We start from the raw sequence: 68957 nt of genomic DNA, 5'->3' as shown, positions 1-68957 counted from the left end.
ACATGAATTTAGCAATTCCAAGCTACTTATATCCAAATAATCTTTATGCTAGATTTCTTAATCAAGTTGACAAAAACGTATTCTTTTTACCATCCGTTTCTTCAATATTCAAGTAGTATAGCCTTGCAATAACAATAAGTGTAATATTCATAAACGAGCATGAAATATAAACAAGAACTTAGCATTTCGGAGGTTTAAATCCTCGGAGGAGGGGCTGCTCTCGGTGCCCCGCGCACCTGCTGCCCTCGCCAACACAATACCCACGCCGCTGCCTTAACCGGGGACTGCTCGAAGCTACTTAGCTACTGCCAAGCGACGAAGCCGCTACTCTCGGTGCCGACGTGCTGCTGCCTCATCGATCTAGGAGGAGCATGTGCTGCTGCTCCGGCACAGCCCCTGCCCAATGGCTACTGCCCTTTCGACGTTGCCGCTGTCCACTTGACACACCAGTTGCCGGCGAAGCTCCGGTAGCTGCAACGGTGAATCCGGAATAACTCCGCTGCCCCACACCTGTGACGGCGGCTGAGCACGTTGCAGTGGCGTATACACTTAGTAACAAGGAGGTACAACCGTACCCCCAAAATTGTATGCTTTAATATTATATGTAGTCTTATTTTCACAAAATTCGGTGGTGCCCTAGTGGCAAATTGGCTCGCTCTCCATGCCAGAGGCCCGAGTTCAACTCTCTCTTCTCCAAATTAACTTTGTTTTAGTCTATATCACCTCTAATTCAATTTTATTTTGTTCTCAATTCATATTCAAGTTTTATTAATTATTTTGTTTTTAACAAATATTTACGTGTTTAACCACTAACTTTTGCTCTTTTTTAATTTAGTTTTGTATTCTTTCATATTTAATTTCAATTAATTATTTTTTAGAAGATACTTATATGACTAATATAAAGTACAGTATATATTTTTGTAGTTTAAAAAAATCTCAATAATAAAATTAACCTTCTCATTATATAGTGCTAATTAACAAAACATGGATACTTGTATTTCAAATGTACAATTTTCGTTATACAATAAAATAATTTATCGAAATTTAAAATGAAGTTTTTTTATAAAAAAAAAAGTAAAGACAAAGATTTTATTTTAAAAATTGAATAATTGAAAAAATATAACAAAGAAAACAAAAACGATCATTCACATTTTGAAATATTGTCTTTGTAATTATTTTTTGCACCCCCAAATTAAAAAATCCTGGATACGCCACTGGCACGTTGTTGGACATATTTTGAAGAGGAAAGGAGTAAGGGGGGAGGGAGCATGTGTATGTGTATATGCGTGTGTAAATGTATTTGTGTAAAAGGGAAAGAGGAAGAAAAGAAAAGAAAGGGGGAAGAAGAAAGAAGGACTAAGCTGGAGGACGACGACGGCGATGAGCTCGCCGGTGAGCCGTGGAGGAGAACGGATATCAGAAAGATGGACAGAGAGGAATGTGTGATCAACGTGAGGAGAGTGGATGAAGAAGAAAGAGCCCTCTTGATTTCAAAATATGATTTTTTTTTTTTTGTGAAGTAAAGTTAGGGGTCATTTTGGACTCGCACAAATTAATGGATGAAAGTAAGAAAATAAAGTACTTCTTAATTAATCTATAAATTTAATAAATCCCCAGATTAATTAATTTCAAGTAACTAAACCTTGAAATTGAAGTAAGCACTAAAGTACTGGATCGAGAAACTAAATCCACAAGTTTGATTATCACAAAGAATTGAAGTAGTTTGATCAAGATAAGAACGTAGGATTCATTTCCATATAGGATCATTGCATGTCATGCACCTTATGTATGTTTATAAGACTAACTGAATGAATACCTCTTTCAAGAAGGGCGTGTACAAGGAGTTTGTTTTCGAAGTCGAGCTTGTGTAGAGAAGTGGTACTTTATTGGGAAGCATCGAGGTGGGCTTTATATCCAACACATTAAGTGTGGATAAAATTATCAAATATATGAAATGATTTTTGCTTGATAAAATCGCACTTACCTTTTTTTTTTAAAAATGTTATCGTGCCATAAATTGTTTATTTTATGATGCCTATCTGTTTGGCGATGCCAAATGAATGAATGAATTAATCGAATTCGGCTCCAATAGGACCAAGATCCTATTCGATTTAGTGTACACAAAGGAATGGACCGTGAGTCATCGTAAGGGTTGGCCGGTCAATGTGATCGTGGAAGGTGGCCACCTTCCCGACACACAATGATCCATCAGATATGGCAGATTGTTGGAATGAACTTAGTCTGATCAGACGAACTTTATGAAAATGAACTTAGTAAGCTCGGGCCTTTAAGAAAAACCCTCGTGTGTTACTGTGATGGCATGATAATAACTTTTTCTTATATGTGTAACTTTCGGCACTGTGTTCACTGAGTACCCCATACTTAGCCCTGCATGTATTTCTAAATGTGCAGGTTGAGCTGTGATGAAATGATGGCTGAGTGGAGTTGGTGGTCGTCTCATCTCTTTTATAGGATTTTTGTGGCATATGTCTTCACACATATGGCCATGCGTTTGCAACACCTTCCGCTGTGCACTATTGTAGTATTTTGTATTAGATGGATCGTAAGGAAAATGATTAGCAACGAGTGACTTGTGATAAACACTTTTTTTGATCTTCATGATCTTTCGTTGCCTTGTGAACCTTCTTTATCTTATTAAAACGTATTTGAGTGTCTTATTGTTAATTCTTTCATTCCCTTTCTATCCCCTCTTCTTTTTCCCCTCCCCTAGTTATGATTCACCGAGCAATGCTATCCTTAGTAAGCCGCGGTCTGACTCAACTTATTTTTAACACAAGTATACCCGCAAGTGTACGGGGCTAATGTAGCAAATAGTAAGCAAAGAGTATCGTATCCACAGAGACAATGAGTGTCAACCTAATTACCACGAACCAACCTCAACTACTATCTAGATGAATCGGAATTTTGGTTTTTCTAAATCTATTTAAAAGCAAGGTAAAAACAATTAAAATAACTAGAGAACTAAAAGCAAATAAGAAAACGGATGTAGATCAAGGATGAGAAGGGTAGAATCCTACGGGATCGATAACAACTATCCTATGCTCAACTAACTTCCTAACTATGCCAACAAATGGTCTCAAGGGTTATTAAGCTATCACTAAGGTAAAACTATATCTTTTCTCAAAGCATATAATTTGTAGATTGCTACCTAGAACCGAAGTCTCCTTCCTAGAACTAAGGCAACAACTCCTAATAGCTCCTAAGATACTTAGCTTCATTCAAAGGCTCAAATCTCTCGATTATATTGGCAAAGACGTCAATTTCTTCTCTTTCAAATTAAACTACTCACTTCTCAGTTCTTGTAGTAAAATCCACATGCATTTATAAGGTGATCAGTCAAATAAATGTATAAGCACAGAAGAAATCAAAATAACCACATGAGCCAAGGCATAGAAAAAGGAAATCAATTAAACATAAGAATCATTGTATCTCCCCCGTAGAACTCTACGAAGGATTTAGCTACTCATGTTCATCACAAAAGTCAAAGAAATATTCAAAGAAATATTCAAAAACATTGTTTGAACAAGAATAAAACTAAAAGTAGAAACTCCTAGAATTGGATTGGGCGGATTGGAGGTCTCGTCTTCAATCTTGCGATGAATACTCGTCCTCTGCTCGTTCTTCTCTTCTTCCTAGGTGAAAAAGTGGTATTTTTGGGGTAGGAGGCGTGTAAGTTGTGTTTGGAGGCGTTTCCTAGGCATATATATACCTAGGGTTGACTTTGGGCCCGAAATAAGCTGTCCGACGAAGCTGGCGGGTCGCCAGGTTGGGTGTGCGTCGAAGCTGGCGAGTCGCCAGCTGCTTACGGCGTTTTTTTCGTGGATTGCTGGCGGGTCGCCAGGTTCGTTTGCATGCGAACCTGGCGGGTCGCCAGCTATGTCACTGCACTGCGCAGTCTTGGTAAAACGGTCATAACTTCTTCTACCGAACTCCGATTGAGACGTTTAAGATATCCACGCGAAGCTCTTTCAAAGACGAAGAGAATGGTATGTATTAAATGCGAATCGGACTTCAAAATCTCCAGATAAGCTGTCTAGAACATTGAGCAGCTGCACATCCACATATTTTGTACATTTTTCTACACATTCTTCACAAAATGGTCAAAATACCAACATAATAGAGAAGTAGCTATAACCATGTCTCAAAGTACACAATATATGATCAAAACCAAGTAAAACTACCCTCTAAATTCATGTAAAATCCAAGTGAATCACGGTCGTGACAGTCTGGCGATATTTTTAAATTCAGGGACTATGGACGAGATAAACCCATAATCCAGAGATATTTTTGTAGTTCACTCTCGAATGAAATGCTTTATACTGACTTAACTAGTATACTTGGATTTTAATGCTTGTACTGTACCTATTTAATTGTTTTAAATGGTCTATCAACAATCCAATTTCCATTAAAAGGAATGCAAAACTCGTAGTATTAATCAATGAGAAGCTAAAGTACCCAAAGAAAAAAAGAAAAACAAATTAATGTATGAGATGAGTTCGTTGATACGTTACATTTGACAATACTTTCTTATGACATAATATTATTAGTGAACATGAGGATATAATCCCTCCGCCAAAACATGACTCTTTTACATTTTAAGCAAGTGTAACTCATACTCCACTAACTCATTTCTTTCACATTCTACTATAAAATTAATGTATATGAATAAGACTCACATTCTACCAATTTTTTCACTAATTTTCTTTGTAAAATTAAATAATTTCTTAAAACTCGTGCTGAGTCAAAATGTGTCTTTAGATGGCGGACAAATGGAGTAATATTATTAGATTCAAAATTTTACAAAGGTGTTATGAAATAATGTTGATACGCATAACTAAATTGACCTAGAAATTCCTGGGATTGAATATATCCAAGATTATTACCCCGAGATTGATTTATCTAATATATAGGGGATGATCGAACACAAACAAGAGTAATTTAATACTCTGTATTTGATATTATCTCGAAATGAAGTACTTGTCTGAGTCTCCTCAACCGAACAACATATCTTAAAACTTGATAAGTTAATGTCTAATCCACCAAACTATAAACCCCGTTTTGTATTATCTAGTCTAACCAAAATGTGTAAGTATTAGGTTTACCTAACTTGAATGCACCAAACCCTATTACTAACTATACATTATAATTACTCCAATCCCAACAATCACGTGGAGTCTGTGGAGACATTTTTAAAAGTGAACTATTTTGGACTAGAATAAAGAGAAGAAAAAAAAAATTAATGTGCAAATATAACTGGAAAGGCGACACATACCAACAATGGACTGGTGACTAATGTGGGTGTGCTACAATAATGCAATTTTTTAAAATCACAACTTAACTACTCTAAATAATACTATTGTATATGGATTGACGATAGTTTTTTTTTTTTCTTTAACATAACGCATTCCCACATCCCATTGTTTCGAGTTCGATTAATCTCACTAAATATCTTCACATGTCTAATAAAATCCATCACATCAATCGTTTTGATAGTAATTTGTAGGGTATATATATTAATTAGATAATTATGCATGAATGTGATTATGTGAGTAATGGTTCTTAACTATGATCAATCGGTTTGATAAAATTATGAAGAGAATATACATCAGTTAAGAAAATTGTAATATCTTTTGAGCTTGAATATTGGCCCATGATTAACGATTTATAATTCAAATTAAAATTAATATTTAACCCAACTGACTTATAAACGAATAACCCTAACAATCCGAACAGGTTGGTTCGATTCTATGGATAATATATACTCCCTCCGTTTCGCTTAAGATGACACGTTTTCCTTTTTAGTTTGTCCCAACTAAGATGACACATTTACTTTTTTGGTAACTTTCTCTCTCCAATTAATACACTCAACCACTTTTTCTCACTCTTATTAAAATATTTATCTTTCTTTATCTCTCTGCTTTAATACTTACACACACATTCTCTCTCTCCAATTAAACACTTTAACAAATAACTCCTAAAATCCCGTGCCGGCTAAGCAATGTGTCATCTTAGCCGGGACGGAGTATATATCAGTACCATAACTCTATTTTCTTCATTTTCCTTCATTTCATTTTCTTTCCTTTTATACACATGCGTATCTCTAAGCCAAAATGAGCTGCTACAGATAGCAAATACTACAATAAATTTCCATCAAAGAAAATAGGAGTAGAAAACGGGAAAATTACTGATTATGAACAAAAAATAATCAGAATCCGGAAGCTATTCATATCAGAGCCATGTTTCGATCCTGGGACATGTGGGATGCTTCCACTGCGCCACTCTGATTTTAATATTTATATTAATATTAATAATACTTGTAATATTATAATCAAATGAATGTATCAGTTCGTATTTTTCTTTGTTAATTGAATTATATGCTTTCGAGTTTGAATGCTTGTGTCTTGTAGTATTATGGAGTAGTTATTAAGTATCTTGTTATTTTAGACGTTAGCTCCCTCCGTCCGCCACTAGGAGTTCCGGTCACTTTTGCACACTCGTTTTATAAAAATGATAATAAATAGTTAATGTGGAGAAATGGTAAAGTAAGAGAGAGAATAACTTAGATAAGACTTTTGTCAACATTATTTTCTCTCTTACTCTATCATTTCTTCACTTTAATTATTTATTACCATTTTTACAAACGATTGCGCAAAAGTGACCGGGACTCCTAATGGCAGACGGAGGGAGTATAAACAATCCAATTTCCATTGCAAATAAAAGAAAAGCAGAACTCTTCTATTAATAAAAAAGAAGCTAAAGCACCACGAAACTAATGTATGAGATAATAGTTTGGGATAATTACTCATACAAAATGTTTCATTAATTTATAGTCTGTATGTGCGTTTCATATTATATTCTTGTGAATAAATTTGTTGTATTAATATAATAAAACAATAATAAAATATTTTGTATTAGTGGTACAATCACCCTAATAATATAGTTGATTCATTACATTTGATGCACTTGTTAGATTAAATTAGATTATTAGTAACATTTAATTGAATGTTCGTGAAATACATGGACCCGAGTTTACCTAAAGTTAAAATTTATTTTGAGATAATTTTATAATATTGGGGCAATTTCAAGACTTAGACAATGAATAGTATGTTTGATATTATCTTCAAATTAAGTACTACTACATGACTAAATCGACCAACATATCTTAAAGCTAATTTATATTTAATCCACCAAACCGCACGCCTCCTAGACGATATGATTGATATCAATACGTCACATAAATAAAACTACTATGATTGTTTCCACTTGATTAACAAGAATATTCTGCACATGTTTATAAACCACTACCCTAGCAGCTACCCCGACTACTATACTAATCCATTCGTTTCTTGTTAATTGAGTCATTTTTTCTATTTTAAGAATTTCTAAGGTAATTAAGTCATTTCATTTTTGGTAAAAAGTAACACTCTCTCTTATTTTATTTTATTTTCATCTCACTTACTTTATTCGACATTCATTTAACACATTATTTTTAATTTCCATGTAAAAAATGTCTCGATGAATAAGAAACGGATGGAGTATATTAGTCCATTAACCAAGTTTGGGTGATATATTAATCGCCAAATTATATTACGGTTTTATTCTTTTGAGACATAAGTATATAAATTAAATCTTTGATTAAATTAGATTAGTTCATTAATGATATCTTGTCACTCTAATCAAATGATTTCTATATGTTGTTTTGGCAAACGAGTATCTTTTTTAATAATATTTTATTAAAATCTTCTAATTTCAACAACAACTGGCCTCGTTCGTTTTCCTATCTTTAAAGTAGGAGTAGTATTTATAAATTGGATATTGGGACGATAATGGGACTAGTAGAAAAAGAAAACACTAAGTAATGCGCAAATTTAAATGGAAAGATGACAAAACATAATTGATTGGTGACTAATGTACCTATGCAACAAAAATGCAATTTTATAAATACACAACTTATAGATAGTGGGGGAGTGTTATATTGCTAACTCAATACTTAATTGTTAATTATAATTAAATAATAGTTATTAGAGATTCAAATTAAGGGTTTAGATCATCAACTCTGAAATGTCAATACTATCAATAAAAAACGTCAATAAATGTATTAAGGTCAATTTAAAAAATATTAGTTATAACTAACTTTTGAAAAATATCTCATACCTTTAAAACGCATTTAACTTTCTCGATTTTAATTTATTTTTCGCACAACATATATCAAATTAAAGATAATTTCATAAGGATTCTAACGATATCTCACTTGCATATGTTCCGACGTCAAAATTTGAAAAAAAAAATCGGATTTTTTTAATTTTTTCGTACAACACAAATGTCAACATAGTATATAAAATATGTCAATATAAGTAATGTGTTAACATTCTCAAAGCATTGTGTTGACATTTTCAAAGCATTGTATTGATATTTTCGAACAACTATACTGACATTTTCATCCAAAATCTTAATTTGGTAGTTTTTTTTATATCTTTTTTTATTTAATTAATAAAAACGAAAATTACACGTGGCAAATTGTAGACCACAAGATTTCTAAAGTTCTATTGTCTTAAATTAATTGTAGTTAGCAATTGATCACTCCCGATATATATTAATACTACTTCAAAAAACTATCATATATGCATTAACCATTACAGTAATATTTTAATTAAATATATATAACTTATTCCCGTGGCCAAATATTTCTGAGTTTGAACGTGTGTCAAGATTCAATATTAGTCTACCCATACAATTAAATTATAATTATAATTATTGTATAAGTAGTAGAAGGAAAACAAATACGAAGAGACAAAAATTCAGTGGCCCATAGAAAAAGAAATGCGAGATTATAAAAGATGGATAAAATTCTTATTTAGTGGATCGTCTCTTTCAGTCTTGTCGTTGTAGTTTGGAAGCTTCATTGCAATGCATCCACTGGTTGCCCACCGCCCACCATCCACCAAATCCACTGTTGCTTCATAGAATATTAAGTACTATGGTAAATAGACAAAATTTAAAGGCCACGATGGACTCGGAACTGATATTTTTTTTTATCGAATATTAATCACTTTATTACTAGGTCACCTAAGACTAGGTGGTAAGCTTATTATGGCCCTTTTAAATAAAATAAAATAAACTTCTGTACGAATGCGGAAATACAACTAATGTCGAGAGACTCGAACTCGATACTTTACATAGAGCAGCTGGTTATTAGGAGTAGTACTTATTACTACGACTACTAACTTACTAACTGGTTTGACATCAGATAATTGTAAAATTCAAATACACACGTGACACATGCCTACAACAATAACATTCACGTGTCCTATACATAAATTGGACGGCATGCATGTTTCATGATTATATTTTACAAAAGCATATTTATTTTCAAATAACTACTACTACTATAATAATTTTGTATTTTTCGTTAGAGTCAAGTAAAAGTATTCATAAACGTGTTTATATACTCTCTCTATTTCTGAAAAGTAAGAACTATTTTTATACACATGTTGATATGATGTCTCAAAGTATAAATTATTTTTTTATTAGTCTATCCCTAAAAAATATAAACTTTTTAATTTATGAAATAGTTAAATAACAAATTAACCTCGTACTTCATTTTATCTACAACTTATACCATTACATTACACTACTAATGATGTAGAGCTCACTTTCCTCTAATACTACTTACACTAACATTTATTTCATCTTTCTCTTACTTTATCAATTATACATTAAAATTTGTGTTAAATTAAATGTTTAAAATTTTTTAAAGACTGACAAAGTATAAAACAATAATGAAATAGAAATTACTTTTAGCAGACAGGTTATTCCATTAGACCAAATGTATTCCGAATTTGTTCTTATCTTTGACCGAATTTGCTGAATCCACTACTTTAAGGTCACCATAGCTTACTTTATCAATTATACATTAAAATTTGTGTTAAATCAAATGTTCAAAATATTTTAAAGACTGACAAAGTATAAAACAATAATGAAATAGAAATTACTTTTAGCAAACTGTTATTCCATTAGACCAAATGTATTCCGAATTTGTTCTTATTTTTGACCGAATTTGCTGAATCCACTACATTAAGGTCACTGTAGCTCCACGCTGCTAACCGTGCTACAATCGGTTTTAGTTATAAACAAAAATTAGCATTATACAGCCGCTATAAATAGGAGAGGAGATGGTAGCGCATTGAAGAGAAAAGGCGACACTTTCTCACTCTAGAAATCAACACCCTACCAAATCTGTTGATGGGTTTGTCAGATGGCGATGGCTCCTCTCAGCTCCGCCAACACGTCATCGTAATGCGCCACGGCGACAGGCTCGACAACGCCGTCCCTCTCTGGACCGCCTCGGCGCCCCGCCCCTGGGACCCGCCGCTCGCCGACGACGGCCACGTCCGAGCCTTCACCTCCGGTGCCAAACTCAGAAAACACCTCTCTTTCCCGATCCACCGCGTTTTCGTCTCCCCCTTCCTCCGCTGCCTCCAGACCGCCTCCGGAGTCGTCTCCGCGCTCTGCGCCGTCGATAGGAAATCCGACGATCCCAATGACTTGACCTCCAACGCCGTCGTCATCGATGCTTCCAAAATCAAGGTCTATTTTTCATTCCAATCTATGCATTTATAATCATTATAACTTTTCTCGTGTTCGATTTATCGAATTTCAATCTCATTTTCTGTAAATTCTCTGTTTTGAATCATAACTGAATTTGAGTTTAAGTACTTGCGTGATGAATTGAAGATGAAATTCTAGGTTAGATCTCTAAGATCAAATTTAATCGGATGAAATCTCAGAATTTTGATCGAATGCATTTTTTGTGAGGTTTATCCAAATCCATTTGCCCTCTGAGTTTGTGAAGTTTCGACAACTCAGAAAACCACTATCGTTCTTCTCCACCCAAAAAAAGTCATTTTTTTGTCACTCGTTAGCTACTTAGAGGCTTTCAACACTTAGCATTTTTTCTCACTCAAATAATCATTGTTTTAAAAAAGGTCAAATTTCACATGAATTTTATACCTCTTTAATTGTCTTATTCCATCCCAACCGCAAACTCATTTGACCCCACCATTAGTTTCAAGAAAATACAGCTAACCTAACATATAGTACTTATTCAATTCCAAATCCATAACTGCAAAAGGTCAATATATTCTCCTCAAACTCATATTTTATTCCCACGCTTAGACATATATACTTTGTCAAATACTAATGCAAGTTTGTAATCTATATTTTGCAATACTAATAAAACAGAAAATTGGAACATAATATGTAAACAAACTACTCTTTAGCTTCTCTTAGGATGCTAGAACTGGAAATAAGAGGAGGCTGTTGATATGTGCTCCATTCTTTATCTATGCTTTTGTGTGATTAAGTGACAGAATTCTAAGTGTGTGTGGGTGTAACTATATAAACTTCAAAGTAATCAAACTGCACGAATTGTTCAAATAAACGAATGTCATTGCATATATTTCAGGTGTCAATGGAGTTTGGATTATGTGAGATGATGAACTCTTTAGCCATCCGACCTAAAGTTGCTCCTAAAGATGGGATTTTTACTTTTGATATAGCACAGTGTAAATCTGTATTACCTGCTGGAACTATTGATAATACTACTGAAATGGTTTATAAGGAGGTAATATTATAGCAGTGCTTTCGTTGTGTTCAGTACTCCACAATATGAGCCTGTAGCAGTTCAACATCTCGTATGCTAAAACTCGGTTGTGTCTGTGAATGTAGTTGCCAAGATGGCAAGAGACATTAGAAGATACAAGGGCTAGATATCTCCAGGTGATCACAAGTCTTGCTGACAAATATCCTTCGGAAAACTTGTTGCTAGTGACTCATGGTAAGCTTCTCAACAGCTAGTCGTAATGTAGCGCTCACTGCCTCTCAAGTGTTATCATTCTACACATTTCATCAGCATAGTTGCTTCTTCTCTTGATGATCTGAGACTTGAAAAAAATGGTCTGCTTTTTCAGGGGAAGGAGTTGGATCCTCTGTTGCTGGATGTTTTGAGGATGTTGAGGTAGCCGAAGTCGAGTATTGTGCGTATTCAGTATTACACAGGTCCGTAGTTTTCAAAGAGAGCAAGTCGTTTAGTGCTGGACAGTTTGTGGGATCACTGCAAGATCTAGTCGGTGTTCAGCTAGTGCAAGTTCAAGAAACTTAGTGAATTGGTGTTCTGTTTTCCTCTCTTTTGTTGTGAATCTAATAAACTTGTACCAATCTGTTATTGCTACATTCAATTTAAAAATTGAAATCATCGAATGTAGTGAAATGTAAAAGCAGTTGCTCATTTTCATCTTTGGCTTGTTATTGGTCTCATTCTTGTTTTTCCAGTCACATCTAAACACACTATTTACATAGAAACTAGAATTCATTTCACAATGAGTTGCAGATACAGAACACAACAAGCTTGAAAGAAATTACTAGCTACAATGTTAGATGAAAATGCAAGAAGCAATTTTTATTAGCTTCAATCACGACCAGTGAGAGGGGCTGGGAAGTGGCTCGATTTCATCGAATAACTCAATAGGAGGGAAATCATCTTCGATGAGACTATCGATGTCCACCTCAATGTGACTCTCCAACGTCCCAGAAGCTTGGAACGAGGGGGCGATGGGGACTTGCGCAGTGCCCAACGCAGAATGCCCAAGCTCATCATCAAGAAAACTCGGAGCTTCGAACCTGCCAGTAAAGTCCTGCCCTTCTAGAAGCAAGGGGTAGTCCAGCTGAAGTAACGGAAACTGAGGGAAGGAGATGTACGGCTGCTGCTGCTCGACCGGAACAGCACTAATCGGGCTCGGACTCCCCACCTCCCCAAACTGTGAATTGGCCCCAAATTCCTCCTCCCTTGATTGGCTTAAACTGGGCGCCTGCGTATGCATAAATGATTGAGATTTTTGTATCATAAGATGTGGGAAGAGAGAAGTGTTTATGACCTCAAGAGATGGAAGGAAATCGAAAGTAGGGATTTGGCTGGTTGAAGAAGAAGCAGTGGAGGAGTGTAGAATCCTAGCAAGCCTCTTCTGTCGACTGCTCCAGAAATTCTTGACGTCGTTGTCTGTTCTTCCGGCCAAATACGTCGCGATTTTCGCCCATTTGTTCCCGAACTGTGCTTGCAGATCGATCACCGTTCTCTCCTCCTCTGCCGTGAACTTCAGCCCCCTTTACTCACACACAAACAACAAATTAAGAGCATTTACAATTAACCTAGAAAACAGATGAAGAAAAAAAGAGAAATTGGAATTGGAGAAACAGAGAGAGAGAGTTACGTCTTCAAGTGAGGGCGGAGTTTGTTGACCCAGCGGAGGCGGCATGACTTTCCGGTGCGGCGGAGGAGGCCTTTGGATCGAATGGAGCTCCAATCTCTGGCGCCGTATTTCTTCACGTGATTGATGAGGACTTGATCTTCCTCAAATTTCCACGGACCTTTCTTCATATCGCGCATTTCATCATCGCGCGACATCATCCTTCTCTTCCCATTCATCGTTCTCTTACTGAAACGCCGATTGATTGAGATGGTATTGCTTCTTCTCTGCTTAATTGTCTGCAGATTTTGTGTGGAGTGATTCATAATTCAGAATAATGTTTGTATCTATCAATTGTGTGTTTGGAATTTGAGAGTGAGAGAGAGTGGCGGTTGCGACGGTTATTCCCACTATCTCCACTCAATTTTCCCGCGTTCCTCATTCAACTTGGGCTTTTCAATGGGCCTTTTTCATTATTGGGCTTGGCTTGTTAAGAGAGTGTCACGTGCACGTGATTTGCAGAAGCTTCCCCTTTTCCAATCTCTTCAACCCTATACCTTATTTCTGAATTCCTTTTTTGTGATTTCTTGTTCAGAAAATAAACAAATTCAGTAACCTTAAACACACTAAATCTCACGATTCTTTTGGAGTAAGACACAATCAAAGCTTAAGAATATTGCAAGCTATGAGCCGAGGTGGGTTTGGAATGAAGAATAAAGTGTTGAATGTTTTGAGATCATCATGCAACGGGCTGAAACCTAGGTATCCCAACGCGGTGGCTGATGTTGCTTCCGCCCAATATTCATCGTCGGCGGCCCAAAGATTATTGGTCAGTGATGTGGATGTGAAAAGTTTGTGTTTTTGGGTTTTAAGCTCATGTTTTTGCTCAATGCTTGTTCGAGATTTGCGTTTAGAGCTAATTATGTTTATGCGTTCTGCTAATTATGCAATTGAAGTGGTTAATTATTTGAAAACGATAATTTCTGTATGTTTAGAGTTTGTGATTTTGGCCTTGCATTTGAATTAGAGAGCTATAGGTTAGTGTTTAAATTAGCTATTACTCAACTTGGTTCTTCTGTCATGTATTCGTGAAAATAATTTTCCTCCATGGTTTTCTATGCAAGTCGAAGTTTTTATCCATTTGCATTTTATTTCAGTGCAAATGCAAATTGCAATGGCTCTTGAAGCTTAATTCTAGTTTATGCTTACATGATGGTACCAGAATACGACTTAAAAAGGCCACCAATGGGCAATAACTACCAAACCTTGTTACTGCACAAAATGTTTTTGCCTTTTCAATTTATTAGTGCGTAGTCTGGGTGGTATATTGATGCAATTTTATTGTTCAAGCTCCGGAAAAACTCTTGGTGACTAGTAACTACAACTAACGGTGACATGTTACTAATCTCAAAGTGGATTAAGGTTTACGATCTTCTTCATTTACTCTTAACTCATACGTTGGAGAAAAATTTGTCTGATAAGAAAGCTAGAGAAAATTTTACCTCACTAGATAGTATAGTCCTGCATGTTCTTGCTTGATCCTTGCTGTATTCAAGTTTTCTGTGTGAATTAGCATCATTTTCTATCTGGAATTGTATAGAAATGCTTCTATCTTACATTTCAGTGCTGATGATTTATGTCTTTTAACGTTGCAGGTTACTCGTCCTATTAATGGTATGTTGATTTCTTGACTCGATGAAATTCTCAAGTTCTGTTTTGAAGCCATTAATGAAAATGTGTTGCGCAAATATGAGTTCTGCTCAATTGCATATTCGAGTACAATATTTAGAACACATTTGGATAATTTCTCCCTTGCCCGCACTTCTGGTCTCCATGCATAAGCCATGCATCTCTCTTTTTCATCATGGCCATGGGGGTGTGGGGAGGTGGGGGGATGTCGAAGTGGGGTTAGGTGGTAGCAGGAAGGGATGGTCATGTTAACATGTGGATTTTTAAAACATTCTGTTCATAATCACTTCGATCTCGCAGGGAACTCTATTCTATGCAGAAATGAGTGGGCTAGGATACATGCTCTGGTCCATCGATCACCATTTCAACTTTCTGGAAGTGCCAGGCAGCAGATTAGCCCATCCTGCTATGCGAGATCCTTTGCATCCCAGCCTACGGCGTCAAACAAATCAAAAGGATCACAGGTCTGTCCTACAGTTAAAATAAAAGCACACACACTGATAAGTGACACCCCAAGATATTAGCATTCTTTCCAGACTAAGCTGGTCTTATTTTATTTGCTAGATAGAGTAGACATGCCCGCAACTACATTTTTGCTGATTTTTTAATCTGGATGCACAGAATCGAACCTCTTTTACTGTTGGTCTGACTTGTTTGTCTGACGTAAAAAAGTATATTTAGGATTCGAAAGATGATTTATAGCACCAGTAATTTTTTTTAGCTAAGCTAGATTCTTGCTTTTCACCCAATTTATCTGTCCCCGTAATGTATTATCTAGATGGAGATTGATAAGCATATAAGATAGGAAGCCCTAACTTAACCCAAAGCCATGGTCAAAGGTAAAGGGTTGACTCCCTATTATATGCTATTCCACACTTTCGTGTGAAACCGATGTGGGATCGTATCAATCCATCCCTCTTTTAAACCAGACGGGACACGCCGGGTGGAAAACCCAAAGCCACAGGCCCACCATCCCCTTTGCTGCCCTTTTCCTTTGGGCCCACATTTTTCGGTGGCACCCCTTTGGTCACACCTACAGGTAGCCCCTTTCCGTTGGACATCCGGATCCACGTTCACCGCACCAAATTGATAAGCATATAAGATAAGAAGCCCTAACTTAACCCAAGACCATGGTCAAAAGTAAAGGCTTGACTCCCTATTATATGTTATTCCACACTTTCGTGTGAAACCGATGTGGGATCGTATCAGAGATTGTGCCATCTAATAAAAGGGCATATTTTTGTAGGTGTTTGTTGCCATGCACATATATTGCCTGTGTCACAGCTCACAAGAAACAGTTTGTGTTGGTAATATAAATGTGTCTCCTTGAAAAATAGTTCTAAATTTTTCCCAGTAGACTAAACAAAAACCATCTGCTGAGGCAATTAAATAAGTTCTTTTCGATAGTGCTGTTGATGATCCCATTTTGCTGAACAAAAATTGTGGCTATTTGTGTCATATCCTTGGGCACAACCTTATGTAAACATGTGCATCCAGTGTGATCCTTGCACAAGTCCCTAGAAACTTTTTTGTGATTATAATTCAGTGGCCCTTCCCCTGTAATGCCAGATTTGGCTCTTGAATCAACTTCCTCATATATTTCTTTGTAGGAATTTATGTGTGTAGTTCTTCAATGTTTATTTGCATGAATACTGTATTTATGAACTTTCTTGAGTTCTTAATCACGTCTGATTTCCATATTTGCACCTATCTTTGACAGACTCGAAAAGAGCTCTCCAACGTCGAGGACCCTTTTGATTCCCCGACTTATAATATTCCGGAGAAGCCAGTAACGTTCACGGAGGGAGCTTCTTATAGTCTTGTAATTCTTGCCGGCCTTGGCATTGCTGGTGCTGCAGCATATGCAGTTTGCAAAGAACTTATATTTGAACCAAAAGAGTGCGTTAATATTTTTACTGCCTGAAAAGGTGTGAATTGTTTTATTTTCCTCTTGTTTCCTGTGATATTAATTGAAGCTAATGTTTTTTTTCAGGTACAAAATATTCAACAAGGCTCTTGAAAGGGTTCAAAGTGACAGCCAAGTATGTTTGATCTATTTTCTGTGTCGTGAATTTGCATTTCTGTAATGTTGAGCTGGAATGGATGAGCTCCATTAATGGACTTCACTTATTGCAGAACTGTAAATGTAAATGCATTCCAGGCTTTATCTAGCATCAAATTACATTCACTGTTTTCTGCTGCTTATTAAGCTGAAAAGAATAATTGTAGAGAAGAATGGGATTAAAAAGTTGCATATTCTATTTTATAACATTGGTTTGAACTAGTGTTGGATGAAGCACTTACACTCTAAATCACAAAAGTTTTGACATGTGATAACTGGATTAATAGTGCTTTAGTGTCTCAAATTAGTGAGATTTGCTCTGTTAGCTTCATTATTATTCAGATTTTATATTCATGAGCTCATTGATTGCAGATTGTTTTTTCTATAAGCATGGGCCTGTTATTCTTCTTGGCATGGAAACAGAAATAATGACTGCTACTTTATTAGGAGAAATCATCATATTTGCAAAGAGTTCAAAGGATCTCTCAACAGCTTGATATTGAAGTTCTTTCTTAGGTCTTGGCTAGTCTTATTGATCCCTTTTTGAACTACCAACAGGTTAGGGTAAGAATCGGATCTCCTGTCACTGGCTATGGATCAGAAAGCAGGAACCGTGCTGCTCGTCAACGGGTTCCACACAAGATATGGACTGATGATGATGGCACTGAACATGTACTGGTAAGTTACACTAGAAACTAGAAAGTCACTGCCTTTATGATACTCTACTCATTAAAATAGCAGATGTCATAGACTAGAAGCACTCAAACATCTCAAGACTGTTATGATGTGTAATGGCTGGCATTGTAGGTTAATTTTTTCATTCGTGGACCACATGGAGCTGGCAAAGTTATGTCGGAGATGTTCAAAGACAAGGTGGACAAGGAATGGAAGTTCATGTACCTAATTGTTGAACTCACTTCACCTTCCCAAACTCAACTCATGCTCGAGTCTTATATTCCAGCCTAAGCATGCCGGCTGATCAGTTTATGTTGGTGTCTACATATTTGGCCTCAATGTGATCCCTATCAGCTAATATCAATGTTTTAAGTTTGTTCTGAAATGATGGCGCGGGCATGAATAATTTGTCAGTTGAGCAGTGCTGAAATCATATTTGGCAGCAATTTTCTTGTGTACTTTAGCTAATTTGCTTTCTGATTCTTATCTTTTTCCTACTTCCATTATATGTTGAATGTTAAACATTTGTTGCATTGGAACGCTTCAAAATCCGAGTATCTGTGGATTATGAACCGATGGTGGTACAATATCCACATGTATGAGAAGAAAATTTTGTTTGGATGCCAAGAACTTTGGTGCATTGATAATATTTAGTTATTTACCGAGTATAATAGTCATTTTCTTGGTACTTCTCTTCTGGTTTTAAAACAATTGCTTTCAAATAGTTTCTCAACTGGAATTGGTCTAGGAAAAAGGTTTCTCAAATTTCTTTTCTGAGTTAGATAGAAATAAGTACACTCCCTAATCTTCCTCTAGGTCATATAGTAGTTTTATGATTTAATGTAATGGATTTTAATATAAACTTAATAAAGTGACTGATAAATAGAAGAATAAGTGATTGACGGTAATTAATAAAGAGGCTAAAATTTTTTTAAAAAAAATAGAATTAGTGAAGGGTGGTACTAATAATAATAATTCATTTAAATACCACGATTTCTCGATATCAATATTGACATGGCCTGTATGGTGGTGATTGCAGTGGTTTGTGGTGATAGGATAATTATTTATTTTTCTTTTTCTCGGTGTGTGATTTGTTTTGTGTACTTTGATCATACTTTTTGTACTTTCTTGTGTAAGATCATATAGACAAAATCAATATGTATATTTCGACCAAAATTCCAAAATGAGTCAGTTGCACATTTCAAGATTTTGTGGAGTTCGTTACCAAAAAGTACTACAAGTAGATGTAATGAACCACCCTGAAATCGAGTCAACTATTTTATCAATTTTAGACGCGCTTTTATCTTTCAAAAGTTGAAAACAACGTGAATATACCCCACCCCCACCCCCCACATTTATTTTTACTTTTCTTTTTACATACATCCAAAAATTTGAGATTTTTATTTATGTATTACTAGTACTTCTTTTATTCTACACCCAAAAAAAAATTTATTTTACAAAATCTCTATTCCACAGTTTGATTGAAAAACTTTGATATGGTTCTTATTTTAGAGTGATTTTCTTCATTTATCGATTTGCATCCATATGTATGGGTGGACAAAAATTGTAGGAAAAAATGACGTGATAGAATTGTGATATGATTTGGATAGCTCAAACAATCGGAAATCTCTAACTCCGGCGACCGGAATTGACAAAATACGGCGATGTTATACCTAGTGTAGTGCAGGTGAGAGACAGAGTAGAGAATATAGGAAGAGTTGAGATACAGAATTAATCAAGGTTTGATCAAATATATACGAAAAGGATGGCGTGGGATTAGATGAGACCAATTCAATTCAATTCAATAGAAAAAAAAAGTCAAGCCAACCAATACTTAGTTGCCATAGTTTACCCATTTCCTACCTTGAATACAATATTATAGTAGTATTAGCCTTTCTTTCATCTTCAATTTACACATTCTCCACACTTTTATATTACCATAATCCAACCAATGCACTCACCAAATGCAGAGCATCAACTCATTCTCCCCAGCAACAGATATGAAGCTCTCTCTTTTTTCCAATCTCACCAAATTCAAATTCAAGCCATACATACACACAAAAGGATAGAACAAAACAAGTGGCAAAGATCCAACTTTGTGTCTACTTCACCAACCCTGGACACATACCACCTTCACCACTCTTTCTTCATCACAGCTTCTACTTGAAGCATCATCAAGTGCCATCACAAAGTGTCCTTCAAATCAAATGCGACCAGGCTAGAAATTCTCAATGATAGAAGTATGTAAATATTTGAGATGTAGTGTAAAACTGTCAAGATTCATGAGTCAAAAACTGCAACAGAACAAAAAGACATGAATTTTCAACTATAATGTACAAAGAGAAAAACCCAAACCAGTGATTATTCATTTAAACAAAAATGAATCAAAACCAATTGAGTTGTCAGAACTGAACAGGGAAATCTAACATATCTAGAAATCCATATTTACATCTGCAACTGATGCTAAATAGATCTATCACCCTTTCACCCATCTCTCAATTCTTGGAGATCAGCAGATTGAAGAGGGGAAACAAAGGAAAGAAATAAAGAAAAAAAGAAACTGGCAAAGCTAAACCCTAAATCAGCACTAGCTCTTCCTCTGAAATAGTACAAGTAACTGCAGACTATACCTTCAAATACCATCCAAAAAAAAAAGTTGGAAGCAAAGCAGCTTAAACTTCCAGAAACTGCCTCTAGCCCTGTGTGGAACACCCATATCAGATTCAGATTTCAGCATCCAACAAACAACGGCATAGATGTGCAATCAAGGCTGTACCTTCATAGAACTCTCAGAGACCTTGTATGAATCTGCAGTTATCGATACCAGCCACAATCCAGGAAAACAAACCTGCGATCCATGAAATTTTAGGCAAATCAATCACACAGATACACATAATTATGTAAATTATCAAATCGAATCAGATCTTAACTTACATCTACTTGTTTCTGTATGTTCTTCGCTCTCTTCTTGGGCCTCCTCGCCGGCTTTGATCCTGTCAGCGCAAAAATATCCTCTTCAATTTCATCCTTCGTTAGAGGGATAAAGACGCTAAGCTTCCTCTTCTCCTTCTTCCCACCATTACCGCCCTCGTTTTCCCCCGATCTATTGTTCAGGCTCCTCAACGGCGACTGGGCTTTACTCCTCTCCGGCATCGCCGGAACGTTACTCTTCACCGGACCTCCGCTCTTGTGTAGAGGCTTCCGAGGCCTTAAATTCCACGTCTTCGTTTCTTCATCGGTGATGTTGTTACTAATCTTCTCCTCATCTTGCGCTTCGCCGCTGCAATCGTGCTCGTCGTTTTTCTCCGCCTTCAGCGGCTCTTCTTGCGGATTTTCGTCCTCTGTTTTGCTGGTTTTGCAAGGAATTTTGATTAAGATTTTCGATCTCTTGATTCCAGCCGCATCGACTTCTTTCGCCTTTGATTTAAGCTCCGATTTGTGAGAGGAGTGCTCTGAATTTGTTGAATTATTTGAGTGATGTCTCCGATGCTCAACACAGCCGCCTTTTCCCTTGCCGGAAGCTTCAGGCTGTGGCGGCGATTCATGCCTCGGCAAATGCCTCGCCGGATCAGCGCCGGTAGGCGAGTGTTTCCCCCTCGGCTTAGATGATTCTCCAGGAGAAGGAGACCGTTTCCCCAAGTAATCCCCGTGGACAGGAGACCGACGAGGAGACGAAGCCGCCGCCGCGGCGGAGTCTCGGAAAGGGGACTGGTGCCGAGGCGGAGTCGCCGACACGGAATCTCGCAGCGGCGACTGGCGGATGGGAGATGGGGAGGAGATATTCGGCCGGCGCGACGGCGATTTGACGGAGCGGCGGCGCTGGTGTTGGCCGTTGGAGTTTCTGTGCTTGTTCCATTTTAGATGCGGCAGCGTAAAATTGTGCAGCGGCTGAGATTTGGCAGGAGCAGTGGAGGCCATAGCAGCAAGCAACAATCGAATTTGAGCGCCGATTTCAACGAAAAAAGTATTGAATTGTTATCAGCAGATGCAAATCGTGTTTGGAAATCGGCGGCGACGTCACATCGTTTGGTGAATTCCGACGATGTGGAATCAAATTGAGTGCGTGATACGGCGAGTGCGTGTGGTTATGTGTGTTGGGTGAAGTTTTGGTGGGGGGTAAACGTGAATGAAGATAGAGAGAAGAGAATTGATGAATGTAGAGAGAGAGAAGGAGACGAAGAAGTTGCAGAGAGAAGGTGTAAGGGAAGAAGTGAGGTGAGAAAAATAAAAACTTAATATAAATTCAACTAAGTTAAAATTAATTTTATTTTAAATTAATCGACTAATATATACACACGTGTGTATGTATATGTCTATCGCTCGAATCTTAGAAGAGGGATTTCAGAACCCTAATTAGGGTCGGCTCATACCTTTGCCCGCAATTACTCAGAAGTCATAAATTAGCTATTTATTTTAAAATTACAACACTTTTTAAAGTAATATTGCTGGATATGGCCGGTCGATAAAAATTATTGTCTAATGTATTAAATATTACTGGCCGAAAATATTTACCCTTGAGCATTTTTTATGATTGTCACATGGCAGCTAATTATTCGTCCATGTGTACAAATGATTGGCTATGAATGGTGGTATGTTGTTACTTTAAGAGGTGTTATCATTTTAACGCACTCCGTTTGCGTTAAAATGACAACACTCTTAAAGTGACATTGTGACACCACGTATCCAATAATATTATAAACGCTACACAGCAATAGTATAAACGCTAGACAACAATTATAGCGTATTAGATATTGCTGGCCGAGAAAAAATTGTTGTAAATTGTTGTATATTGTATTGGATATTGCTGGCCAAGAAAATTTACCCTTGAACATTTTTTTTATCGTCATATGATAGTTGATTATTCGTCCATGTGTACAAATGATTGGCTAGGAATTGTGGTATGGTATTATTTTAAGAGTCGTTGTCATTTTAACGCACCTCCTATATATATGGATGCATTCATATCCTTCTTACATCTTTTGTTCTTTTTCCTTCTCAATCTCCACCATCTATTTCCAAGATCTAATGGCCGAAAATAGGGCCACTTGTATTTAATTAAAAGATTAAAAAATTTCAAAAAGGGCATTGTTGGTATACACAATATATTCAGTCATGGTAATTTCCTTAATTTTCTCCTTCAAAGATCAGCAAAAATACGTTTAATTCATTCTGATTTTTTCTACAATATTCACGCCAATTTATCTTTCTTCCTTCCCTCAATTAATCTCGGTTTTTCTCCATTGAAGACATCTGGTGTTTAGGGTTTTCGTCACAAAACCAAATTATTGGAGTATTCATTCACGACGCCTGAAGAGAGGAGGATTTAGAGAGCAAGGAGAGTGGTGGAGAGAAGAAATCACGACGCCGATTTCTAATTCCTCCAAAATTTCGTTTCTGATCTCTTCGCACACCGGTCGAGATCGGATATGAAGATGTTGAAATTGAAGGAATCGAACAATCTTTCTTTTCTCCCTCATCGTTTTTTCTCCATTGAAGACCTTCTCAAGAAATTGTTGTCGTCTTTTTTCAATTGAAGACGTCTGTTTTTTTTATTATTATTATTGATAAATTTTGGTAGAAAGTTATTGTATTAGTTGTATAATTGGAATCTATGGTTTTATATATTTGTTTGTGATTAGTTCGTTCTTGTATTTAGTTTTTTTTTGCATCAATTGTCGTTCTTTTTTCATGAAATCAGCCATTGTGTACAGATTTTTGTGTTGGTCTCTTTTCGTAGGTTACACCTTGTAAACATAATGTACATATATTACTGTGTAATGGTTTTTATCAACTCTGTAATGGACGATATCTGATCTGTAATGTATATATTCGCTGATTGATTGTTCGGCGCACGTTTCATTTATTCCCTGAGGGTTTAGCAATCCTTGGTGCTAGGGTGTAGTATGTAGTAAGTACCACAACTGTTGCCAAAGTGAACGAGTTTTTGTCATTCCTCTAGAGTTTAGATATTGTCTCGGCTAGGGAGTAGTTTTAACTGATAAACATAATGTACATATAGTACTGTGTAATGGTTATTATTGACTCATTAATGGACGATTATGTTGTATGCAATAGGGAAGACAACAAGAAATTGTATAGTGGATGAAATTAGATGAATAATGTACATAATGTAATGTACACCAAGTTAAGTCATTGCGTACAATAATGTACATCTTCATGAATAATAATGTGCGTTAATAGTTTAATAATGCAATGATATTATGTGTAATGTACAAAATGTGTCTAATAATGAACTATACTCCAATAATTACGTACAGAAAGTTAAGTGCTTGTAGACAATAATGTACAACTTCATTGCTAATAATGTACAGAGACTAAAAATGTAAAATTATTATGCATAAATTGTTGACAGTGGTAGGATTAATAACACTCAGAGAACGAAATGATAACTAAGACTAAACCGAAAACCACAATTAATAATGTTTTTAGGTACAAGATACATCAAGATTTCTTCTTGCCCTTACGAAACTCTTTCTCATTCGCCATCTCTTTAAACATTGGACAGTTTCTAGAGTCGTGATGTCCCATCTCATCGCAAGCCTTACACCGTCTAAGAGGCCTAGTAGCCTCCTTTATAGCCTTTTCCCTCTTGGAAATCAGACGGGAGGCAATAGGACCTTTGTTGCTCAACCAATCTCAATCCTTGAACTTTTGCGCAATCGCAAGTGGAAGAACATCATCCACCGCTTCGTCAATATCTAACCTAGGTTGCTTCACCACTGCCCAAAAAACAATAATGTATCGCATTAATGCACAATACAAACGGTATAATGTACAAAAGTAAGCAAATAATGCACCAATGAATATTACATTCTATCAACCATTGACCTTTTATAAAACTGATGCATTTAAAGTAAAACAAAAAATATAATGTACACCAGTTCATACAATAATTTACACCACTCTCTACAATAATGTACAAATGGCAACAAATAATGCAAATATGAATACAAATTTCACTCAATTTTCATGCATTTTATCAAACGGATTGATGTAGATTCAAACAAAAACGTAATGCACACCACTACATACAATAATGTACACATTGCATCAAATAATGCACGAATGGATATAACATTCACTCAATTACAGTCTTATTAGGAAATCGAGTGATGTAATTTCAACCAAAAACCATAATGTACACCAGTCCATACAATAACAAATTTTGTATACCACTCTCTACAATAATGTACAAATGGCGTCAAATAATGCACAAATGATAATAATATTCACTCATTTACAGGCTTTTTTATCAAACCGAATGATGTGGCTTCAAACAAAAACATAATGCACACCACTTCGTACAGTAATGTACACATTGCATCAAATAATGCACGAATGAATATAAATGCAAATGCAAGACAAACCAAAAATCAACTCGGATACGATTTTATCTACCAAATCGCCCAATACACAATTGGAAACCGGCCATTCACTACAAACTTCAATAATGGACAGAACCCTATCAAAAATGAACACGATTTTACGATTTACGAAAATCTCGACCAAAACAAGTGTGAAAAACGTGATATTGTTTGGGAGAAAACATTGAATCGACGATTAGGTGGTGTGTCGGCGGTGAAAATAGGCGATTAAGAGTGGGTATTACGAAAAACTGAATCATTAAAACCCTACCTTGTTGTCGACTTGAACTGGAAGGTCGCGAGCGAAGGGAGTGAGGTTTCGACTGTGAAACGGCGGAAAAAGCTTGATTTAACGGCGAAAATCGACGGTAGTGTTGATTTCCGGTGGCTTGGAGTAGCGGCTAGGGTTTGGAAATGAGGGGAATTAGGGGAGACGAAATTTAATCGTGGGTTTGAGGAGTGAGGCGGTTGGAGTGAGAGAGAGAGTGAGTAGATGGAAAATGCCGCTGAATTCTCGCTTTTTCCGTTTTTATTCATTGTTGTTTTACAATTATACTCATATAATGCACAGAATCAACCTGATAATGCAGCACGAGATCAATTTTCCCCTTTTAATCTAGTCCATCCATTTTATCAATCTAATGGATGATATTAAGAAGGAAATAGATACTAAGAGGGCAATAGGACCTTAGGCCATCTCCAACCATTTACACCAAACTCAAACCCATTTTTGAATTTGGGTCAACCCAAAAGTAGTTTTACTTCAATCATTTACTCCAAACTCAAACCCAAAAGAATATTCCATATTTATATTCTTTTTATACGCTTTCAATTATACCTACATATTTACTTAAATTACATATTAGTCCCACAATATTTTATCAATAATTTATGTAACTTAAATAATTATACAAATTTTTTTATTAATATATTTATGTATTAAATATACTTTATATTAAAAAAAATTACACTAATTTTAAAATTAAATACACTAAACTTGCAATAATAGAATTCAAATATAAACTGAAACTCATTTAAGTATATCGCAATTACATAAAAAATAGCTAAAATTCAAGACTCGAAATTTGTGTATTGTTCCCACAAATGATCAACTAGCGCATTTTGAAGTTTCAGATGAACCTTTTATTTCTTATTGCGTCATATCGGGTCATATACTCTTGAAATAATAACAAGATTTTGTTAGCAATATTCATTCATATTTAGTAAATTTATTAGTTATTATTTGTAAAAAAATATAATTTATTATAATATGGCCAGCTTGCTAATTTCTATTTAATTATTTTTATTAGAAAAATATATGTAAATTCCATGAACAAATTGTGTCTAAATTATGCGGCTGATAGTTTGAATCAACTATCAAGTACTACTGTACTAGTACACAAATTGACAATATACAAATTGGCCGCCGACTGATTCAACTATCAAGATAATAATAAGGACTACTCCCTCCGTTGCATAGTAATGAAGACGTTTCTTTTCGGCACGGAGATTAGGAAAACTTGTGTTAGGTGAGTTAAATAAAAAGAGAGGAAATTGGAAAATGAGAAAGGTAGAGAGATGAAGAGATAAAAAAGTAAGAGAGAGTAAAGTAGGTGTGGAAAAATGTGTTGACTTTTACTAAAAATAGAAATGACTCTATTACTATAGAACGTACCAAAATGACAAAATGACTATATTACTATGGAACGGAGGAAGTATTATGTAATATTTAAAATTTTTTTGCAGTAGATACTCAATTTTGGTGTTCACTTTAAATTTGGTGTTGTTTGATTAAAAAACCCAAAAATGGGTATGGGTATGGAGTATGGTTGGAACATATTTTTACATCAAAAATAGGATTTGGTGTATTATTGGAGGTGGTCTTAATGCTCCCTTGTCCTATATATATTGCATAAATAATAAGTCGTTGAAATCAAATTTAAGCAAATAATTAAAAATTTGGACAAAATGAAACTCATTGGCAAGCCAGCGAGTGGATTCACGCCAATATGTCGTGAGGACGGTCTTGTGGTTGCATAGCCACAATACCGCCGGAACTCATGACACATGGCACACACACAACGCTTGTTGATGTCAATCCATCCCTGAACACCTCAGCACTGTTATGAATTGCTCTAACAACTTCTAAATAATATTGCGAATTACTCAGAACAAAATAAAACTCAAACTAAATCCATGAATGTGTGGATATGGTTTCTCTGATGTTAGAAAAAGGCATTAATAACAATTGGGTGGTAGTGTTTAAATAAATGGATCGTGGCATGAGCATGTGCTAAGCATTTATGCCAACTTACAATCTTTTGCAATTTCGGTAAAATTGCATCTTCATATTAATTTATTGCTTTGTAAATGTTCTTATTAAGGGTCTTCAAATTTTAGAAAAATGAAATCTGAGATTTTTTTTTTATATGAAACAGCAAAATCGAATTTGTACATTATGCTGCAAGTGGAATAATCGAATGGCTATTTGGGAAAAAAAATCACTAGAATTATCTCTCTGAATTAGGAGTATTAGTATGATCAGATAATTTAGATTGACAGAAATATTGAAAGAATAAAACCAAGGGGTAAAATTAACACAAACGATTGACATTTTTTTATCTATCAGGCCATATTATCACTAAAGAAAATAGTACTAGTCCGTATTATTAATTTCACACCCAATAATTATAATTTTTCAAAACTTTGTATCTTGACGTATGAAAAATTACAGCCCAATATTTATAGGAGGTCTTTACTAGGAGTATGTACGAGGGTTTATAGTACCCTAATCTAAAATTAAGACCAAATCTCCATTCTTAAATTTTAAAATGAGTGGATGAGATTAAATCTTACGAATCTCAATAAATAGTAGATAAGATATCAGCAAAGGGGTAATATCGTCATTATGTTAGCATATGATAATTTTCGCTGAATGTTTTTTTATATCAACATAATGTATTACAAATATCAACAATATGACATAAGAATATCAACACTAGTACAAGAAAATATCAACACATATTTATTGAGATTTTTACATGGTTTTATTGAGATCTTTTGATGTATTTGTTGATAAAAATCTGGTTATCAACATTTACGAAAACTAAAATAAAAAATATCAAATTTCATCATCCGAACGTCGTCGGAACATATGCAATTGAAATCTCGTTGGAATCCTTATAAAATTATCTTTAATTTGATATATTTTTTGCGTAAAAATAATTTAAATCGAGAGAGTTACGTAAATTTAAAATTTTAAGATGATTTTAATGATAGGGAATTGACATTAATTCTAATTTTATTTATTAATTTTCTTAATTAAAAGTATAATCCATGTGGCATTATTTCAACCACTAGATCTTCTAATTAAATGGCTAAGATTTAGTCTTAGTTTGGGATTGCTAATTAGTTAGCAATTGATCACTCCTCGTATCTATGATTAACAATTTGACATAGATAACAAATAAATTAGGATTTAGAGCATCCGCATATAGGGGTGAGCAAAAAAACTGAAAACCGAATATCCAAACCGAAAATTTGAAATTCGGTTAGGTTTTTTTGGTTTTTCGGTTCGGTTCGGTTTTGAAATTTTGAAAATTTCAGTTTTTCGGTTCGGTTCAGTTTTATAAAAAAACCAAACCGAAAAACCGAATTATATTTTAATATATATCATAAATTATCAATTATATTAAATTATATATATATATAAAGCTCTAACCCTATCTCCACTTCATCTATCCGCCTCTTTCTCCTAAATCAAAATTCTCCATCCGCCGCCCATCTCTTCTCCACCCGTCTCCTCCGACCTCCAATTGTGCTCAACAGTCCAGCCTGACGTCGGCGCCCTTCCACCCGTCTCCTCTCCTCTACAGCCGTGCTCTAGATCTAGCCCGACGCCGACGCCCCTCCACCCGACTCCTCTCCACTCCAGCCGTGCTCCAGATCCAGCCCGACGCCAACGCCCTCCACCCGACGACTCGTCTCCTTCCAGCCACCCTCATTTTCTAAATTATCCGATAGAATATTTGAAATTTGGAAGAAATAAAGAGTAAACATTTAGTTTGAAATTTTATTTTGGTTCACATTGATGTTATGGCTTAAATATTTACATTTTATTGGTTAATGGATGTTAATTTTGGTTTGATGGATATTAATTATGTTAGGGTTAATGATTTCTTTTCTTTATCAGTTTTTCGGTTTTTCCATACAATTTCGATTTTTCGGTTTTTGGTTGAAATTCAAAACAATTTCGGTGTAATTCGGTTTTTCTAGTTCGGTTTCGGTTTGGTTTCAATTTTCTCATAAATTCGGTTTCGGTTCGGTTTGGGCGAAAAATCGAACCGAAACCCGAATGCTCACCCCTATCCGCATCGCGTCTCGATGCAGGCTCTATCTCATCTCGGACAGACGAGACCGCATCGAGACAGCGATGCGAGGCACCGTCTCGTCTCACGTCTCACGCCGGAGAGGGAGCTGGCGAGCGCTGGCGCTAGGCGTGACGCCCACTCGCCAGCCCGCGAGTGGGCGTCGTCATGGCTGACGTCATAAATATTTTTTTTTCTTTTTTTATTCTATAAATACTCCTCTTTCATTCTCCATTGTACACGAAAACACACATCTTTTCTTCTCAAATCATCTCTCTTTCCTCTCCAATATCTGAAAAAAATGTCCGGTGACGTAAACTCCGGCGGCTTCGACTTGAACTCGGTTGGCGACTGGGGGGCATGTACAACGTTTTGAGTGCTACCGGTTCCGGTTCGTCGTCGGGCACCCAAGGCTCGTCGACGTCGGCGGCGTACCAAACACCACATTTGATGTGGATGCATACTATCGTCCCTCCCCCCCCCCCCGAGGTATGGGCAAATGCAGGGGTTATCCCAAATAAAGGAGAATTTTTCAGATGAACACACTCTGGAAAACCTTCCGATAGGAGGAGGACGAGGCGGTGGAGGCTCCGCCAGTCGCGACGATGAGGAGGAGGATCTAGGCCGTCATCCATACAGCCGCAAGGAGACGTTGACTCTGTACAACACTTGGGTCAGCATCTCGTACGATCCCATCATCGGGAATCAACAAACCCGCTTGTGTTTTTGGGAAAAGGTCACCAAAGCTTACAACTCGACCAAGCCGAAGGGGGCCGCTGCCGCACCTTGAAGATGCTCCGCTGTCATTTTGACCGATGCGATAAAGATGTCAAAAATTTTTGCACGATCTATAGGACTGAAGCGGCGAATCACCAAAGCGGAGCCAGTGGACCGACATTCTGAGAGCGGCTTTGCGAGTCTTTAAAGACACCAACGGTAAAGATTACAAACATGTCGATGTTTGGTCGACGGTCAAAGACCTTGAAAGGTGGGCTGGCGGTGTCCCGTCTTGCACAGGGTCGAACTCGAAACGCACGAAGCACATGGCAGGGAGGGCAGGTCAGACAACACCTCACAAGAGGTTGAGGGCACGACCACCGATGCAGGGGGCTCCTCCGGTTCACGACGTCGGCCGCAAGGGACCAAGGCGGCGAAGGCGGCTAGAGGAAGGAGGAGGGGGAGGGGCCGAGGCGAATCAAGCCAGGCAAGCTCGGGCTCGAGCTCGAACAGCTTAATGTCCATGTACTTGTTCCCCACGATGACTGACACTTCCCGCATGACGTCTCCCCAATATGAAGCTCATCTTGCCGGAATTGCGTATATGGCAAGCCAAATTGGTTTTCCGCCTCCCGCTAGCTTGAGGGCACCGCCACCGCCTTCGGGGGATGATTCGCCGGTGGAGTAGTTTTTACTATAATTTCATTTAGAGTATTTTAAATTGTGTATTTTTTATTTTTTTTAGGATTTTGATTATGTTTTAACAAAGTGTGTTTTTATTAATTGAATTTGTTGAAAATAAAAATAGAAAACGAAATTGAATGAATAGTTAAGGAATGAGATGGTTAAGAGATGGGAGAGATGCAGGTGTTGTCTCTTAGTTAAGAAATGTGAAGAGATGAGACGGTTAAGAGACGGATAAGAGATAAGGACGCGTGCAATAATATTTTCCTAAATAAAATAGAGATTGCTACGGCCAAAAAAGTGTAATGCACTATTGCCGATGCAGTACAAGAATCAGTCATATCGAACATAGTACTTACTGTATCTTAGTTATAGTTCAATAATGATTGACATCCTCTCAAATCACTCATTACTGACACAGATGGATGATCGATGCTTATGTTACTAGACTAGATTTTTTGCCAGAATAACTCTTGCAGAACTTCCATTTCCATATATAGGAGTAATACAGCTTCTAAAAAATCCCCAGAGACAAGTCTCAAATGATGTACTCCACTTATAAATTTCAAGTTTCAACAACGAAATTGTCCATATATTTTAAACAATTTATTACCAAATTATTTCCTCAATGAAAAAAATAGTAGTATGGCTGTCTGCAATTTTGTGTCCCATTTTTCTTTTCTTTTCGGTTGGTTGGTCAATACATATCACATTTTCTTATACTATATTTAGTTCTAACTCATTTATCTCACATTTCATTATAATTAAAATAATAGTAGCAGTGGTATATAACAATGAAGCCTACATTCTGAATATTAAAGAAAGAAAACATTGATAGAGAGAGAAGTTTTAGCGAAGGGGAAGATAACTAGGCCTGTATTTGACAATCAGCCCACTCAAAGAATACACATTAGTTGATGAGCAGATAAACTACATGATGACAATGTTCAAAGTTACATAAATATTGGTAACTGCAAACATCAATGAGTGTCCGAACCGGGATGCAGAAAAAGAAACAGCAAAGTAAATAATTGAATGCAGGGGGGACGGGGGAAACGAAACACCGACTCCATGAAGCTATGCTGCAGCCTGTCACTGGAATACCGATACAGTTAATACATCAACGAAGCAGTTATAAGGTAGACAAACTATGCAAGGAAGAAAGATTCAAGTTAGGTTCTTCTGTCTCACTAGTTCCAAGAATTAATGCAATAATCAATTCTATTGCAAACTGAATCTTACAAAGCGGCTACATTCGTGTACAAGGTAGCGTCTTCAGCTCATGACTATGAACAACCAAATCTATGAGCAAAATTGATCAGGATGTTCACTAATACATGGTGTTTCCCATCTCAAGGAAAACCTTTTTCACTTTGCTCGGCCTCACTACCCTCGAGCCCATCAAGTCATTTAACCAATTATAAATGACATTCGTTGCCTACAGATAATACAATATCATTGGAGTTCCATCTCGTGGATGGAGCAACCTGACCAGTTTTGAGCGATCTAAGGGGGGCTGATTAATATATCTGGAAATACCCGTTGATACCTTCTTAACTCTCGGGAGCTTGCAATTCCATCTATTTCTGTAGCTGCTCCCACATCTTTGCTGCAGCATGGTTCATACGAGAAATACGAGCAATGAATGTTTTCTCACTAGTGGCTATTATGGTGGCCATGGAGTAGTTCTTTTTACAATAGCCCTGCTCCTTTAGCCATTTGTGGAATCTGAATCTTGGTTTGATTCGTTTCTCCAAGTCATGACAAAGATATCCAGGGAAAACATCTAAGTACTGCACCGAAGCACCCATTTCATTGCAGAAGAACTCGATTTTCTTTTCCAGTTGGCTCGGATTTTGGTTGAGAACCCTTGGCGCAAACTTCAATATAGCACAGAGTCTGGAGTATTCGACCCCACAGGAGAGAAGGATATCGAACCTCTGCTGCAGTTCACTGCGAGAGCTGTGCATTTGAGACAAGGCTTTAATTGCAAATCGATTCTCTCCAAAACCAAGGCTGTGTATGAAATCCAACTTTGTTTTCATATATGCCCTCGTTCTTTTATCTTCTAATTTCCTCAAGCCCTCTTCATAGTGCTTATCCAAGTCCTCGCCACTCGGCATGGTATAAGCAGTCAACAAAGCCGGATCCCCATTTTGAAGTCTCTCAAAGAACCACTCACCAATATCCATCGCCCTCATCACACTAGGCACATTCTCTAATCTATTCCTCCCAAAAACATGAGGGTACTTCTGCTCGAGCGACTTCAACTCTTCCTCTCCCATTCCAAAGTGTGCCAGAAACCCCGAAACTGAAATGACCCGACCCCCAAGATCAAAACCAAAGATCTCAGGTCTTGACAAAAGTAATAACCCAACTTGAACTCTCCCAACATTCAACCTACAAAAATACTCAATCTTGCCAATCAGATGCTCTTTCGAGTACTCAATAAATATGTGTTTGCTTCTTCCCAACAACTCCCCAACTTTCCCCATCTCACAACCCAAGTCATAAAACAGCTTGATTTTCTCACAAACCTCCAACAAAGCATCCACATTCTCATCAACACAACTCAACAAATCATAATCCAACATTAATATCTTCAAATCACCCAATAATCCATCAGCATTGCTATACAAAACTTGAGGAAAGGCCAAGCCTATACCAATCACACTAACACCATTAAACCCAAAACACTTAATTTCTTCAATCCTCCTCTCCAAATGCGACGGATCGACTTTGAACACCGAACAATCATCTCTACACAGCAATCCCAGTTTCTTCCAAGGGAAACCCATCCCGCCCAATGCACAGACCACATCAAAACGCTTCCAATCAGAGATAAAGAACGTATTTTTAGGCAAAATGTCACGCGCGGTTTCGCTCTCTTCGTCACAATTCAATCCAATGCTTTCGAATAGAAAATCGAGCTCGTTGATTGGATGGTACCTGAGGAATCGCTGGAAGGAGCACGAGAAATTGTGAGGCGAAAAGGGGATTTTGGAGACGACGTTCCAGAGGCACTGATGCGAATTTCTGGAGATGTGGTCGGCGTAGATGAAAGGGAGAGCGCGGGTGGTGTGGAGGTAGTCGAGAAGCGCCGCCTGCGATTCTTGGATGATTTTGGACCGGTGTTTCCATGGGATTTTGGCGAAAGGTTTTGTGGCGGCGGAGGTGGAGAAGAAGAGAAGGGAGACGGTGGTGGCTCGGCGGAGTAGCATAGCCAGGGTTTAAAGAGTGGGAAATGGGATTTTTCATAATTAATTGGACCTCAAAATTTTCGTAGCCATGGCTGGCTGACTTGTCTTGCTTTAGTTTATGATTCGAATATACTTTTATATCATCTGTTGTAATTATATTAATATTGTATTAATGGCATGTTTTTATGAAAAAAAATGACATTTTTTTTTCCATAAAATTCATACCTAGATAAGTTATTATCCCTACCAATTAGTTGTTGGTGTTTTTTATTAAGATAGGAAATATTGGAACAACCAAAACAGTGTACTCTCTCAATTTCACAATAATTGAGTCATTTTGTCATTTCACTATGTTCCCTTATAATGGAATCATTTTCTTTTCTAGCAAAAATCAACACATTTTCTTTTCTATCAAAACTCATATTATCCACAAATGGGTCTATTTTCATGGACGGAGGAAGTATTAGATTTGAGAAATTAAAAATGGACGAATTAATTTAGTAGTGATATAGTTATAGTGCGACACCAAAACTACATTATGATGCAATATATTTCCATAGAAATCCAAAACCAGTATTAAAAGAAAAAACCAAAGCAAGGACAGTAGCCTTTATACAATACAGATCCATCCCAACAAACTACATCATCTCATCTTCAACATTCTAACATCCCTCTCACCCCTCAAAAAGATACAGAAGAAAAGAAAAACCGACGTTATTACTAGTAAATGGTTATCCATGGTGGATGATTGCTGCTCCATTTCTTTTAGAGGGAGGACGACTCCGTCTGGTGCTGCTCCAGGTTTCTTAGAACAATGCGTGCAAATATTTTAGCTTCGAGTGGAGCACCTGCAGCTGCTGCTGCTGCACGCAGCACTCGTGAAGCTCCACTGTTCTGGAGAAGGCTCACATGATGCATTGCATTCTTGCTTCCGGGAATCGTAAACTGCCACATTAAACAAGTTCAGATCATCAAGTGTTGGTTGCACTACTGAATTTTCTATTTTGGAAAAAATGAAAATCGAGAGTTGTTTGTTCGTCTACCTGAAGGAGAGCAAATGCAGCACACGACTTCAGTGTGAGGGAAGGATTTCGCAGCATGGTAACGAATCTTCCAATCTCAGATCCGCTGTGCCACCAACGAGGAAAATATCAGACATGTAAGAGATAAATTGTCACATAACATTGGAATCAGAGATGATAAATCTTCAAACAGGGATTGAGAGTGCACCTGCATCTGAGATGGCCTGCTTCTTGAATGCGAGCCGATTCAGTTATTTGAGCCAGAGCGGCAGGGGCTAATGATGCGGCAGCAGCTGAAAACGCTTGAGGGTCAGAGAATGTCATGACGAAAGCTTCAATGTTCTTCATGGCCATTCTTCTTGAACCATCTAAGTTCACATTCTTGGGTATGTTTTGTGTCCCCGAAAGGGCAATTTCATCCGTTCTGCATAGGTCAAAAGCATTAAACATATTTGCTTTTATAAAAAAAATTTCTACTTTTTTATGCACCTTTTCAAATTAAAAGTGTAGTTGCATACCTTCCATCAAACATGTAGGCCAGTGCGAGTGCAGACATGAAGCGCGCCATTTTCGATACAGAAGAAGAACAAAGATAGACAAGAGCGGGTACTCCTCCTTCCTCCACAATGCGTAGAGCATTGCCAGGATTGAAAGCAAGATTCCAGAGAGCTCCTGCAGCGGTCTCATGCACGTCCTGAGAGTTAGAACACACCAATTTAAGTATAAAAAATCAAGACACTTTGGTAAACGGTATCAACCTAGAATACTTCGATACTAGTGGAAAATGAATTAGCAATATCTCTGAAGGTATGGTTGGTAGTTATGAGAATTTCCATGTTCGAGATTTGAACTAATGTAACAGTTAAGAGAAGAAACATTGCAAAGATTTAAACAAAGTGTACATAATAACAGTTTCTTATGATGCTGGTGATAGAAGAAGACCTTATCATTCCATGCACAGTATGGAGAGAGGTTAATATATATTGCCAATTTCATTGGCCAAATTAAGTTAAATAAGCATGTGACATGCAATCTCGTAACACGGAGTTATGATGTTACAATCTTGAAAGAGATACATGACCATTAGGAGGTAACTCAACACCCCAAATGATAACGAAGCCTTGCATTCTAGAAAAAAAATCAATAATAATGAATATTGTATATCAACCAAAAACTCTTTCCATTAAAAAAATCATACATAATACGCAAAACATTCTCTAATGACGGGTCTTAGTAAAAATGACTAACATAAGTATACCTGATAAAACATGTTGACCTCATCAAGATAAAAATTCGGATTATGGTTATCACTCATTCATAAAAGCAAGTCGATGTCACATGGAAAACTAATTAGACCAACAAGTATTTAAATTCTCCACTGATTATTTTTGGTAAACATACCTCAGCATCTGATCGAGCAAGCGCTATTAGTGGAGGTACGCCTCCTTCACGACCAATAGCAATGCTATTACAAGGGGAAAGAGAAAATAAAAAAAGACAAATAAGTTATGTGTGGCCAGCATATAAATAAACATATTTAGTTAATTTCGATCGATTGAACATCTCAATAATGTTTAGAAGAAAAAAGAAGCAAAGAACGGATTCAGTGAACCATTGGCAGTCTTCAATACATAATCAAATCTGTCGGATTACAAATAAATTGTTATTGATCGATAACCTGAACCTACACTTATTTAATCATTAAAAGTAGAAATATCAACAAAAGAAAGTTATACGAGCACATACCTATTTGCTTCTGACACAGACAATCCCCAGAGAGCACCAGCAGCCCTCTCCTGAAGGCCATGAGGAGAGTTTGAACAGGAACTTGCTAGAGCAACCTAGAACAGGACAAGAATTTAATAGTCGATTGAGATGAAAAATTTATCTTTCCGACTAAAATGTTAAAGCAAGAAATGGATGCATAATTGAATATGAATGCATATTCAGCCACTTGGTATTTGGTATTTGGTATCATGTGATACAGGTACCAATATGGAAAGCTCGAAACTATGAAGAACTATATTGGCAGTTCCATACACATGTTCTTCTATTGGCAGTTCCATACACATTGCATGCACGAGCATAAATGGAATGAGATGTTAGAATAAGAAAATTGTGAAAAACTCAAAGGTGGAAGGAAAAACAGATCCGCAAAACCAACAGTAAGATCCCTTATCTATGGGCCATACACAAGATAAAATATTATACAGTAGCATCCTATATAAAAGCAAAATGTGTTCTATCTAAAAAATCAGGTTAAAGTTCAGGTTCAACTACAGATCCTAACAATGACAAGTTTTGAAACAGTAGATTGAAGTTCACTTGGTTAAGTGAAATCTATTTCATGAACTTTGACTCAGTTTACAATTTCAATACAGCCTTTGAAAGGTTTCAATAATGTCACTACCTTACAATTTGTAGAGAAATTAACATAATGACACCACAATGAAAACTTTATAGGTTCTGTATCAGCTAGCTTTCACATAATACATCCTCACCCCTAAAGCACTAATAGTCGAATACACATACACATGCATCCTCACCCATAACTTTATAGGTTTTCCAGAAATGATTCAACAAGGTCATAAGAAAACTGAAAAAAAAATGCCATACCAATGCCTCAACTCCATTGGCTGAAGCAATTGCTTCTCGGTTTCTGTCATCGAATGATAAGTTCCATAAGGCACCAGCAGCTTCTTGCCTGACACCATCATTTGGTGATCGAGTAAGTTGCAAAAGAGCATCAAGAGCTCCAGATTCTTGTCCTACTGCAGAATTGTTACCATTGCTATCCCCATGGGCAGCCAAATTTGCCAATGCCCTAGCAGCCTGGACAATAGAATCAAAAGATACAAGTGAGAAGCATGCAAAAAGATCCTTTTCTGCATTGGATGGTGAATGTTTGATATTAAAGTGGCATCTGAAAAATATTTGAATGACATCTTAAGCTCACTTAAGAAATAGACTAGAAATTGACACACTTCAGAAGATACGATCCATTAAGTTGCAAAACAGAATTAGTAGTGTTAAATGAAGACTGGAAGGTAGAAACGGTTAAAATGAGGTTCTGGATGACCCTCAAAGATTATATTAGATGGATTATGTAATACTTCCCCAATTCCCAAACAATAGGTATAATGGGGAGCAACACAGGTTTTCACAAAAATGGTTGAGCGTATTGTGAGTGAAGACCTTGAAGGTAGTGTTAGTGATAATTAATAAATGTATTGTGAGTAAAAAAAAGTGGTGGGCCATGTGGTAGAAAGTGTAAATAAGTTGATATATTAAGGTAATCATGATGTGGGGTAGTGTCTATAAATGGAAAATGACTAATTTTGTGGAGGTGCCAAAGGAAAAATTGAACTATTATTTAGGGATGGATGGAGTAATTTTCTTCAACCACAGTCCACACGTTCAGGCACAGTTTACTAAGTCGTGACTGTTTAGTTAAAACCGGCAACTTGCTCCTCAAGGCAAAACTAGCTAAAGATGATTGACAAAAGAAACGAAAATAAGCAAACTGTGTACAAATACTGCCACGGCATATTAAGCATGAGTTCATCAGTCATTTAAAAAGTGACTCCAGTATCAACTGAGGATTCCTTGAAACCACCCTACTAATCTAGGAAGTTCATCTAAGGAATTAGATTTGTTTGTTAGTAGTACTATTTTGGATACTTTATGAAGGAGGAAACAGTGCTGTAAACAGCTCACTGGGTGTACCAATTAGAATATAGCTTTGCCTAAGCAAACGTTACAACAACAGCTCAGCAAAGAATATGATTTTCAAAAAGTACCAATAACTAATGGGCATTGTATACAACACAGATCCACCTGCTCTTGCACTCCGTCAGCCTTGGAATTTCGAGCAAGTGTCACCAAGGCATGTATGCCACCGACCGAAGCAACTTCAATGCTGCATTTGTCATCTGCAGCCAAATTTGCCAGTGCACCAGCTGCACGTTCCTGAAATCAATCAAGCAATCAGCCAGAACTCAAGTTTTAGTACCTAAGGCTTATGTTCCATTTCAGGACACTACAACAGCACAAACAAGTGCAAATAGGAATAGGATCAAACAACTGTGGAGGATACCAAGACTCCTTCACCACCAGTACACCGTGACCACTTGGAGATAAGATCCACTAAAGCTTTTATTCCACCAGCTTCAGCAATGGCACCCTAAATACAATACTTATATTAGAACTTGAAAAAAAAAACTTCAAATTCAAAAAGACAAAACCCAAAAGGAAACCTTGTATTCTTCACCAACAGAAAGATTCCAGAGCCCTCCTGCAGCCTCTTCTGCAACTAATTTGTTTGCAGACCTTGCAAGCTTTACAATAACACTGATGCCTCCTTCCTCCGCCACAGCTTTCGCAACCTTAGCATTCACTGCTAAGTTTGCAATGGCCTACATGTAAAATAAATACAACTAAAGCATGAATTTTGTCTAACAATACAATAATTCTTGAAGACTTGATGCATGATTATCAAAAACCCCTATAGGTTGTGCCTTTGCCAAAGAAGGAAGAAAATTGTGAGCATTAATATTCTAATCCATAAAGCTCCTACACTATAAACTTTACCTTAGCAGCTTCTGACTGAAGTCCTTCACGCCATGATCGGGCAAGGTTTAGAAGAAGGCATATGCCTTCATCACGCATAACTGCTTCTGCCCTTCCAGTGTCAATATTAGTATTTTCATCATCAAGAACAACAAATGTTGCAAGAGCCGTGGCTGCCCTTTCTTGAACTTCCTCGCGGGTGCTCTGCATGAAACTAAGTAGTAAACTTGTGCCTTGATCAAGCCAAAATTTATCCAGACCAGGTAGATTGCTCTCAGAAATACGTAGAAGTGAATAGGAAATGACCCACTCCAGCCAATTCAAGATCTCATCTAACTTTTTATCCTTCTTAGAATTCTCTCGGTGCAGAAAAATATTCTTGTCATTCCTTTGAGTCTCGACAAATAGGTTACCGATTCCTTTAAGAATATCGGTGGAGATAGCCAGCAGCACTTTGCCCCTATGGTTGTTATTAGAGATAAAGGTCGAATCCGCCTCAAGTGCCTGGCAATTTAGGGCACATACGACCTTCAAATTAATTGAGGATGAGAAGAGTCTTGAAACTATATTTGGGCTTATATCTGTTCTAGAAACATCTAACCCTATCAGGTGGGGCAGCTTACCCCAGTGTTGTGCTACCAAATTCCACTTTATATTAGTTGTTCCAGCAACTGAAAGGAAGCGAAGCGAAGCAACATTTCCCAGGGAAGTCTCATCCACCTTTCGGCAGTCAATAAACCCAATATCTGTCAAATTCGGACAATGCTTAGCTAAAGCATTGATAGCATCCGCATCCACTTCTTGAATACCTGAGATCCCAAGTTTTCTCAGCCGTGGGCAACAAATCGCAATTGCTTTTACAGCATCACTGCTGATCTTCTCACAGAAATCCGGCCCAATTTGAATGCACTCTAGTGCTTCATGTCGAGCTGCAAGCACACAGAGTGTTGCATCAGTCATGCTCCTGCAATAGTCTCCATTGATCTCACGTAAATTTTTAGCCTGAAGAGCTATGATAGCATCAGCAGATTCAGGACCTCGAAACCGAAGCTTCTGAAGATTCACACACATTGGAGAAAGTGATGAAGCGGCAGCAGAATCAAACTTATGTGGCCGGAGGTCCAATTCCTGCCACAAACAAGGAGATTTACCTAGGTTCCACCATGTCCGGCAGGTTGATGACAGACTAGCCCGGTCACGATAGTTCAAACATGAGAAAAGCTGAATTACTGTATCATCAGGTAATTTAATCCAATCAAGCACATCTTTCACATCCAAAGCCGTGGTTTCTTCAATCTCAGGGATACCCACTTTCTCTTTGCCCCTCCTCACAACCTTCCTCCGCACTCTTCTACTCATACTTGATTTAGCCTCACCAGGAGATCTAAATACAAATTAAAAGGCCACAACAACAGATTCTATGCACTGAATCCCGACATCTAAAGCTTGCTAATAACCAGAGAAACAGCACCCGATTCACGACCTCTTTCCTCTCGATTGATTTCAACTCTTCTACCAGCAACACCACTCAGTCAAGACCAATACAGCATTCTAATAAACCACAATGCTCAATCTTGAAAAAGGCACAATCTTTCACACACTACTGACTAACAAGCATATGCTCATCAATTGGAGATGAACTCCTATCAAAACCAAAATCTTGAAACTAGTTCAATCCAAAAGTTAACCTAGCAGGAATGCCCTAATCGTGAACTTACTGACTAAATCCTTAATCAAAGCCTATATTTGTTTGTGATGAAATGCAAGATGAAGGAGGCCAACTGATGGCGTATATGCCCAATCACAAAATGCAATTCAATTGCTTTTTCCTTCAAAACCCTTGAAAACCATTAATCTCCTTTCTTCATCTGGGCATCAAATCTGTGGCCTCCTGAAGCGAATTGCATCCAAGAAAGTTCGTCTAAACCTACACATATATAGTATTTATTATATAACCAGATGAAAAACAAGATACGGATGGGCACAAGACGAAAGCTTTTACTGATTGCTATAATTTATATATACACACAGAGAGAGAAGAAAAAATGGGCTGAGGGTATGACAGAATTCAGGCTAGTAATAAATCAAAGATGTGAGAAAAGGCAAAGACAAAGCCTTCACGCAACTTGGTCAGCCCTCTCTCTCTCTCTCTCTCTCTCTCTCTCTCTGGTGCGTTTGAATTGTAGGAAATCTAAAACCAGAGGCGATGAAAAGAAATTTACCTTTTGAGGTGGCATTCAATCACAGATGAGATGAATGTAATTGTAATGTAATGTAATGCAATGCAATCATCATAGTATTTTGTTATATATCTACGCACAGCTCATTGGCTTGTGGTGTGTTTTATTAAACTTTTCCTAACTTTTTTTTTCAATAGCTTGTAAAGCACATATTGTAGCATGTGCTACTTCTATTTATAAATGGAAAATTTGTGAAATAGTAACGAAAACAATACTACAATAGTATTTAAAAGCATGCTAAAAGAAAAGCTAACAAATGACCAAAAATTGGTAGTGATTTGGACTCAATGTAGAATCCATATTTTTACTGAAAAAAATAAATTTGATTAAGACTACATTCAACAATTATTCCTAAGCTAGAACACATTTAATTTTACATAAGAAATAAAATTATACACATGGAGTAATTTATGGGAATAATATACAGAATAGTATCTGACTTAATTATGACATCAAGTCTTATGTCAATTTCCCAAGTTTTCGTTAGTTTTTATCCCCTGGCAGGCCTTTTCCTTATGTTTTGTTGCCTTCATGCATTTTTGCTTGTAGGCCCAAGAAGCTTTCGGCCAACCAAAAGAGTCTTTTAAGAAATGCATGGAAGAAATTCTCTACTACAATCACGACAATTGTGATTGTCGTAGTTGGAACTAGAGACATGCGATGAGTAACACTGATAATATCAAGAATCATTAAGGGCGGAGTACTAAGTATATGGCAATTAAGTTGAAGATCCAGAGCTCATGTGTCAGTTTCCCACATCCTTGTCCTAGGGATTTGTGATTAACTCAAAAGGAGTTTGAGCCTCATCTGTTTTGGAGATGAAGGGAGAAGCGTGAAAAGAAGAAGCAAACAAGTGGAGCAAGGAGTGATTGTATGAAACTTTGCCCCTCTTCTAAAATTAGTTATTATGAATTTTTGGACCTAATTTGATTCTCTCTATTTACTATTCTTATTTGTTCAACCCAGTGGGTTGGCCCTAAGTGCAACTTTTTTCATTGTTTCGTCCTATTTGAACACCAGAACTTTGTCCCACACCGGTGGATTTAGGCTTTTTACTCATGTTTTGTTGTTTTCACGTATTTTCTCCATGTTTTGTTGTTTGGCCTAAGAAGGCTTTGAGGTAACCCAAAGAGCCTTTCAGAAAAGGCATGGTAAACAGTCTACTGCAATCACGACGATCGTGATTGTCGCAGTTGGAACGAGAGACGTGTGAATCACATAAATAGGGAAGGGAAAATCAAATCACATATCCACAGTTCATAATTCTAGCAATTTTGGCCCTCGTCTGAAAGGATTTTTGAGATCATCGACATCTCTCCTTATGTGATATTTTCTCTTTTCCGAGGCTATAAGAGTTTGACAAATAGATGGCCACACATTATTCAAACTTATAATAAGGGAAATGGCTAGAAGATGCAAGGTTTATAGTTCTTTTGGTGGCTTGGTGTGAGTAGCAAATCCACACCTACAAAGATAAGATCTAAATATCATAAATTATTATATTCTAATCCTTAGAAGCATGCTTAGGATCCATGTTTTCTTTCAATTATACTCTTATGTATATTTACGTTTTAGATCATATTTATTTTCATGAATTAACTTGTAAATATTAGGATATCATTCTATGAGATAATCGGAAATCGAAGATATACGATAGGGATGCAAAAAGTTGTGTAGCGAAATGGAAGGCGCAAGGATAATAGTCATTGTGTTTGTCTATAAATGTGTATTTTCAATTTCGGTAGGTGCAAGAATAATAGTCATTGTGTTTGTCTATAAATGTGTATTTTCATTAAGGAGCATTGATATATAATATCATAAAACTTTTCAAAAATTTATTTTTTCCTAAGAATTTTAAATTTATCATATAATATCACGAACTTAAATGCTATATCCATTTACAAAAAATAGGCTAATTTTACCATTTTAGGCCGTCCACCAAAATTAGACCATTCTAAATATGGAAACTTTTAAACATATTCTACCCATACAAATCATTCTAAATGTGGACCCCACAATCCACTAATAATATTTCCACCACATTCTCTCTCTCTACCAATTATGCATAAAACCCGTGTCATTTACAACTCTGTCTATTTTTGTGGACGGAGATAATAGTTGTTCAATTTTTAAATCGGCGAAGGAATCCGACATCACATTTGCCATCACATCATATCAGATAATGTTAGTACTGAAAAATGGTAATGATGTGATGACAAAGTCCTTAGAAGCCATATATGATTATTCATCTCATTTTAACGCAGTCAGATTTTGTCGCTGGTGGAAAATTCCAACAACTATTTAGGTTCGTGTATTATGTCAAGGTTAATGTTAGTGAAAAAACAAATTTTAGAAAGTTCGAGATATTAGTCTCCAATATCCCTTTCATTAACGAAGTTCTTTAAAATCGAGATGAACTCTGTAAATGCAAGTACAAGCCTTACCTCAATTATGCATAATTAAAACTTAAAAGGAGTTTTGCTAACAAGGATAAGTAATCACACTTAATCCGTATATTTGGCCAAAGCTGAGACAGAAACCAACTCCCAATCTAATGATTCCAACTTATCATATCATCAACTGAAAAGCTTACTTTATTTCCAAAACCAAAGTTACTTTGTTACAATCATGATGTGCTTATGCAATTGATCCAATCACAAATGTGTGCCTTCCCAAAATGGAAGCTACTCGTGTTGATAACTTATTCAAAGTAACTAGAAAAATCAAAATTTGCAAATCACAAAACTGATATTTGGTGAATTGAAAAGACAATTAGGCTGCCATAAGAAATGAATTAATTGAATAAAAGATATCCACACATAAGTTTATGACAGCAACTGTTCTACACAATGAGAGATGTTGCAATAGGCTAATAGATAATAAAAATGGCTCCGTCTAAAACGGAGCTGAGAAAGAATGGCACGGGGATCACCGCATCTCCACGAGCGGACCTGAATGCAAAATGGTGAGTAGCCTAGTACCCCTCTCTCAGTTCTATCTCCTCAACCTATGGGATGTCGTCTCCTGCACATGGGTTTGAAACAGTTGGATAGTGGAGACAGCTGGTAACGAAGAATATATAACGTTCTCTAGTTGTGAAGGCTAACGACGATAATAACATTCATAGCAGAAGCCTGAGATAATAGAAGTATGGCGGCTACCTCTTTGGCCGGTTACGATCATGGTCATAGTCCATTACTCCACCAAGTTCAGAAAAGTTCTCTTCATGCCCTCGGGAGTCAATGGCTGCCTGCTCACAGTTCGTAACTTCTGCCACAATGTAAGTAAGACAACATCGACCAAAGATGTATACAAGATATAACACAAAAGCTTAACCTCAGTTATACATCTAAAAGATTTACTAAGACGGGCATCCTTTGAAGTATTATTAAGAAAGATGCAAGTAATCACCACTCTTAACAACTGTTTAAGTTGGCTAAAGCTGAGATTGAATCAACTCGCAACTAATGGTTACAACTTATCATATAAGCAATCCCATTAGGAAATTGGACTCACGAGTCACGAAGCATTTAAGTTATTTCAAACTACAGGACAAGAAAGACGTCACTTCACCCCAGGCCTCCAGAACAAATCATATACTGTTCAAATAGGCATTCAGGTTTCTATGAAGGCTACAAGTATTGTGTCATGAACTATGAAGGAAACAACCTCATGAAACACAGAGCAGTACATTCTTTACGAAAAAAGGTTACTCTAACAGACCTTCATGGATAGTGTCTTCTTCACTTCTTCTACCCTATCCTCTGTCTCCTTCCTATGCTTCTTGTCCATCTCACCCATAGTGTCTGCCCAATTGATCTTTTCTTTAATTGAGACAAGAAGGTTGTCTGATGTAGTCAGCCTAAGATATAGCCAAAGAAGAGTCACTTACACATTTGGAATTTAAAACTAGTACAAGAATAAATCAGCTTTGAGATTCAAATCTCACAGGGAGAAACATGTACCAGTTTGCTAGAATGTCAGTCATGCTGCCTAACTGTCCGGGTCGGATATCCCTCCCAGCTGCAAATTGCACCTACAGGTCCAAAAGATGAATGATTTAACAATCCACCAGTCAAACATTAAGCTACTAGACGCGTGAATTATGTTATTAGAGTGAGACCTTAAAGCATCTTCGCAACTGATCCAGCTTTCCTCTAACTATCCCCTGCCGTGTAAACACCAAGAACATCAGCATTGAAATTTCATCTCACCAACTTCACACTGAAGATAACAAGCTAATGCATGCTATTCGAACAGGAAGCACAAAGAAACTCACAAAGAAAAATGAAAGATGGCTAACAAAAGTGTGGAAAGGGTAGTCTCAAACAACAGAAATTTTTTTATTGCGGCAAGTTCATCTCAGAAATAAAGTACCATTAAATGTACATTTTCTGGAACAGAAAGCGTAAACACTTACCACATACATACAATCATTGATGACAAAATCCTCCAACTCACGAACATTTGAAACATCCAACTCCTGCATCAATGTATCATATGGCAATACCTAGGGGAATGGGGACATCAGAGATTCAAACAATAGCAGTTACATCACTTGAAAAACAGCCTCCAGTATATCTCAGCAAAATATGTCATTGTCAAGCAAAGAAATAACAAATTTTCTTAAACACACAAAAATTGCATCATCTAGCATGTTCCAAAGAAAAAATAGTCAAAATGGGCTGGTGACGCATATTTATACAAAAAGACAATCTTTTTATACACACGGAGTAAAATTGCATAGGAAATAGTGGTAAAAGATGAACAAGTAGTAGTTCCGGAATGTATCCAATGGACTCTTCAGAACACTGCGCCACTTTTGTAACTTCTTTAAAATAAATTATCCTCAAATTCCAAATTGACGTGAATATTTATATACCCCCTCCGTCCCATAATAGATGACATACGCAGGTAATGGCACAAGATTTTAGGAGATAGTTATTCTGTGTGTTAAGTGGAGAGAGAATATAGTCTATATATATTAATGTGAGAGAGAACTTTTTCCAAAAGAGGAAATGTGACATCTTTTATGGGACAAGCTAAAAAGGAAAGTGTGACATCTATTATGGGACGGAGGGAGTATATAATAATGACTGACATATCAAACCACTAGGACTTTCTTCTAGATCAAACCCAAAAAACGTAATGTAACTAATTCGAGGATGAGAGTAATATATTCACTTAGAAGAAGTGATAACTGACAATGAAATGAGGTAGAAGATATCTATTACTCCCTCCGCCCAAAGGAAGATGACCCCTTCCTTGGGCGCGGCACGGGATTTTATGCAAATTAATTTTGTGTGTTGAGTGGAGAGAATAAAGTAGAGATAAAGACGTTCCTATTTTTAGTAATGAGTAATCTTGGTTGGGACAAACCAAAAAGGAAAGTGAGTCATCTTCGGTGGGACGGAGGGACTACTAACTAAAGTCTGTGATACCCACTTACACTCAGACAATGCATGAGAAGCTACCTTGTCTGTCTCAGCCAGAGTAAGCACAGTCAGCTGCTTCAGCTTGAGAACTTGATCAGGAACCAATTCTGGAAGATGGCCAGCAGAATCTGCCACATGACATAAGAATGTAAAACTGATAAGCAAAAAACGCCATCTATAGATATGTAAAGGGAGAACTTTCCAGTGTAAGCACCATAATTCAAACATATGAAGCTCTAGCTAAAGCATCTGCCAACATTCAGTAGAAGGCTCTCCTTTTTCTAAGGCATTGTACACCCACTAGCAATAACCCCACTGATAATGACACTATAGGCCAGTTGAAGAGAAGTAACAGAAACATAGGAATGCCCAGATGCTGTTAGTTAAATAATAGGTGTATACATCTTGCAAGCAGTACTAAATTTCATTGTGCAGAGTTCTCTGGATTGTCTTTTTCAAATAACATTCAGCCTGACTGCATGAATTCTAGTGCACGTGTTTCCACTGTATGCACATTTATGAACTGCAGACCAGAGGCTTCTAGTCCTATAAAGAGTAGGATTTCAACTGGCGAGTACTTATTTTGAAGCAGACCAGAGGCTTCTAGTCCTATAAAGAGTAGGATTTCAACTGGCGAGTACTTATTTTGAAGCAGTTTCCAGAATCAGGTATGATTGTAGAGTATGTTAAATAATCAAACAATGAGAATCTTTTGAAGAGTACATTACTGCTCAGTGTGCAAGTGTTATCATGGTGTGAGCATCCCTAACCTATGCAAGACATCCAGATCATCAATACTAAAGCACCAGTAGCACAAAAAGATTTTATCTGACGATCAATACAAGCTCCCTGAATGAAACATAAAAGGAAATTACACACCCAGTCAATCCAGATGATATCTGCAGCCCAATTAACTTTAGCCAGAAAACAGGCGATTATCAGTGATCCAACACGGAGCACGGACAATAAAGTGCAATAACTTTCACGAAGGAAACAACATAGTGAAGAGATCATGCAATTTGGGTGACATCTATACCCTTGTCAAATTGGTTATATGAGGAGAACGAGTCTTACTCTTATATTCGCTCCAGGTACCATGTGCAAACATGCGAAGCAAATCAAGGAAGGCACTATTCTCAGTTCCTTCAAGCTGCACATATATATTCACAGATTAAGAACTTCAAAGTAAAACAAGCTTTATTTAGGTTTTAGCAACTGTCAACTCAAAACCACAGGCTGTTACTAGAAACTACTATTATAACAAAATATTCTTTTCTTATCCCTTTTCACTTATGATCGATTTTAATTTTATTGGAGTATGTGAGTTTAGAAGTATATATCTCTCTATGCATCAGCCACATTTTCACTACCTTATTGCACCATTATTCTCTTTGGACATACTCCCTCCATCCACGAATGGTATACAACATTTGACTGGCACACATTTAAAGAAATAGTTGCAGCTGTGTTTTTAGCCAGTGAAGTTACTAAAGGTCTCACTGTGTAGGCAAAATGTGTTTTTTTTTTTCTTTTTGTAATAAGCTATGTTTATAAGGTTGAGACATGTACTAAAACGAAAAGTTTACTTTTTGTGGACATCCAAAAGAAATGGCTGTATACATTTTGTTGACGGAAGGAATTTACACATCAAAGAAATATACATTTTCAAATTATATATGTGTATATAGAGGAGAGCAAACATGACACAAATGAAATCAAGATTATTAAAATACTACTCGTTAGAGACTTTTGCACGTGGTAGACAAGATGATGCCGTGATTCCATCCTTCCTCCGGCTCTATGTATTAAAGGTGATTAAGACTTTGATTTGGTAGAGACAGCTCGACTGGCCATCTAACCTTGCCTCCACAAACACTCCGTCAGACACCAATATGTCTTTTTTTCCAACCAAGACCCCTCCCCCGCCCAAAAACAGATAAAGAAAACACAAGCAATTTCAATCATAACTCTTAAAAATCACAGCTTTTACTGCAGTTTTATCAGCAAGCAAGACCCATGTCATTGTTCAAACTCTGCAAAAGTGCACATTTCTCCACCATTTTATAATAACAAATCCCCCTATTAACTTACATTATGAATATCATATAAGGGCCCAACTCTCCTTCCTATCAACTCCTAGCAACAATTTGCAAGACAAGGGACAATTCCACAAAGCACAAAAGGTGCAGTGCAACAAATTACAAGAAAATTTGACAAACTAATACAAAGTCATATTCTGCAACTACTTCCTCATAAACAAACATTAAAAATACAAAAAAAAAAAGAAAGAAAGAAAAAACTAACCTTGAACCCCACTAAACCAAAATCATAGTAAGCGAAACCTTTCAAACCTCACTAGCAAAACTAAAAATTAAATCTTGAATGGAGACTGGAAAGCACCACTAATCCTAAAAGAAGCTATACATACCTCGAGAACACTGGGAACTGAGAGAATCTCGGAGAAAGCAAAAAGGGAGGGGTGCGAGGTGGCCTCGACGACGACGTTTGCTAGTGCCGGGCCCTTCAGAGTCGAAGCCTTCTTCACAAAATAGTCTATGTGATCCGCCTGCCTTTCTTCAATGTCCATTTTCAACGAAATTGGTTGCTTCTTTACTCGAATACAGCGAGAATCTAGGGTTTGAGGGATCAAAGTTTAGGATTTGGGGATGGGTTTCTATGGATTTAAAGGCCCCCCTTCTTATTTTTTTGTAGAATGCAATGAATCTCTTTTTCTGCTTTACTGTTGCAAAATATTTTATTTATTCTATTTCCTACTTATTAAATAAAAATATTTACATATTTTAAATTTACGAATTTAAAAGCCCCAAATTTTAACTTTGAATATATATGGAGTATAAATTTGAACCAATTTAAACCTCATTTTATAATTTCTTCCTCTCAATCTTCATTCTCCTCTTTCCTCTGATATTTGATTTCATGGCGAAACCGGCGGCGGATTGGCGGAGCAATAGAAAGGCGGTTCAAGCCACCAATGACGACGCCTCCGCTAGCAAGCTGTAAGCTCCTCTCTTTCCTCTTATGTTGCCTTCTCTTTCCATTTTTTACGAGATGCAAAGTTTTATCCGTTTGCACGCGACTTTTGCGGGGGAACTGCGTATTAAACGATATGGAAGGCGATTAAATTTGTACTACTCCGTAGTTTGTTATTTCCACTCATTTTTGGTTGGATTGGTCAAGTTTGATGCGTATTAGTATTTTTTTATCATTTCCAAGGGCAAATGATGATTGCCATTACCTCAATTTTTCTCCCTCAAATACACTTAACTTGTCATGGTAAAACTGAAGCAATTTAGCTTTTGATTTGAACTAGTTTGGTTAAAGGTGGGGCCAATTGTTAACAATCAAGACGAGGGAGATGTTGACCGGTGTAATTCGGTCACTCTTCTTGTGGCCTTGTTACTATGTAGCCGGTTCAGGTTAAGAATTCGAGGGGGGAGAGGGGGTCGTGAATATGGAGGGTTAATTCCAATTAGTCATGTAGTATGTAACATTACTGGTTCTTATGGTTTGTTTTCTCCAAACTTCTCCTAGGTAGTAGGAGCATAAAGCTGAATTGTAGTGTACTATTCCTTCTCGTTTTTCCTTAAGTGCATCATTCCTCACTTGTTTGGCATAGTCTTTCACAACAATTTACTGGTGCTTATCTCCGGTACTCGTGGAACTTCTCCTAGGTAGTAGGAGTGCCCATCTGAATTAAATTGTACCATTGTCTCTTTCTCCCCTTATAAGTTGGTTAACTTATACTACACAATACACACATCCCTCCTTTAATGTTCAAATTGAAAAAGTAAGCCATCCATGGTGTCATGATATTATGAGTGCTCCTTTAGCCCCATTTCAGATTTCAGATATGGTTTTCGAAACTTCATTTCTATAAAGACCCACTGCATTGAGTATACCGGTAGGCCGTAGCTCTACCTTGCCCTACGCTGCTAATGCTATCTGATTTCTGTAACAAGGTCTTGCGTTAAAAAGGGATACATGACAGATGACTACATTCATTTGTTTGTTAGAAGGCCCATCAGGAGATCCCCTATTATAAATCGTGGTATGGTTTGGATTTCACCTAAAGCTTCCTAATTTTTCAAACTTATTACTTCAAGGTCTGTTGCATTTCAGTTTTCATGATTTTGTTTGCAAATTATGTTTTAGGGTACTTTGCTCGTTATTCAGCTCTCCGGAAGCTTCTCTATAAATTTCTTGACTGCAAGATAAATGGGGAAGAGAAAGGCAAGAAGCAAATATTGTCACTTGGGGCTGGCTTTGATACTACATATTTTCAGTTGCAGGTGCTTGAGTTTTCATGTGAGATATTATTTATTTCTTGTTACTAATTACTGGAAGGATCCTTCAACTAGTATATCACCACTTATACTTTTCTCATGAATCACATATATCAGTTAGTTATACTTTTCACATGAATCACATCTATCAGTTAGTTATACTGTTCACATGAATCACATCTATCATTTAGTCTTAGCTGTCTTTCTTGATACACCTTCTGATGCTTTAGTAGCTGCACTTCATCTGTTTGTAATTGCTAATAATTTATGGGTTTAATTATAGTTTATAGCCTGAACTTTCAGCCTTTTTCAGTTTATAGTCTTAACTTTGATTTATTTTTTGTATAGTCTGAACTTTGAGAAAGTTTTCAATTGTAGCTCGATAAAATTATCTGTCAGACTGGCACCGAAATTGTGACTGGGGTGATAACTGATAAGTAAAATGAGGTGAATTTTTAAATTTTCACCTCTATAGAGAACTATGTCGTTCGTGTCCATTTCATCAAATAAAAGAGTCATCGTCTCGTTGGTATTCTAGTATGATGATTCAGACATTACAGGGTGGGAGTTGGGTTTTTTGGTTTTTGCATTCCTAATCGCTTTTGTTCATTTTTCATGGAGAAGAACCGATCCTCATTTTGATTCAAGGTGAAGAAAATGATACCGTATTTTACATTGTTGCAGTTTTTATGTTGATGATGTGAACATGAATGACACTGTTTTTAGGTGGATAATCATCCCAGTCATATGCCGGCGTCAAGTTTTATTAACTAGGGTATAATTGAAATTTTCTCAAAGCCCAGACTATACTCAAGATCAAATCAAAGTTGAAGCTATAAAATAAAATATGCTAAAAAGTCAGCTATAAACAACTCTTTATTATATCTCAGATGCAATTAGTTGCCATGATTTTTCCATTGAACCATTTCTGTTTGCTTACAGGATGAAGGGAATGCGCCTCATTTATACGTGGAATTAGATTTCAAAGAGGTAGAGATTTCATGTTCTCCCCTCTCTTCCTCTCCCATTATGTTCTTTTTAAGTAGAACATAAGCGAACATATCTCTGGAAGAATAGGAGACGCTGCCACTATGCTTCAGAGTTGAATTGTATTACTACCCTTGATGCTTTATTTCTTGTAATAGAAATGAAATCCATCTCTTAAACTCTTGACGTTTAGTTTATCTGGCAGCTCTCTGTTCTCATATCATGGTGCTGCATTTATTAGGTGACAAGTAAGAAAGCTGCTATCATTGAAAACTCATCTGAGCTGAGAGGCAAAGTTGGTGAAGCTGCATTGATCTCTCAAGGTATTGGGATATTATGCAATACTTTGACCTTAAGAAATTTCAGATCTTTTCAAGAAACAACTGATAATCCAGCCCTGCTTTTGTCCCCTAACGAGTCAAAAAGATTTAGCGATAGTTTGTTATGGAACCTGTACAAGAAAACGAGCAAGCATTATATATGTTACTACAAATCATGAGACTCTAGTGAACAAAATGCTTTCATTTCTCCCCTTGTCATTTTTCTATGTTTGGTGTGGAGTACCTTCTGGCTTTGCTTAGAATATAGTTCTGCTTTAAAAGCTCGTTCTCCAGTATAGTGTTGGTAGATGTTGGGGCAATAGGTACTACCTCCTTAAGGATTTTTGAAACTTTATTGTAAACAAATAACATATTTTCTGGTTTTTGTTACCTTTTATTTGTTTAGGAGCCACAAAACGTTATTGTAATTTCTTAAGAATGTAAATACATATTATGGAAGCCTCCTAGAGTTGACTTGTATTTGCGAGATGAACTGTGTGAATAGTTAAAGTTTGATTATCTTATTTCATAATTATAACATCTGAGGCTTGGCTAAAAGGGCCTCTTTTGAGTGAATCTCTATTGTTCAAACTTCTAACTATTAGGGTACATGATAGCTTATTTATGATTTTGTGTCAGTTTAGGTTATGTGAGTTTACGACTAAATATGACACTTGTTTGTTTTATATCTTTCTTTAATGTGATGTGTCATTTTGGTACTGATATAGAAGATTGTGTGTGGTTATGCTTTTTTAAAAATAAAATTCAATCCTGAATTTGTTCAGAGAAAGGGGAAGTGTCTGGAGATCACTACAAACTCCTCCCTGTTGACTTGCGTGATATACAACAACTTGACGATATGATTTCTTTGGCTGATATGGACCCTAGGTATGCATATATACTTTGACAATTATTTTCATTTACTGCACACACTCCCCATGAACCACATAAAAAATTTGAAAATTCAGCTGTTTAGTTCTAATGCTATTTTCAGTTTGCCAACTTTTATAATTGCAGAATGCGTTCTAATATACTTGGATCCAGAATCAAGCCGTTCTGTTGTTAGTTGGGCGTCTAGAACTTTTTCTACTGCGGCATTTTTCTTGTATGAGCAGGTTGGGGGAGATTTTTCATTCTTTTTAAATCTTATATGTTGCTGTATTTTATTAGTTTTAATATATTAAACTTGCTCTACCTTGTCCTCTTATTTTATCATATTCTCCTGTCTTTGGTTATTTGGTCAACAATGGCATGACAAAATGTTTCACATTCCAACAGATTCATCCTAATGATGCTTTTGGGCAACAGATGATAATGAACCTGGAGGTAGTGTTTCATTATCTTGTAATATTAATCACCCTTGTATAGGTGGAGCCAATTTTTGTTCTTTGTATTTATTTGGCTTAAGTGGCTGCTCTGAACCGTCAGTTTTGGCCAATATTCTGCTTCAAATTAGTATGAGATTTTGCAGCCAGTAATTAGTTGTAATTTGACATCAAATAGTTTTCATTTCAAGCATCAGGTTCCTACAAGTCTCACAGTTTAGTCAATAGTTTTTTACTATCCTTCAATTGAACTATTGAAGATGTCGAATCAAAGTATTGCCTATAGTTTTTTCATTATTATTATTTTTTTATTTTTTGCATTTTCGGGAGATCCATAATGCTTATGAGTTGAGACCAAAAATGTTCATATTTCAGTAATGATTTATAAGATTCTGTGGTCAGACTGGTCTCCTTGCACATTGTTTCTTAGATATACTATTGCATGGGGTACTCCTTTTGTGCACCTATGTTCATGGTAGCATATTGTTATCCATTTTAATTGTAAATTGTGCTAATACTTTTTCTTTCCTTTTTGTGAAGTCTCTATCCCCGACTTATCTCTGTTTCATTGAATTTAACAATGTCATGTTCATGGGGACTCATTTATTTTAGATGAAAGTAAATTGAGACGTCCTGCCTCAAGATATTGTGAACAACGTGGCATTTAATTGAGATATTTTTTCATCTCAGAGTCGAGGATGCGGATTATTAAGCCTTCATGATACACCGACATTGCAGGCGAAGGAAAAACTTTTTCTTGATCAAGGATGGCAGGTATGATCTCTTTATGGCACAACCTGTCTGGGTCCCAAGTTATATATAATATGATGTCAAGAAATTGCCTCTCCTGCTATGCAGATGAAGGCACAAACTCTGAAGTATTTACATAAAAGTTACGAAAACCAATTTGAATCATATTTGGACCTCATCCTATCTGATTTAACAGTCTTACGTTGTTAAACGGAAAGTTAAAGAAATCATAGCTTAATTTGTTATCTCAGTGATCTGGAGTATCTTAGTTATGAAAAGCACAAATTATTGTAGCTTTGACTGGCTTGGATGCAATTTTTGGAATGTCTTAGGTTGAAAATCTATCTGAACGAGATGAAAATGAGTATTGCCTTGCTACAGTATCATTTTATCTGCCTTATTTAGATTTTAGATAGATGGGATTTAATTTAAGCCTCAACATGTCAGAAAGGCGTGTGCTTTCAGAATTTTAATATAAAGCTGAGAACATATTATTTCTGCCCCACCAAGAAAAACTAGTGTTTCTTGGTCACGATCCCAATCTATTTTGTTCTACTTACTCCCTCTTTGTAATCATTGGAATAATTGTTGGAGACTGAAATAATGGATACCACAGTTGTAGCAACAACACAAGCTGCCAAGAAACTGGATATGGAATATCAGAAAAAGTAACTGTAACTTGGTTTTGTGAATCTCTATTATTTAGTTAGCCATAGAGGGAAGGTGGGTGCAAATCTTCTAAGAAATACATTTGTTTTTCTGCTGCTCTATGATGAAAGAATGAACCACTGCCAAGTTATATTTTTTCAGGGTGGACTTGTAGATATTTGACTTCTTCTTAATCATGGAGATATTGCCTGGGACATATCTTGTAGTATATAAATTGGTTGTGGTTTTATTACTGAAAAGTATTTTACAGAAGTGTTACTCATGATTGCTTGCTTATGGCAGCATTAGTATATAATTTTGCCTCTGGTTAAATTAAGTCATATAATGCATAAACTCTATTGGATAGACATGGCTCTTGTATGTGTATCTCCATGAACTTGCTTAGACTTCGAATGTCATTTCTTTATAATTATGAGGATTTATTTAGCGAACATATCACAGCTTACTCTTATTTTTTCTGTTTTTTTTTTTGTTAAGATGAAGAAATCATTTTTATCCCCCAATTTTTATGAAATACATGATCCTTTCTGTTTTCTTCTTGTACAATTTAGATACTTTCCGTTTTCTTCTTTGTACAATTTAGATTTTTTCTGTTTTCTTATATCTTATCCATCTATTGGTTGGGGTCTCATAGAGAGCTGTTGCTTGGGATATGCTGAAAGTTTACAGCACATTTATTGATGCCCAGGAAAGAAGCAGGTATATGTTGCCTAATCTATTGATAGAACTGTGATTGCTAGAAAACTGCTGAGTCCTATTACGAATATCTTAATGCTATATTAACTGTTTCTTACTTCTTTGAGGCAATTATACCTTTGTTTGTTGCTATAATGTAATTTTATTAAGTCTAGGTCTATTAGGCTTTTCAACTTTTTACAGCTTACAAGCTCTTTTTTTTATTAATTCAATAATCACCTTGCCTGGATCATGCGTGTATCGCAGTGAAGTTATGTCCTAAAGCAAATTTGACATCCGTTCATACCTCAGACCTAGACCTGCCACCCTCATCATCACGATGAATTTCTCATTTGGGTTACATGCACAAATTAGCTTCCCTAAATTGGAGCTCTTTTTTTACTTCCGAAAATGGGGGAATCACGTCACTTCAGTTAATGAGACGCAAATTGAAAATGCTTTGCAAGTGAGACGTGAACTGTATCACGCCACATATGAGACGTGAATTACTCTGACGCGATTCAGTTTCGCGTCTCACTTATGATGCATCTTTAATTCGCATCTCATTATTTGAAGTGACTCGTTTCCAAACCCGTTTCTCCCATTTTCGGCATTAAAAAAAGCTTCCATTCAGGGAATCTAATTAGAGTTCTTTTGGGAGGAGAATGGGTGTGTCCTGAGTGTGGCAAGAGCCAAGTTAATAAAAACATAAAAAGAAACATGTTCTTTTGGGTTGTAGTAGGAGATAAGGAGGCATCTTTCTTTAGGTTTCTTGAGTTAAATGAATCTGGGCATCCACCTTTTTCGAGGCCTGGTTACAAATATTCACGCCTCACCACCTTTAGCACCCTTCTCCACTCCCACCTGGAACTAGGAGTAGGACTGTCAATTGGCTGAAAAGTTTCAGTTAAACCTTCCCCCCTTTCATTATGAATGTATCGATTATCAGAAAGTGCCTTCTATAAATCTTAAAAGATCAAGTACTTTTGCAGATCCATGATTTACTTTCAAGCAACTGTTTACCCTTTTTAACTTTCTTGTATGCATCAATGGTCTCTTTTAATAATTCTTATCTCCTGGAATAGGATTGAACGGTTGGAATTGTTCGATGAGTTTGAAGAGTGGTACATGATGCAGGCAAGCATCTTTTCACTTTTTTACTTATGTCAAATAACCATATGTCAGAAATGATTTCTTTTGAATACAGTGGTGCAATGTTTTGCCTCTTCCTTATTTTAGATATTTTTTTATATAATTACAATAGTAGTCTGAACTAGATTTCTGTGTGTTTTTGACATGCCCAAAGATCACGTTCCACAAATGTCTTTAATACCGAACATATTTATACCTGTTCATAATACCTCATTGCTTATTGCAGGAGCATTATTGTGTGACTTGTGCAATCAATGATGCAATGGTATGTTTGTATGCCTCTTCACCGAGATATGATTCCTCGACCCCTTAAGTTGTGTATGATGCTCAGTGGGTGCATCGTTTTGGTTCTTGCAGGGTATATTCAAAGAATTTGGTTTCCCCGACGAGGAGCATGCAACAGGTTCCCCCACTGCATCCACAACCGCGCCCTCTATGTGAAAATACACTACTTTTTTTAATCTTCATCTCTGATAATCGAGATGAGAGGTCGTCAGAACTAGTTTCTTTCTTCCTAGTAGAGTTTTCTACAATGTGTATGGATCCCTCTAATTTGTTTCTAATCTGCAATATCCCTCCCCAATATAGCTCAAGATTGTGTCAATCCACAAGCCAGAATCGTCTGTGGAAAAAGAGTTTCTTGCATAGTTGATTGCTCCCCTATATTGTATTTCTTCAATTACATTATTTTTAATCCTATACATGTGTTCTATGTCACTTTGGGTTTTCTTTTTTTCTTCTTTTACTATTGAGAAAACAATTATTTTCTTTTTACATTTTATTTTGGGAGGAAGCATAAGGATGACTTGTCTGATTAGGAGTCCATTAGGAATTTTTTATGTTCCTATTTCATATAGGCATCATGCAACAAATAAAAGACGTGTGACAAATAATTTGAAGGGTAAAAATTTCCTAAAATACATTGGAGAAATGTAACACAAGTTTCTCAGTTTAGCTAAAAACAAGAGAGCAAACAAACATTTCATTCTTCTAGTATAGTTTCAACATCAACACTTCAACAGTTGCTCTACCAATCATAGTTCAACTATCTTGGCATTTTTGAAATCTATACTCCAAACAGAGAGACAGATGATGTAATTTTAATTGTAAGGGGTCCAAAAGAAGAAGTATGAATAGAAACTTCAACCTTTTACTTCCACCATATCTTGTCTTCTGTCACAATACAGAACAAGAGGAATCAAAGGACCCTTTTCCCTGGGCTCCATGGTTGAATTAATTTTGGAAGATTAAGGGTTGGAGTCCCATTCTTAAACATTAATATTTAATAGTTCAATTTAATACTCCATATGAAATTCAGAATGTCAAGAATAACTTCTTCTAGTTTACCAGCCAAATTACTGCTTAAGCCTAAAAAGTAGCAATATAAAAATATAATTATGACCCTTATACAATATACATATACTTGTCTTTGGAAACAATACAATAAGATCCTTCACTTTAAACTAAAAGCTTGACAGAGAAACTATTCTAGTTCTAGTGAATGGTTTAGCATCTTATTTTTGTGTTTATATACAAAAGAGTAAACCCATAACTTTAATCTTTATTTTATTATGATCATAAACCAGAATTAAACCCTAATTTATCACATTAATTTGGAACGAGTGACAACTTTTGTGGGCCTGTGGCACAATAAATCAGATTTCTTTCTGTAAAGAAGAAATAAATTTGAGTTGTACTAAAAAGAATCCAAAATGGATTTAAATAGGTAACAGATGATTGTAGTATTACATTACATGCTGAGATTCTTGATCCAATTTCTAGTGGTAAAAAAGATGGTCGAATTGCATCAAAACAAAAGCTCAAGTATCACAGCAACTACAACTAACAGTACTCACAAAATACATAAAACAACACATATATATGCCCTCCCTAAGCTAAAAGAACTCGAAATCCAGAAATTTACCACCAGATTTCATGTCATTTCCTACAACTCTCTTGCTCCCACTGCCCATGCTGCTAGCCAGGTCCACTTGCCCAAACTTCGAAGGAAACTCGGCCGCCTCAACAGGCCTCGGCACCTCTGGTGGCGTGCTGCACCGTATCAGAGCCCAGTTAACACCTTCGAAGAACGCATGCTGCTTAATCTCAGTGGCCCCTCTTTTCACCCCTAGCCGGTTTTGTGGCTCCTTAACAAGTAGTCCGCGGATGAGGTCCCGGCTGGCATAGCTCGTTGCAGGCGAGTCTGGAAACTTCAGCTGCTGTCCCACTACATTGAAGAGTGTTGCGCGGTTTCCTGACCCCTTGAACGGGGTTTTGCCATAGAGTAGTTCGTATAAGAAGATGCCGAAGGTCCACCAATCCACTGCACTGCCATGACCTTCGCCTTTGATTATTTCAGGAGCTAAGTATTCGTGGGTGCCAACGAATGACATGGACCGTGCTGCGGTAGGTTCGGCAACTAGCTCAGGTAGGGTGCCACCGGATAGCATCCCAGCTTCTGTTCTGGACTTTCCGGATTTTTTCTTACTTTTTTGAGGGAAGAGTCGAGGAAGGAAGCATGTTGGTTGAATGCAGGCGGATGTTGGTTCAATGCATGCTGGCTGCACACAGAATCCAGATCCTCGATCTGAATTTAATGCAGAATTTCTGATTAGGGTCGGGGAAACAGCGCATCTAAGGGAGAGATCGAAATCCGAGAGCATAATGTGGCCATCATCACGAACTAGGACGTTTTCTGGTTTCATGTCCCTGTATACGACTCCCAGCATGTGAAGGTATTCTAAAGCCAATAGAACTTCTGCCGCGTAAAACCTGATTCAATTGCACAAACAATTATGAAAAGGAAAAATAAGAAAACAAGATTTCTATCATTATGCAGATAATAGAGAGGATGACTAAATAATAACAAGCTCCAATTAACAATTTATACATTAAAGATCATAACTGTGTGTGGATGATCTTGTGATGATTACCGTATTTAATTTTGTCAACACAACCTTAAAGTTAATAGGAGCACTAGAAAGAGAAGCATGAAGGCATATCATATAATTCAATGTGCAGAAAAAGAGAGACAACCAAATAATATTTCATATCTTAATCTGAAATTACATTTTTGTACATTAAGGTTAGCATTAGGATCTGCAACTCATCTCAATTGAGGTATATAACTATATATTCCAAGCAAGAAATCTATGTATATTCTGTAACAAGAATGTTCTCAAACTAGTTAAGTAGTGATGAGCCAAAGCTCACAAAATAGCCATGAAGGATCTTCACGATAACATTAAAGAAATAGGTTGCTTTAATGAGGGAAAGAGCTCAATGAAGTGCTACTGAGATATCAGATGCGGTTTTGCAGTTTGAGACATCATGATATGTAGACTTCAAAATCACATGGATATATAAGACCTCAGGAAAGATGAAGTCTCCCATTGAAACAAAAGCATCAAAAAGTGTTATGTTGAGAAATGAATTGAAGGTAAACATACCTAGTAGCATATTCAGAAAAATGTTTTCCTGGTTGTCGCTGCCTCAGTGTATGCAGGTCTCCTCCAGGACAATACTCCATGACCAAGCAACAAAATCTGTCGGTCTCAAAATGAGTGTACAGCGTTGGTAAGAATGGATGGTCTAGCAGCTGCAATATCTCTCTTTCAGTCTGTGCCCTATTCAACTTGTTCCTGCTAGCAAGAGATGCCTTATCCATCACCTTCATAGCAAAGAAACACCTAGTTGAGCTCAGCTCGGAGAGATACACACTCCCAATATCCCCACAACCAAGTCGTCTCAGTAACTTGAAATGATTCATGCCCAAGATGCCATCCCGTGATCGAACATGAAGTATAGCCTTCCACCGGGGATCATTTCCTTTATGAGGCTTGTTCGCGCTGCCAGTGATGTTACTCCAGTTGCTGTCATCACTAAGGCCACTGCTATCACTAGCTCGGCTGAGGCTGGTTTTCGTACTCTCAAGAGAATCCCCGGGGATGCTCCCTTTTGTACTCTCATAGTTTCTGTCGACACTGATCATGCCATCACTCACTATCCCATCACTTCGATATGTGCTGGCACAGCTATTCGCAATGCTCATTGCCCTAGCAACGCCAACACTGTCGATGCTGCTAAGTGGACTCACATTCCCGCTCGGAGGTAATGAAGCATCCCAAACGCACTCCTTTTCCTCAGATTCTGGGAGAGGACTCGCTTCAGTGTTTTGTGAGGGACGGGAAGCGGCAAATGGAGACGAGATAGCTGCTAGGTCGTTATGCTCTTCAACCAAGCTCTCAGCTGGCGACAGTAGTGGCGGGCACTGTTTGATGCTAGGTGGTACACGGAGTGAGAGATCTTCCAGATAAGGGCCTTTCTTAGAAAAGCTTTTAGCCAAACACTTTCCATCATTTTTGTTTCTGCCGATTGGCATATACACGGGCCTCATCATGTCCATATCCACCGGTTCTGGGGGATGACTCACTCCATGAAACGATGTCGAGCCAGGTTCTTCAAATGAATCGTCACCGACTGTGAAGGAAAGAACATCAGGCATCAGCTCCTCATCATCATCATCCTCCTGTAGAAAGCTCTTCCCCTTCCATGCTTGTGCAGGAACATGGGAATCCAACTCTTGAGGGTCGCGCAATCTGGATGGTTTCCGAATCTCTTCTTTCGATAAAGTTGGGAGGGTGCTCCGGGATTTGTTAGCAACAGGCAATAGCCTGGGAACTGAATGCAACTCAGGTATCCTTTCCATATCAAACCACCATGTATCATCAGTGGTACCTCTCTCAACTAGATCAGCTCACTGTAGTTCAAACAAAGGAAACATGAATTATAACCACAATGCATTAATACTTCAATCAAAACCTTGACATAAATGGAACAACCCAACCCAAAACTCTGGATAACAATAAATTGAAGCGAAAGGCATTCCATTTCCACAACTTCAATAAAATCATGAAACTAATAGAGTGAAGAACAAGAGATTCCTGCAGCATTCACACAATAAAGCACATAACTTTCAAAAAGACTGCTGTTCTGTAACTCCTAAAACACAACAATCAAAAATAATAAACAGAGTTCAAATTTCTGAGAGAAGCAAACACTAAAAAAAATTTTAAAGAGACCGAATCATTGAAGAAACCCAAAAATAAATAAACAAATGGTTCACAACAACGATTGATGAGACAAAATCTCAAAATACCCACATCATGAAATGACAAACACTCCAAAACATCAACCCATCACATTATCCATGGAAAAATGCGAACTTGAAAATCCCACCTCAAATCAGCAAAATGTCTCCATCTCTCTTCGCATTAACACACAAAGATAAAAAAAAATGAAAAAGCCGCTTAAGAATGTTCTGTTATACGTTTACATATCCAAGCATCTATTTGGCCTAGAATTAGGGGAAGAAAGGATAAAAGCAAGGCGACAAGACGAATTACTTTTACTTAGATTCCACGCAACAAACCATAAAAATCAGAGCGAAAATTGACATTGATTCAAATAAAAAGCACAAGAGCCGATTTTGTTGATGCCACAGCTCAAAGGATATTATAGCAACCGTAGAGGCGGCAGAGAATCAAAAGAAGCATTACACTATTTGCAGCAGAAATTGGGAGGGGAGGTAAGTGAATACCCAAAAACACGCAAGAATTTACCTCTGCGGCATAGACAAATGGAATTATTTCTAGTTGGATCAAGGGGGGAAAGGGGCAGCAACAGTGAGGTTGAGCGACAGAGAGAATTGGGGGAAAAAGGAGTAAAGAAATGGGAATGAAGAGAGGCTGTTTTCTGTTGAAAGATTGGAACAGCAGAAAAAGAAGAGAATTTGTCTAAATGGGTTGGCTTCTTTTCGTGAGAGGAGCGAAAAATTGTGCAGCATGGAAGAGTGATTGGTGGTAGCGATAGCTTTTGCTTTTTTTATTTTATTTTAATTTAATTTTGTTCTTGTTTTTGGGGTTTGAGCGCTTTAAGTCATGTGTTCACTGTGATTGCTGCTGATCAGGGAAGACGATGGTGGCTCGAGGTGTGCAAAATGACCATGTTACCCCTTTCTATTGTGTACATTTCTTATTACATTCATTTATTTAGATTTGGGTAATTGTTATTAATAATTGCACAATTGCTCACTAATTCAAGCTTGGAATTTTCATTATAATAATTGGTTGTATTTTATTTAATTGGGATTTAATTTTGAGAATATATCTTTAAATTCGAGACTAAATCCACTTTATTTAAAATTAGACTAAAGTCTAATTTTGGTCTCCTATATTTGCTCTAAAATTCTTTTTAGTCATATACATTAAGTTTGTGACATTTTAGTCCTTAATATATTGTTTTGGTTTGTTTTGGTACATTTTGGTTCCAAACATATTATTTTGGTCCAAATAATCATTTTCTGTTAAAATTAATAGTCAAAATATTTGATCAATTTAATAACTTAATTATAATTTAGGACTAAAGTCCAATTTTGATCCGTACATTTTCCATAAAATTCTTTTTGGATTCCATACATTAAGTTTGTGACCTTATTTAGGACCAAAATATATCAAAATAATATGTTAAGGACCAAAATATCACAAACTTAATCTAGAGGACTAAAAAAATTTTTAAGATAAATGTAAGGAATCAAAATTGAACTATAATTTTAAAACTATCTTTTCCTTTATCGAAACAATCTTAAATTCAAAGAAAGTGAACATAAATTACACAATGGCATCGGTGAGCCATATCAAGATTTCATGGCCAGCAAAATGGACACGTGATATATTTGCTACAAAGACGATGCTATGGAGTAGTTGAAATTAGTATTTATTATATTTTGAGACATTATAAATGTGGGTATAATTCAGTATTTAAAGGGGCATTTACTTAATAAAAATGAATGATTGCGTAATAATTGTGGAATAAATTACTATACGTGTTATGAACCTTCATTATTTCACCATTTTCCCGTATTAGTATAAAATGATCTAAGTAGAGGTAGTTGATGGTCAAAGGACATGTATTTGTATATACGAGTATAACGATTTTGATTGGTATATTTGTTACTACCTCCATCCATCAAAATTTGTCCCATTTTTTTCATTTCATTCGTTCTTCAAAATTTATTCTATTTCACTTTTACCCCCTCTGTCCGCGAATAGGAGTCCCGTTTTTCCATTTTGGTCCGTCCGCAAATAGGAGTCCCGGTTCATAATTACCATAAATGGTAAAGAGACTCCACATTCCACTAACTCGTTCCCCTCACATATCATTTAAAATTAATATATATAAGTGGGACTCCTATTCCACTAACTTTCTTCCATCAACTTTTCTTAACATTTCTAACTCGTGCCGGAAACAAATGGGACTTCTATTCGCGGACGGAGAGAGTACCATTTTTTGTAGTGGACCTCATATTCAACTAACTCATTCCTACTCACATTTTATTATAAAACTAATAGTAGTATATAAAAGTAGGACCCACAATCCACTAACTTTTTCAACTTACTTTCCATTACAAAAATTTCTTAAAACCCGTGTCGGGTCAAAGTGAGACAAATTTTGATAGACGGAGGTAGTAAAACATGTTGATCACGATCAATTAGGATTTATAAACTTTTTTAGTGAGCATTTAAATTCAAGTTTAACAAATATGATATGGTGAACTATTTCATAATTAGGAATATAGGAGTTTTACCTTTTTTTATCGTTCGCTTTAATTGGTTAAATTAATTAGAGCCCCAGTTCATTATAAATTACCAAAATAAAAGGATTAATGGTAGAATAACAAATAGTTTAACACTCCAAAATTATTCATAAAACCTTAAATAAGATAAGAAAGATTCTAATTTCCAACTAACATATTTTCAAAATATTTCAACATACAACACTTCCATATGATACAAATTCAATATAACGTCATGTTACTATAATTATTTATCAAATATCTCCCATTCAAATGACACTTGCACCTTAAAAGTCAAATGACAATCAAAAAAGAAAGAAATCGTATATAGGAAGATTGAAATTGTTTACGCATATTAATTTGTAAAATGATGGTATAGCAATATCACTATACGTAATCTTGCAAATGATGAAAAATGCATAATATGCGTACGAAATCTTGCAAATGATGATAAATTGATAATGTACTCATTATCTCTGAAAAACTCCATACTCATGAAACGATTCCACATAAATACATAGTAGATGATGTAAAAACTTTTATACAACACGTAACCCATCGTATTGTGGATTTTGTGTATTAGAGTGGGGAAAAATAAATAAAATTGGTGGAGGTCAATTTGGTAAATAGAAAGAATTGGCGGGGAAGTAGGGTAAAGTGGAGTGGCATTAGTAAAGAGGTGTGGGACCACATGGGAGACCGTTGGTGGGGCAGTAGGGGACCCACCTCTGCCTCCTCCTTGGGGTGAAGACGTCTTTTCAGAGGGGCTACGCCACAACCCACGGCTCCTCCGCCTCGTCACGTCCCTCCGCTTCCACTATTCTCTTTTTCCTTTTATTTTTCCCTACAAACTCTAAGTCAAATAAGTAAGTATTTTATAATTATTCATACATCCACTACTTACAATTTTGAGCAAATAATCACATTCCTAAGTAATCACATTTTTTATTAGGACTTTGTTTTGTATCAAGTGAAAGACTTTAGTTTGATCTCTTGTGAATATCATTATGTTCCATTGCTAGTTGATGTCTTGGCTCATTTTTTTTGATTACTATGGTTGCTTTGTTACAATTTCTTTCTCGCTTTGACTTTCGTTGGGCTTATCTTGGTTTGGTTTTGGTTCGGTGTTTTGGGACCTGGCTGTACGTTTTCTCATTGTATTTTGTTATTGTTTCTGTATTGTTTTATTGTGTTTGATTGTTGTTTTGACTTTTCTATATATTTTTATTTTAACTCTTATCTTTTAAGAGTTTTTGTGCATTTTGTCTTATACAATAATAAAAGAAAATAGGCATTATAGGAATGAGAAAAATAAATATAGATACGATTAGCAAAAATTTTATTTGTTGTTTAGTGACCAGCTTTAAAGATGTGTCCTTATTCAAGTTGAGTGTTTTATGAAAAATTATTGATAAGGCGAATAAGAGGTGTTCGACATTATTTGTCTTTAGTATTTATATAAAATTCCAAACATGTATGTGCCGTAAAATCATGTCACACTTCACACTTGTATGGTCTAAAGAGTATATTTTGAATAATTGGCCCTTTAATAAGTTACAAATTATGATGAAATATATGTTAATTATTGAAATGTCACGATTATAAAGTAAATGAGGGGAGAGTTGGATATTTGGATAGCTTGGGGATGATTTGCTAGGAGCGAGAATGTTATTTATTTTATTTTTTTTATTTAGATGGTTTTAATCATACGTTTGCATGTTTATACTTTATATAGTTCCATTCCATATACATATTCTAAATAGTGCGTGTGTTTTATTTAGGGACGTAAATTCAACCCAAAACTCGTGCGCCGGCCCGAACAACCCGATAATATGAGCGGATTAGGGCTGTAATTTTATTACCCGAATACAAAACGGGCTAAACGGGTTGACCCTAATGAGTTAGCGGGTTAAACGGATTGGCCCGAACGGGTTGCGGGTCGGCCCGATGGGTTGTAAGTTTTAATTATAAAATATTAAGTTTTAGGGGTTTTTTATATTTTTGAATCCTCAATCTTCATTCTACACAATTAGTCTTATTCAATCTTCATTCTACACTTTTCCACTCAATCCCACAATATCAGCTTTCAAGTTCCATCTCAACTCATTATTGCACCGTCCCATCATCTGCCACTAGTATCTTACCACCACCAAAGCCAATCAAGACAAAATTAAGAACTAACTTATCAAAATATTAATATATTTATCATTTTAATAATGATTCACGTAAGATATGATTTTTAATTTTCATAAAGAATTAGTTACGAACAATGTCATAATAATGACACAAACACAAGCTTTAGTTTATATTGTAGTTGATCGAGATGAAAGACTTATTTTCAAGTATTATTGAAGAAAACTATGAAAATTTGAAGATTTTATATGATTCTAAACTAAAAAGAAAAAAGTATCTAAAATTTAAAATCATTTTATAGAAGAAAATTTTGATACAAGAGATTATTTTCGAAAGCTTTTAGGCTCGAATAGCCTGATGGGTTAGCCCAAAACCCGACGGGTTAGGGTTAGGGTTGAAAATTTATGACCCGAAAAATCCATAACCCGAATGGCCCGCACCCAAATAGCCCGGCGACCCGAGTGGGCTGGCCCGAAACCAAACGGGTTAGCACGATTGACATCCCTAGTTTTACTTTATCGAAAGTTTGTGATATTTTTGTCAAATGACCAATAATTTGATACTCCCTCCGTCCCAAGATAAGTGACTTACTTCTTTTGGGCACGGGATTTAAAGAATGGTATTTAAATAAGTTAAAGTGGAGAGAGTAAAGTATGAGAGAGGGAAAAATAGAGGAGAGAAGAGAGAATAAAGTAGGTGGAGAATAAAGTAAGAGAGATGACTTTTTGCTAAAAATGGAAATAGGTCACATATAGTGGGACACTCCAAAAAGGAATACAAGTCACTTATCTTGGGACGGAAGGAGTATATAAATTACAATTATTAATTTTTTTATTTTTTCCGTGCCATTGGAGTATAACAAGCTTGGGTTAGTCTGTCGTAGAAAATTGGCAATACAATATAATTATAATGAAATTAATATGTGATAGATCGATTAAAATATCGCTCTCTATTTCCTACAATTCAATAAAGATAAATACATTGCACATTGCACATTTAAAAGAGTAGTTGTTTGTTTTAATCGTTGAAAAAAAATCTACTCGTGAATTATCATTATTCCGCGGACTAGGTCATACAAAATGAAAGCACATGTGAAAATATCTGTTACGATTAGTAGTATTATTCATTCTGAGTTTATTTAATAAAGTAAAATACAAACGATAAATAATGATTGTATTTCCATCCATAGGAACTGAGAAATTAATTGGTCTTTGTAGTAGTACTCCGTCCCATGTTACTTGTACGATTGCTTTTCGACTTGTCACAAACTCCTTGCACTATTTATAGTTTAAGTTAGAATTAATGCATTTAATTAATATGTTAGATTAAGTTAAGAGCTCATTTATTAAGTTATGTCTTATTACACTTAAAATTATAATTTAGTTATACTAAAAAATCAATCCCAAATTTACGGCCTAAAATGAAAAGCGTGAGTAACATGGGACGGAGAGAGTATTATTATAAGTTGCATTATTGTAAATATGTAATGTACAAATGCATAATCATAATCATGCATTATCGCAATATTTAAACGAATATTCCCCTTTTTGTCTGTATTTTATGTTTCTATCATTGCATAACCACTTATAAGAACTATGTGAATTTTTTGAATTAAATATGAAAGACAAAGATATGTTGAGGCCACTAGTAAATATCCATAATCTCACTACACTTACAAAATTATTAATACTTGACTCCTTAT

General features: G+C 36.5%; 9 protein-coding genes across 21 annotated transcripts; 3 read left to right on the top strand and 6 right to left on the bottom strand.

Annotated features, from left to right (window-relative positions):
• Positions 1–10197: 10197 nt before the first annotated feature.
• On the top strand, positions 10198–12313 carry LOC125204797. Of its 2 annotated transcripts, XM_048103534.1 has the most exons (4): positions 10199–10608; positions 11486–11644; positions 11749–11857; positions 11991–12313. In XM_048103534.1, the coding sequence occupies exons 1-4, from the start codon at positions 10264–10266 to the stop codon at positions 12179–12181; spliced, it is 804 nt and encodes a 267-aa protein (XP_047959491.1). In that variant the 5' UTR covers positions 10199–10263; the 3' UTR covers positions 12182–12313. The 2 variants fall into 2 exon arrangements, with proteins under 2 accessions (XP_047959498.1, XP_047959491.1); XM_048103541.1 differs by lacking the exon at positions 11486–11644 and having other exon boundaries at positions 10198–10608.
• Positions 12314–12491: 178 nt separating this feature from the next.
• Positions 12492–13567, bottom strand: LOC125196400 (transcription factor DUO1-like). Its single transcript, XM_048094934.1, has 3 exons — positions 13287–13567; positions 12954–13179; positions 12492–12887 (listed from the first exon to the last, which is right to left on the bottom strand). The coding sequence occupies exons 1-3, from the start codon at positions 13499–13501 to the stop codon at positions 12492–12494; spliced, it is 837 nt and encodes a 278-aa protein (XP_047950891.1). The 5' UTR covers positions 13502–13567.
• A 238-nt stretch (positions 13568–13805) lies between these two features.
• LOC125204147 (probable mitochondrial import inner membrane translocase subunit TIM21) lies at positions 13806–18361 on the top strand. Its single transcript, XM_048102718.1, has 7 exons — positions 13806–14091; positions 14918–14936; positions 15252–15415; positions 16672–16850; positions 16945–16993; positions 17572–17691; positions 17821–18361. The coding sequence occupies exons 1-7, from the start codon at positions 13948–13950 to the stop codon at positions 17977–17979; spliced, it is 834 nt and encodes a 277-aa protein (XP_047958675.1). The 5' UTR covers positions 13806–13947; the 3' UTR covers positions 17980–18361.
• A 1108-nt stretch (positions 18362–19469) lies between these two features.
• On the bottom strand, positions 19470–21898 carry LOC125201202. 6 transcript variants are annotated; one of them, XR_007172851.1, is made up of 4 exons: positions 20623–21898; positions 20465–20536; positions 20319–20387; positions 19470–19982 (listed from the first exon to the last, which is right to left on the bottom strand). XR_007172851.1 is itself a non-coding variant. In XM_048099220.1 (3 exons), exons 1-3 carry the CDS (start codon positions 21604–21606, stop codon positions 20382–20384), a joined length of 1062 nt encoding a protein of 353 aa, XP_047955177.1. In that variant the 5' UTR covers positions 21607–21898; the 3' UTR covers positions 20035–20381. The 6 variants fall into 6 exon arrangements, 2 of the variants coding, with proteins under 2 accessions (XP_047955177.1, XP_047955176.1); XR_007172852.1 differs by having other exon boundaries at positions 19470–19884; XR_007172849.1 differs by having other exon boundaries at positions 20319–20536.
• A 9801-nt stretch (positions 21899–31699) lies between these two features.
• On the bottom strand, positions 31700–34121 carry LOC125208064 (transcription termination factor MTEF18, mitochondrial). Of its 2 annotated transcripts, none has more exons than XM_048107616.1 (2): positions 32391–34121; positions 31700–31936 (listed from the first exon to the last, which is right to left on the bottom strand). In XM_048107616.1, the coding sequence occupies exon 1, from the start codon at positions 34060–34062 to the stop codon at positions 32422–32424; it is 1641 nt and encodes a 546-aa protein (XP_047963573.1). In that variant the 5' UTR covers positions 34063–34121; the 3' UTR covers positions 31700–31936; positions 32391–32421. The 2 variants fall into 2 exon arrangements, with proteins under 2 accessions (XP_047963573.1, XP_047963582.1); XM_048107625.1 differs by having other exon boundaries at positions 31700–31930.
• A 452-nt stretch (positions 34122–34573) lies between these two features.
• LOC125200613 (protein ARABIDILLO 1-like) lies at positions 34574–41810 on the bottom strand. The gene is made up of 11 exons (XM_048098291.1): positions 39654–41810; positions 39320–39478; positions 39160–39246; positions 38901–39032; positions 37680–37895; positions 36810–36904; positions 36465–36528; positions 35582–35757; positions 35272–35487; positions 35085–35169; positions 34574–34986 (listed from the first exon to the last, which is right to left on the bottom strand). Exons 1-11 carry the CDS (start codon positions 40989–40991, stop codon positions 34807–34809), a joined length of 2748 nt encoding a protein of 915 aa, XP_047954248.1. The 5' UTR covers positions 40992–41810; the 3' UTR covers positions 34574–34806.
• A 2860-nt stretch (positions 41811–44670) lies between these two features.
• Positions 44671–50046, bottom strand: LOC125222880 (COP9 signalosome complex subunit 7-like). Of its 3 annotated transcripts, none has more exons than XM_048125751.1 (9): positions 49736–50046; positions 48382–48457; positions 47347–47435; positions 46293–46382; positions 45996–46040; positions 45838–45908; positions 45596–45734; positions 45034–45142; positions 44671–44896 (listed from the first exon to the last, which is right to left on the bottom strand). In XM_048125751.1, the coding sequence occupies exons 1-8, from the start codon at positions 49892–49894 to the stop codon at positions 45068–45070; spliced, it is 744 nt and encodes a 247-aa protein (XP_047981708.1). In that variant the 5' UTR covers positions 49895–50046; the 3' UTR covers positions 44671–44896; positions 45034–45067. The 3 variants fall into 3 exon arrangements, with proteins under 3 accessions (XP_047981708.1, XP_047981715.1, XP_047981696.1); XM_048125758.1 differs by having other exon boundaries at positions 45034–45139; XM_048125739.1 differs by having other exon boundaries at positions 45034–45122.
• Positions 50047–50141: 95 nt separating this feature from the next.
• LOC125222875 (leucine carboxyl methyltransferase 1 homolog) lies at positions 50142–58206 on the top strand. The gene is made up of 13 exons (XM_048125727.1): positions 50142–50324; positions 51288–51376; positions 51481–51617; positions 52554–52601; positions 52840–52921; positions 53704–53806; positions 53913–54033; positions 54197–54244; positions 54934–55017; positions 56297–56361; positions 57423–57474; positions 57716–57754; positions 57847–58206. Exons 1-13 carry the CDS (start codon positions 50245–50247, stop codon positions 57928–57930), a joined length of 1032 nt encoding a protein of 343 aa, XP_047981684.1. The 5' UTR covers positions 50142–50244; the 3' UTR covers positions 57931–58206.
• A 974-nt stretch (positions 58207–59180) lies between these two features.
• Positions 59181–63413, bottom strand: LOC125200753 (serine/threonine-protein kinase D6PKL1-like). 4 transcript variants are annotated; one of them, XM_048098507.1, is made up of 3 exons: positions 63048–63413; positions 60939–62248; positions 59181–60261 (listed from the first exon to the last, which is right to left on the bottom strand). In XM_048098507.1, the coding sequence occupies exons 2-3, from the start codon at positions 62195–62197 to the stop codon at positions 59385–59387; spliced, it is 2136 nt and encodes a 711-aa protein (XP_047954464.1). In that variant the 5' UTR covers positions 62198–62248; positions 63048–63413; the 3' UTR covers positions 59181–59384. The 4 variants fall into 4 exon arrangements, with proteins under 4 accessions (XP_047954464.1, XP_047954463.1, XP_047954462.1 ...); XM_048098506.1 differs by having other exon boundaries at positions 63089–63413; XM_048098505.1 differs by having other exon boundaries at positions 63111–63413.
• Between the last annotated feature and the right edge of the window lie 5544 nt (positions 63414–68957).

Source organism: Salvia hispanica, chromosome 1, assembly GCF_023119035.1.
Source record: "Salvia hispanica cultivar TCC Black 2014 chromosome 1, UniMelb_Shisp_WGS_1.0, whole genome shotgun sequence".
Lineage (NCBI taxonomy): Eukaryota > Viridiplantae > Streptophyta > Magnoliopsida > Lamiales > Lamiaceae > Salvia > Salvia hispanica.
The sequence above is the reverse complement of the archived record's forward strand: the minus strand, read 5'-3'. Positions and strand labels throughout refer to the sequence as shown.

Excerpts from the sequence above, each read along its gene's own strand:
- LOC125204797 (XM_048103534.1), top strand. The coding sequence starts at position 10,264 with ATGGGTTTGTCAGATGGCGATGGCTCCTCTCAGCTCCGCCAACACGTC. Across the intron at positions 10,609-11,485 it reads TCGATGCTTCCAAAATCAAG|GTGTCAATGGAGTTTGGATT; the intron begins GTCTATTTTTCA and ends CATATATTTCAG. Across the intron at positions 11,858-11,990 it reads CTTGTTGCTAGTGACTCATG|GGGAAGGAGTTGGATCCTCT; the intron begins GTAAGCTTCTCA and ends CTGCTTTTTCAG.
- LOC125196400 (XM_048094934.1), bottom strand. The coding sequence starts at position 13,501 with ATGAATGGGAAGAGAAGGATGATGTCGCGCGATGATGAAATGCGCGAT. Across the intron at positions 13,180-13,286 it reads CTCCGCCCTCACTTGAAGAC|GGGGCTGAAGTTCACGGCAG; the intron begins GTAACTCTCTCT and ends GTGTGAGTAAAG. Across the intron at positions 12,888-12,953 it reads ATTTCCTTCCATCTCTTGAG|GCGCCCAGTTTAAGCCAATC; the intron begins GTCATAAACACT and ends ATGCATACGCAG.
- LOC125204147 (XM_048102718.1), top strand. The coding sequence starts at position 13,948 with ATGAGCCGAGGTGGGTTTGGAATGAAGAATAAAGTGTTGAATGTTTTG. Across the intron at positions 15,416-16,671 it reads ACAAATCAAAAGGATCACAG|ACTCGAAAAGAGCTCTCCAA; the intron begins GTCTGTCCTACA and ends TATCTTTGACAG. Across the intron at positions 16,851-16,944 it reads CTTATATTTGAACCAAAAGA|GTACAAAATATTCAACAAGG; the intron begins GTGCGTTAATAT and ends GTTTTTTTTCAG.
- LOC125201202 (XM_048099219.1), bottom strand. The coding sequence starts at position 21,606 with ATGGCCTCCACTGCTCCTGCCAAATCTCAGCCGCTGCACAATTTTACG. Across the intron at positions 20,537-20,622 it reads ACATACAGAAACAAGTAGAT|GTTTGTTTTCCTGGATTGTG; the intron begins GTAAGTTAAGAT and ends CATGGATCGCAG.
- LOC125208064 (XM_048107616.1), bottom strand. The coding sequence starts at position 34,062 with ATGCTACTCCGCCGAGCCACCACCGTCTCCCTTCTCTTCTTCTCCACC.
- LOC125200613 (XM_048098291.1), bottom strand. The coding sequence starts at position 40,991 with ATGAGTAGAAGAGTGCGGAGGAAGGTTGTGAGGAGGGGCAAAGAGAAA. Across the intron at positions 36,905-37,679 it reads CCAATGGAGTTGAGGCATTG|GTTGCTCTAGCAAGTTCCTG; the intron begins GTATGGCATTTT and ends GTCCTGTTCTAG. Across the intron at positions 34,987-35,084 it reads CTGCATTTGCTCTCCTTCAG|TTTACGATTCCCGGAAGCAA; the intron begins GTAGACGAACAA and ends TTAATGTGGCAG.
- LOC125222880 (XM_048125739.1), bottom strand. The coding sequence starts at position 49,894 with ATGGACATTGAAGAAAGGCAGGCGGATCACATAGACTATTTTGTGAAG. Across the intron at positions 46,041-46,292 it reads TCAATGATTGTATGTATGTG|GGGATAGTTAGAGGAAAGCT; the intron begins GTAAGTGTTTAC and ends TTTACACGGCAG. Across the intron at positions 45,909-45,995 it reads AGTTGCGAAGATGCTTTAAG|GTGCAATTTGCAGCTGGGAG; the intron begins GTCTCACTCTAA and ends TTGGACCTGTAG.
- LOC125222875 (XM_048125727.1), top strand. The coding sequence starts at position 50,245 with ATGGCGAAACCGGCGGCGGATTGGCGGAGCAATAGAAAGGCGGTTCAA. Across the intron at positions 51,618-52,553 it reads CTACATATTTTCAGTTGCAG|GATGAAGGGAATGCGCCTCA; the intron begins GTGCTTGAGTTT and ends GTTTGCTTACAG. Across the intron at positions 52,602-52,839 it reads TGGAATTAGATTTCAAAGAG|GTGACAAGTAAGAAAGCTGC; the intron begins GTAGAGATTTCA and ends TGCATTTATTAG.
- LOC125200753 (XM_048098507.1), bottom strand. The coding sequence starts at position 62,197 with ATGGAAAGGATACCTGAGTTGCATTCAGTTCCCAGGCTATTGCCTGTT. Across the intron at positions 60,262-60,938 it reads TTTTCTGAATATGCTACTAG|GTTTTACGCGGCAGAAGTTC; the intron begins GTATGTTTACCT and ends CAATTGAATCAG.